This window comes from Lissotriton vulgaris, chromosome 7 (genome assembly GCF_964263255.1).
Source record: "Lissotriton vulgaris chromosome 7, aLisVul1.2, whole genome shotgun sequence".
NCBI lineage: Eukaryota > Metazoa > Chordata > Amphibia > Caudata > Salamandridae > Lissotriton > Lissotriton vulgaris.
This window is the reverse complement of record NC_141695.1, coordinates 1727596608-1727668696: the sequence shown is the minus strand read 5'-3', so window position 1 is coordinate 1727668696 and position 72089 is coordinate 1727596608. Positions and strand designations below refer to the sequence as shown.

General features: G+C 43.1%; 1 protein-coding gene across 1 annotated transcript; it reads left to right on the top strand.

The window, feature by feature from the left end:
* Positions 1-23697: 23697 nt before the first annotated feature.
* LOC147706466 (C3a anaphylatoxin chemotactic receptor-like) lies at positions 23698-65662 on the top strand. Its single transcript, XM_086932977.1, has 2 exons — positions 23698-23834; positions 61967-65662. The coding sequence occupies exon 2, from the start codon at positions 61976-61978 to the stop codon at positions 63254-63256; it is 1281 nt and encodes a 426-aa protein (XP_086789103.1). The 5' UTR covers positions 23698-23834; positions 61967-61975; the 3' UTR covers positions 63257-65662.
* Positions 65663-72089: the final 6427 nt, after the last annotated feature.

The following is a 72089-nucleotide window of genomic DNA, read 5'->3' as shown; positions in this document are numbered from 1 at the left end:
GCACACGCCGAAACGCGTCTGCCGGAGGCTGAACTTTGTGGACTCACGAAGAGTGAATAATGTGTGCAATGGCGGAATAAAGAAACTTGCTGGTATCCAGAGCATGTGTCAGACCTGGTTTGTAGTGAGAAGCAGGTGTGGAGGTGATATATATATATATATATATATATATATATATATATATATATATTACCTACTGGCGGTCGCCAGTAGGTATATATAGTTAGGACCTAGTTTCCATAGGAAATCCGCAACATTCTATTGGGAATAACTTTGGCGCCGGTTGATCAATCAATGTGAATTTCTCAAAGAAGATGGCGCGTTACGCTTCGCTCCTTCTCTGAAAGTTTCGGGGGGATTCGTGAAGCGGGGGCCGAGAAAAAAGGGGGGTCCCAAAACGTGTTTTCCCCATGCAATTTTCCATAGGACCTTTAGACACAGCTACAGCCCGAACGGCTGAACGGAATTACAAGAAATTTGGCAAAATGGTAGAGTCTGATTCGCAGATCACGCTTTTGCTTAAATGGTGTAAATCCCTCCAGTAGTTGCTGAGAAAATTCAAGTTGAAATCAATTATATATCTATAAGCGCGCACAGTGCGAGCACCGTGCGCGCACCGTGCGAGCACCCCGCGATTTTTCAAAAAAAAAAAAAAATTTTAGGGGCCTTGGGGGTCCTTGTGGGACCCCTTGAGCAGGCCTAGAGGGTCAGGGTGCTACTACCCTGCCCCCTTTTTGAGTTCTAAACATTTGTTTTCCTGCTTTCCTGTGCCTTCGTCTACTGAAGCACAAGATGGCTGCCAACTGTTTCTGTTTTGGAGTGTTGATAGACAGTAGCAGCCAATCAGCATGCCTTCCAGAGAAAGTTGCATGCTCATTGGCTGTCAAAACTACAAACCAGGAAGTGTTGGCATCCATCTTGTGCTAGGTAGACCGAGGCACAAAAGAAGCAGAGCTCACAGCCCACACAGCTCTCACAGCCCACACAGCTCTCACAGCCCACACAGCACTCACAGCCAACACAGTTCTCACAGCCCACACAGCCCTCACAGCCCACACAGCCCACACAGCCCTCTCAGCCCTCACAGCCCACACAGCTCTCACAGCCAACACAGCCCATACAGTTCTCACAGCCCACACAGCCCACACAGCTCTCACAGCCCACATGGCTCACACTCTCACAGCCCAAACAGCTCTCACAGCTCTCACAGCCCACAGAGACCTCACAGCCCACACAGTCCTCACAGCCCACACAGCTCTCACATTCCACACAGCTCTCACAGCCCACACAGCTCTCACAGCCCGCCTAGGTAGACCGAGGCACAAAAGAAGCAGAGCTCACAGCCCACACAGCTCTCACAGCCCACACAGCTCTCACAGCCCACACAGCTCTCACAGCCCACACAGCCCTCACAGCCCACACAGTCCACACAGCCCTCACAGCCCTCACAGCACACACAGCTCTCACAGCCAACACAGTTCTCACAGCCCCACAGGTCTCACAGCCCACACAGCTCTCACAGGCCTCACAGCCCACACAGCCCTCACAGCCCACACAGCTCTCACAGCCCACACAGCTCTCACAGCCTTCACAGCCCACACAGCCCACACTCTCACAGCCCAAACAGCTCTCATAGCCCACACAGCTCTCACAGCCCAAACAGCTCTCACAGCCCACCCAGCTTTCACAGCCCACACAGCTCCCACAGCCCACACAGCTCTGGCAAAGATAATACCAGCAGAGAACAAGCACTGGCAAAGACAATAACGGCAGCAAACAAACACTGGCAAAGACAATAACGGCAGAAAAAAAAAGGCAAAGACAATAACGGCAGCAAAAAAAAAACACGGACAAAGGCAATACCAGCAGCGAACCAACACTGGCAAAGATAATACAATCAGGGGGGCAGGGGCACAAAAAACGGCACAATCAGGGGACAGAAGGCCCGACAAACGGCACAATCAGTGGGCAGAAGGCAAGAAAAAACGGCACAATTAGTGAGCAGAAGGCAACAAATACTGCACAATCAGGGAGCAGAAGGCAAAAAACACAGCACAATTAGGGTGCAGAATGCAAGAAATATGGCACAATCAGGGTGCATGAGGCAGGAAATACGGCATAATCAGGGGGGCAGAAGCCAAGAAATTCGGCACAATCAGGGGGGCAGAAGGCAAGAAATACGGCCCAATCAGAGAGCATCTTGCTCCGGTCCAAAAATCGGATCCCTAGGGCTGCTCAGGTGGTCCCACAAGGATATTAACATATTTAAACGTTATCCGCTAATAGAATTTGCATTTTCAAAACCTTGCAAATTCCCTGAAAAAACCATAGGTTTCAGGCCTTATTCAGGTAAGAATTGGCATTTAAAAAACCTTTGAAATTCACTGAAAAAACCATAGGTTTTAGGCCTTATATAGTTAGGAATTAACATATAAAAAACCATTGAAATTCACTGAAAAAACCATAGGTTTTAGGCCTTATATAGTTAGGAATTCGCATTTAAAAAACCTTGAAAATTCACTGAAAAAACCATAGGTTTCAGGCCCTATATAGTTAGGAATTAACATATAAAAAACCACTGAAATTGCTCCTATATAGTTAGTTGAACTAACTATATATTTAGCGCATTCGCAATCCACTGCTGATGATGTCACATATTACATCATTCATGGCATGGTCAGTGACATCACTGATGACATCACTGATGACATCTCAAATGACATCACTGATGACATCACTGATGACATCATCCAGTGTCTGTGTGTTTTTGTAAAGTTTAAATATGTTTTACATATTGAAGAATGAGTGGATGTATAAGAGTATGAATGAAGGATTTGATTGTATAAGTGAGTAAGTATGTGTTAGTATATCTGTGAAAATGTAAGCTGTTCTGTGTTTAACTGTATAGATGAAGAAATCAAAGTGTGATTGATTCTTTACAGGACTGACTAGGTGTGTGAGTAACTCCATGGATGAGTGGCAGTGTGTGAGTGTCTGCATAGGTGTATGAGTGCATATGATAGTGTTGTAATAATGAGTGACTGTATGTACGAGTGATTGTATGGCTGAATGAGTGAATGTGTGTGTAAACGTAGGAATCAGTGAGTGCGTATGTAGTAACTGGTATTCGTGTGTCAATGGTTTCAAAAATGATACTCTGTATTTAACACTAGGTGTAACAGAGGTTATATTAGAGTGTAAGGAGGAGCATTGTATTATCACATGAAGTATATCATCAGTGGTGTGATCATTGATGTCAAATTAGATGTCATCAGTGATGTCATCAGTGATGTCATTTGAGATGTCATCAGTGATGTCATCAGTGATGTCACTGACCATGTCATGAATGATGTAATATGTGACATCATCAGCAGTGGATTGCGAATGCGCGAAATATATAGTTAGTTCAACTAACTATATAGGAGCAATTTCAGTGGTTTTTTATATGTTAATTCCTAACTATAAAGGGCCTGAAACCTATGGTTTTTTCAGTGAATTTTCAAGGTTTTTTAAATGCTAATTCCTAACTATATGAGGCCTAAAACCTATGGTTTTTTCAGTGAATTTCAATGGTTTTTTATATGTTAATTCCTAACTATATAAGGCCTAAAACCTATGGTTTTTTCAGTGAATATATATATATATACATATATACATATATACACACAATTTTATATTTTAAATTTTTATATAAATTTGCAGAAAATAGGCAATAAAATAAAAGGTGTTCAGAGCAGGGGGCCTCAAAATCCATCCGGCCCGAGCACCCAAAAATTCTTGACTTCACTGTGAAGGACACATGTGGGAAGGCATCTGACTCAGATGGTGCTGAGTATAAGTGACAGAGGAGAGAGGGACAGGGAAAGAGACAAAAGTGGTGGAACTCTAAAGAAGAAACGGGAGGGACATATGAGAATACTAGGGATAGCAAGAGAGAAAGGCTGTCTCGGACAAGAGCAAAGGCGACTGTGTAGTGATTATTTTTTTAATTTACAACATTCTTTACTTCGGGACAGGCTGGCACCAGCTCTAATGATGCTTGAAGGGAGCAAGGGCCATCCACCTGCAGTACAGGTGCAGGAGTGAGAGTGAGACTTGTAACTTGTAACAGTGCAGAATGGAGTAAGTATGGACATTCTCCTGAAGGATGCAGGGACAGAATATCGAATCAAAATTATCGAATTGCACAAATATCGAGTCATAAATATTTTGGGTCACAATATCGACAGGTCAAATTCTTGTGGTCAAGAATATTATTTAAGGTAAGTAATAAAAAATATTGAAGTGTTTAATATCATTTCCAAAAATATAGTTGTTAAAAATGTCGAGTTTTTAGTAATGTTATGTATTTTAGTACATATGCTATATGTGTGTGATGTATGTATTTTTTGTATAAGAATTGTTTGTATTTTTATTATATGTGTTAAAATTTTAGTAGTAATTTATTTATTTTTGCTTGAATTTTGCATTTTAAGTTCCATAGCAGGTTGTTGTTTTATGGGGGAATAGGGGTTATAGTACATTTATTGATTATTTTTAGTACTTTTTTTTTGCCTTTTTAGTTCTGTAGCGGGTTGAGTTTATAGAGGAATAGGGTGGGAGGTAATTTAATTATAGTAAAGTTATTGAATACATTTTTATTTATTTATATTTGTTGAATTGAGATGTTATAGTATAAAATGTGTAACCGTTTTTTTTATTAATTATTTAATAATTATTTGTTAATTAATTTTAATTAATTAATTGGCAGTTAATCATGTTAGTTGTGTAAATAATTTTAGGTGTATGTTGTGGTGTTTATAGATGAAAATGGTGGGAAGTAATTTATTTTTAATCGATGAATTGATAATTAGCTGTTATTAATTGTAATTAATTAATTGGCATTTAATTATGCTAATTGTGTAATTAATTTTAGGTGTGTGTTGTGGTGTTTATTAGTGAAAATGGTGGGGAGGGTGGGAATTAATCTATTTTCAATTAAATAATTAATAATTAGTTGTTAATTAATTTTAATAATTAATTAATTAGTAATTAATGATAGTAACTGTGTAAATAATTGTAGGTATGTGTTGTGTTTATAAGTGTAAACACAAACAAAAATGAATTGATGAATCAATATTTGTTAATTAATTGATTAGTGGTTTTAAAATATTGTTTATTTTTTAGATTATTTTAATTTTTAAAACTGTTTAAATGTTATTAGTAATTTTAACCCCTCCGCCATCCAACACTTTCCCTATTGTTGCACTCATTGGAGTGGGAATAGTAATTTTTACCCCTCTGCTATCAAAAACTTTCCCTACTGTTGGACTTACTGGAGTGGGAATAGTAATTTTACCCCTCCGCCATCCAGCACTTTCCCTACTGCAGCACTCACTGGAGTGGGAATAGTAATTTTAACCCCTCCGCTATCCAACACCTTCCCTACTGTTGGACTCACTGGAGTGGGAATAGTAATTTTAACCCCACCGCTATCCAACGCTTTCCCTACAGTTGCACTCACTGGAGTGGGAATAGTAATTTTTACCCCTCCGCTATCCAGCACTTTCCCAATTGTTGCACTCATTGGAGTGGGAATAATAATTTTTAGCCCTCCGCTATCCAGCACTTTCCCAATTGTTGCACTCATTGGAGTGGGAATAATAATTTTTAGCCCTCCGCTATCCAGCACTTTCCCTACTGTTGCACTCACTGGAGTTGGAATAGTGATTTTACCCATCCGCTATCCAGCACCTTCCCTACTGTTGCATCCACTGGAGTGGGAATAGTAATTTTTACCCCTCGGCTATCCAACACTTTTCCTACTGTTGCACTCACTGAGGTGGGAATAGTAATATTTACCCCTAAGCTATCCAGCACTTTCCCTACTGTTGCACTCATTGGAGAGGGAATTGTAATTTCTACCCCTCCGCTAACCAATACTTTCCTTATTGTTGCACTCATTGGAGTGGGAATAGTAATTTTTACCCCTCCGCCATCCAGCACTTTCCCTACTGTTGGACTCACTGGAGTGGGAATAGTAATGTTTACCCCTATGCCATCCAGCACTTTCCCTACTGTTGCACTCATTGTATTGGGAATAGTAAATTTTACCCCTACACTATCCAGCACTTTTCCTACTGTTGCGCTCCCTGGAGTGGGAATAGTCAATTTTACCCCTCCGCTGTCTTATACTTTCCCTACTGTAGCACTCACTGGAGTGGGAATAGTAATTTTACTACTCCGCCATCCAGCCCTTTCCCTACTGTTGCATTCACTGGAGTGCGAATAGTAATTTGTACCCCTATGCTATCCAGCACTTTTCCTACTGTTGCACTAACTGGAGTGGGAATAGTAACTTTAACCCCTCCGCTATCCAATACTTTACCAATTGTTGCACTCATTGGAGTTGGAATAGTGATTTTACCCATCCGCTATCCAGCACCTTCCCTACTGTTGCATCCACTGGAGTGGGAATTGTAATTTTTACGCCTCCGCTATCCAGCACTTTCCCTACTGTTGCACTCATTGGAGAGGGAATTGTAATTTCTACCCCTCCGCTAACCAATACTTTCCCTACTGTTACACTCATTGGAGTGGGAAAAGTAATTTTTACCCCTCTGCTATCAAAAACTTTCCCTACTGTTGCACTAACTACAGTGGGAATAGTAATTTTTACCCCTCCGCCACCCAGCACTTTCCCTACTGTTGCACTCACTGAAGTGTGAATAGTAATTTTAACCCCTCCCCTATCCAACATTTTCCCTACTGTTGGACTGGAGTGGGAATAGTAATATTTACCCCTTTGCCATCCAGCACTTTCCCCACTGATACACTCTTTGGAGTGGGAATATTAATGTTTACCCCTCCGCTGTCCAATACTTTCTCTTCTGTAGCACTCACTGGAGTGGGAATAGTAATTTTGCCCCTCCACTATCCAACTCTTTCCCTACTGTTGCACTCACTGGTGTGGGATTAGTAATTTTTACCCCTACGCTATCCAGCCCTTTCTCTGTTGCACTCACTGGAGTGGGAATAGTAATTTCAACCCATCCGCTATCCAAAACTTTGCCTACTGTTGCACTCACTGGAGTGGCAATAGTAATTTTTACCCCTCTGCCATCCAGCACTTTCCCAACTGTTGCCCTCATTGGAGTGGAAATAGTACATTTTACTCCTCCACTATCTAGCATGTTCCCTACTGTTGCACTCACTGGAGGGGGAATATTAAATTTTAGCCCTCCGCTATCCAATACTTTCCCTACTGTTGCATTCACTGGAGTGGGAATAGTCATTTTTACCCCTCCGCTATCCAGCACTTTCCCTACTGTTGCACTCATTGGAGAGGGAATAGTAATGTGTACTCCTCCGCTATCCAGCACTTTCCCTACTGTAGCACTCATTGGAGTGGGAATGGTTATTTTTTTTCCCTCCGCTATCCAACACTTTCCCTTCTGTAGCACTCACTGGAGTGGGAATAGTAATGTTCACCCCTCCGCTATCCAACATTTTCATTACTGTTGCACTCCTTGGAGTGGGAATAGTAATTTTTACCCCTACGCTATCCAACATTTTCCTTACTGTTGCACTCTTTTGAGTGGGAATAGTAATTTTTACCCCTCCGCTATCTAATACTTTACCTACTGTTGCACTCACGGGAGTGGGAATAGTAATTTTTACTCCTACGCTATCCAAAACTTTCCCTGCTGTTGCATTCACTGGAGTGGGAATAGTAATTTCTACCCCTCCGCTATCCAACTCTTTCTCTACTGTTGCAATCACGAGTTGGAATAGTAAATTTATTTATTACGCTATCCAACATTTTCCCTACTGTTGTGTTTATTGTATTGTGAAATGTACGTTTTAATAATTTTTTTATAGTGTGATGTTTGAATTAATTATAAAATAGTTATTTTTAAAATGTTAAGTCATTTATACATGTATATATTTTATTTTTATATAATTTAAGTTTAAAAATTAAATAAAGATAATAGTTAATACATTATTTTAAAGTAAATATTTGTATATGCATAAAATATGTGTGTGTGTTTATAATTTTTTTTATAAATGTATTTATTGATAATTAGTTAAAATATATATAACATTTTATACATTTTGTTAAAGATAACGTTAATATTATATACATTTTACATATATTTTTTTATCTTATTTATATTTTTAAATCGATAATTTTTACATCTATATGTTAGCTTTGATATTTTTGTACTTACCTGTTAAGGTATCAGAGTCGATATTTTTGTAGTCAATATTTTTATTTCAATATTTTGAACTTCGATAATTCTTACATCGATATTCTGTCAGTGATCCCTCCTGAAGTCATTACCTCCTCGTCCCACATCCTCAGCAGAGTTCCAACATAGGGAAGGCAGGTGGAGTAGCAAAACTTGAGGGGCTCCCCTGCAAGGTACATGGAGGCCTGCCCCGCTCTGGATTCAATCAGGAGCTCTCAGGCCGGAGTACTGTGCTGAGGGGGCCAACTGCAGCGCGGAGGCTGCGGGGGCCTGTGTTATGGCACCGTTGAAGGCTCATCCCACCAGAAGTTTCTTCAATCCTGAAAATGTTCTTACCCACCCCTCTGGCTTCTCTCTGATGCTCCACCCAGCATGCAACAGAAAAGAAACCATTCTCTTTTCACTTCCTGTCTTTCTTTCTACTGAAAGAGTTACACCAGCATTGGAGAAAAGAGTATGTTTATTTTATTTTGGTTTTTTTGTATATGTGATTGTTTAGGATCCGCTCTAGTGGTCCCATTTTACTTAACTTTGACTCATGACATCCTATTAATAAAGGAGGTGGATGTTTTTTCCCAGTACCAGCAAAAGGAACCAGAAAGCTTACCTTTGCACAGAACCATAAGAAAGGTAGTAGCTAATGAGCGAAATGAAGTGGACAAACATGCCTTTCTCCACTTACTTGATAAAAGATACCCATTGCAAGGGAATCATTCTGGCTTGAGCATCCTGGGTGCTCAAGAACAACAAATAACTGTGGGTCTAAAAGTGAGCTCAAAGCATGCTAAGTGTTGCTGGCTATGTGTCTGCTACTATTATGACGATAGAAGACAGACTGGACAGTTAACCACTGTGAAAAATGTCCATCAGTTACGCGATTTTGGGCACCCAGTACATCATTTGGTCTACTCCACAGTAGTTTCACCACCACTCTATCTCCATAGATATATATTGGGGATACGGAGTGATGGGTGGATATCTGGTAGATTAAGTTTATTTGTAACTGTGAGCAGTGCACAAAAAATGAGTGTGATAAAAATTATAAGTGTAAGATTGGATGGTGCATACAATTATTACTTTATTCTGGAGTCATGCACTTCCAAAGTTAAAAACAATAGTGCAAAAAAGTCAGGTGGTTCAAACAAATACCTTCTGACTGGGCTATCTGGTCGACATGTTTCTGCGGTTACTGGTCGGTTGTTATACCATCCGCTTCCTCAGGACCCATAAACTTAATTGCTACTGCTAAACTAGTGATATGTGAAAAACAGGACATTTGTGAACGAAAAAAAGTGTCACCTGTACACTTCCATTTTTCTCCTGTGAGTGTCCGTTTATGACACAGCCAGTGAATCCACATGTAATGAAAACACAAACAATCATAGCACTTATGTTAGTTCAGGCTATACAAACATTATTGTTCAAATTATTATAATACTGCATCTGGGTCAAATGACCCTAGTGTGTATAACATTGTCAGCGTAATCAATGTCTCACCTTAATTTTTAAGGGAAATGGCCTCACCTCACCTGGCAAACAGCTCAGGAAAATGAAGCACCGCTCTATAGTGCAGAGAAATATATACAAAAGTCAGTGTTAAAAGCCAGTGCCTGGCAGGTACAGAGTCACCACCTATAGGATGCCTGACAGCACCCAGTAGGGGTCAGTTGTCTTATCATTATTCACAAATATGGCATATTTTTAATCATTCGGAATAGATCGCCATGAGGTGTCTATCGTTACCACCTATAGGATGCCATGCAGCACCCCCATAGGGGTTAGTTGTCTTATCAGTATTCACGATTATGGCATATTTTAAAACATTCGGCATTCAAGAACTTGTTAGATCGCCATGAGGTGTCCATCGTTAACACAACGTAGTGCTTATGTACCAAAAGGTGATGATATGGCCGTAAGCACCAAGCGCATTCATGCATTAATGGTCTATAATCATTGACGCAGACAGATACAGTCTGTTTACCCCAGTTTAGTCGCGCTGTGTCTTCAAGCGCATTCTAACCATTTACACAAGCAGCGTCTATCACGCCCTACATTTCGAGTAAGGAATTAATGAGTTAAAGAGTTAAGTAAAGCCCCTCCCGCCGCCTCACCTCTCCGTTGGTACTTCAGACAGCCAGCCGGGCTGTTTGGGGAGGTGCCGCGGGGGGAGACGTGCACTTCCTTATTGTTTCTGAGCCAGCGCGATAGGACACACGCGCGGCTCTCAGAACTACAAGTGCTGCTGGGAAATGTGGTCCCGCTCGCGCTAGGCAGGCGTCCTCTGGCGCGTGTCAGTTAAGAACTACATCAGCCTCTGGGAAATGTAGTTTCGCACGCGTCCCATGGTCGCGTTTTGTTTTTACTGCCGCTTATTCATGGAAATGTCAATTTCAGCGCGGTGACTAGTAATGTCAATTGTCGCGCGGTGACTATATATCTTGTCTTAAAGTGTCAAATGTTTAAAACACTGTCATACAGCCATCGGGCTCCTTCTCAAGAGTGCTGGGAACCGGTATGGACTCTGACAGGTAGTGGCTAATGAGTGTGTTGATGGTACAGAAATCACCAGTTTCTGAGCATATTTACAAGGCAGACATCTACCTGGCTGTATAGCCTGAATATCTGTTGTGGAAATGAATTGATATGGTCCATATCTCATTAGATAGGACTAACCTCAGGATAATAGCAGGTGGCCAGTCACATAAGCCTCTCAGTGTACATGCAATCATCGGATAATGCTCCTACAGTGTCATCCATGGGATGTCTTCGTTTAGCCCGCCTTTATCACTGTTGAGCTTGTACACCCATTTTTGCTCGATTTTAAACAGGTACCTAGATATGTCCGTGATATGAGTTGGAATATTTGGTTGTTCTAACACAGTCCACTCAAACTCCGTTGGTCTGTGCCCAACTTGGATAAAGTGATTCGTCAGTCTTGTTGCTTGCTTTTTGCACCTTATTGTGCTCTTGTGTTCTGAGATTCTTGTTCTGATCTTACGGGTAGTCATTCCGACATACCTTAGTGCGCACGGGCAGGTGATGAGATAGATCAGATTACTGCTGTTGCAGTTGGTGAACCTCTTTTGTTCCCATGGACGATTCGTTCCTATATCGACAGAGGTGGTTTTTTTGGTCTGTGGACATGCAGCACAGTTGCCACACGGATGGTGCCCTGTCACAGGTGGCATGTTCCATATCGTCCCCACTTGATGGATTTCCTTAGGAGGAGGTCTGGTGTGTACCAGCTTGTCTCTCAGACTAGTTGCTCTTTTAAAAGCAAATAGTGGTTGTGGTAGGGAGTCTGCACCGGTGTTCAAAATCCTCCAATGTTTTCGGACTATACGCTGAATGGCGTTGGATCTAGTGCTGAACGTGTTCACGAATGTGAGCCTGTCATTCTTGGTCTTAGGAACAGGTGGTTCCAATAAGGCTTCCCTATTACTGTTCGCTGCTCTCTTCATTGAGCGCCTAATCAATTTCTTCGGGTAGCTCCGTTCGGCAAGTTTTGATGCCAAGTCATCAGAGTGCTTGATCGAGTCTTCTTTGATGGTACAGTTCCGCTGCACTCGCAAAAACTGTCCATACGGGAGATTATCGCGTAACGATTTGGGATGACAGCTGGTGTATTGCAGCAAGGATTTGCGAGCCATAGGCTTTCTGTATAGCTCGGATTTCAGACCCTGTTGTGTAGCCGTAATCAACAGGTCTAAGAAAGCCAATGAGTGTTGGCTGTTCTCCAATGTGAACCGTAGATATGTATTCTGCTCATTGAGCCAACTGTGGAAATCGTGGAGAGAGCGTTCATCTCCACGCCAAATCACCAGGATATCATCGATATACCTCTTCCATGAGCATATCGATCCCAGAAAAGGATTCTCATTGGTTAGAACACAGTCCTGTTCAAACTTGTGCATGTACAGATTCGCCAGGGACGGAGCAAAAACGCTGCCCATGCTTGTCCCAGACGTCTGCAGGTAGAACTGGCCCTCGAATTCAAAAAAGTTCTCCTTCATAGCTATCGTTGCCAGATTCATCACTAGTGGAATGGGTGTTATTGACTCCCACGGTAGTTCACCCAGCAGAGATTCAATAGCCTCTAATGTTTCGTTCTGGGGGATGGAGGTATAAAGTGACTCCACGTCAAAGGATACCAGGTGATCTGTCAGGATGTTGAAATCCAGCTCTGGTAGCAATCTAAGTAGGTCCTTAGTGTCCTGCAGGTAGGTTGGCATCAATTTCACCATTGGCCTCAGAAAGACATCCACGAATGTAGACAGGGGTTCTAGTATTGACCCAATACCCGAGATAATAGGTCTGCCCGGTGGTGGTCTCCTGGCCTTATGGATCTTTGGCAGGACATAGAAGTATGGAGTGACCGGATGTTGAGTGGTCAGGTAGGCTGCTTCTTTAGTCGTTATCCAGCCTTCTGCCAGTGCCTCTTCCACAATGTGCCCAATAGTTGTTTTCAGTCTTGGCGTAGGGTCTGTCGTTAGAAGCTGGTAGGAGCGTGTGTCTCCCAACTGGTGTAAACACTCCTCTCTGTAGGTGGATGTATCCAGAAGGACTGTAGCACCCCCCTTGTCAGCTGATTTGATAGTGATGGAGCGATCATTAGCCAGATCTTTGAGGGCTTCTTGTTCCGGTTTTGAAATATTCACAAAAGGATTGTGAGATTGTCTGAACAGTTCTTGTATGTCATGCTGTACGGCTTCTTCGAAGGTAACTACCTTCGCGGGAACCATAGCTGTGAGGGGACTGAAAATAGATGGTTTCTTAAGTCCTGTATTCTCGAGGAGAATATCAGCTGGTTCTGCCTTCGAGAAAAAGAAGTGTAATCTCACTTTACGGAAGAATTTCGACATCTCAATCTGTGTCAAAAAGGGGTCGCCTGTATTAGTGCTCACAAACCCTAGGCCTCGGTTCAGTACCTTCTCTTCCATTGGTGTTAGATTGCGTGAACTGAGATTCACTACGAGGCTGTCCCCGTGCTCGGGCCTGCTTGATCCTGCGGGATCTGTTTGCCGCTCCGGAGTCCCATCGCCTGTGGGGGGACGTTCCATTGTACTTGTCCTTGTCCTTGTGCGGTCCGACGTCGTCCACGCGACCTCCCTCGGCCAAACCCTAAAAAAGGCATGTTAGGACCTGGATAGTATGGTCCGGGTCCGAAAGGTCCCATCTGTTGGGGTATCTGGGGTGGCCCTTGCATCCAGGGATTGGGTGGCCACCAAGGGTTGAATTGGCCCTGATTGTAGTTCTGTCCTCCTCTCTGTTTCCACTGCCCTCTTCCTCTAGGTTTCGTCATTTGATTACCTTGATTAGATGAGTCAGAGTCAGTTGAATTCTCGGATGAGGATGTCCCATATGTCGAGCCACCAGTTCTTCCATTGCGATTGAATTAGCATGCTTTGAGCTCACTTTTAGACCCACAGTTATTTGTTGTTCTTAAATACTTGTGTGGGGGGTATAACTGTGCTCAGGTCTCAAAACACTTCCCTTGAACCCTAGAATAATTGCTTGTTGATTGTACATCCTGGGTGCTCAACAATTTGTGAAGTAATGACTGGAGGCCACAACCCTTTTCTTTGAGAAAAAGACCTTCTTTGGTCTATTGTGAAATGTGCTCCTGAGATCATTGTCTGATCCCAAATCCAAGAAGTCAGTTCCTCTGATGGAGCAAGAAGCAATCAGTTGTTCAGATAAAGTAACACTGGAATTCCCTGCAAATGCAGATGAACCACAACCCATTGTTCTAGTTAAGACCTGTGGGCAGATTTGAGACTTAGAGGGCTTAACTCTGAACCGCAAATGTTGATTTTCTACACAGAAACTTAGGATCTTGTCTGTAGTGGATTCAGCAAATGGGCGGTGTATCATCCATGAGGTTAAATATTATCGAAAAGTGTTACAGAAGAATAAAAAAAAATCCTTTGTCAGGTCTCTGTCTTGAATTCAATGCTTTGTACTAAGATGTTTTGGTCCTTTAGATGGGTTAAAAGACGAGAATCCTCAGATGCATTCTGGACTAGAAATACTATGGAATATACTACTAGACCTCTTCCTTGGACACCCAAACAACTGCTCCTTTCAAAAAAAGCGATACAAAAGGGGATGATGGACGGAGCTTTTGAGCAAATCAAACACTCACCCCTAGTCAACTGATCTGGGTTTAATCCATCACCATTCTTTAGCTCACTCAGCCACCCCAGTTCAGACATGGCCATATGCAAATCAGTCTGATCCTGTGCCTCATGGGAACAGTCCAGCCCGAACTGCCAAGCCATGTCTTCCCTGGACCAGAAACAAGCATCCTGGGACACATGCACTATGGTGCAAGCATGACTACATTAGGGGCAAGATTGTTTTTGTGCAGGAAGGCATACCATGTGTCAAAACATTCCCTGGTGGCTCTTTCCTCTCACTATAAGTGCTGCAGAATCCAGCACACACTGAAAGAGGAAGTAACAACGAGACAGGTAACAAGGAGAGATAAATATATTTCCCCTTGTCACATCTCTCTATGATAAGTAGATCCCAGGCTTACTACCTTAAGTAAACCTGGAATTGCGTCACATTCCTGGAGTGGATGCATGAGCACACCCATGTTCCACCTATGGAATGCCAAACACAAAGAAGCACAGCAAGCCACTGTTTTGTGTTACATTTCACGCAAATCAGCTTTGTAAATCAGTACTATCATTTTGCATCATGACCGCACCAAAAAAGTGGCACAACCACAATGTAAAATTTTAGTAAATATGTGCCTAATGTCTTTTATCAGCTGTGCCCATTCCCTCATCAGTCTATCGAAGGACCTTGTATTCAATGCCTTCTTCCATTAAATCAATATGGTGTTGTTAAGCAATATTTCAAACAGAAGAATCCGCGGGTCCAATTAGACCTGCGGATTTTTTTGTTTGAAATGTAACTGTTCTGGGGATTTAATCCGCGCTGGTCTCTAAACCATTCCCTAAGACCCTATACCCAACATAGTGTATCGATTGTTAAGCAATATCCAGAACCCTCCTGATCACAAGTCATAGTTGTAGTGTTCGGTGACCCACTATGAACCTATCACTGGGTGTGATCTACTCCTGAGCTTACCCTCTTGACGTAGATAGTGCAGAACCAACAAAACCCTCCCTGGACAATCCAACAACAGCATTCCCCACAAATAAGGGTTGAGTCTTAAATGCATCCTGTACATACTTTAATACCAGGAAGGGGTGGACTAATTTGCTTATAGCACCTTTCCCCTCCTCCCCCCACCTGCAACATAGTCCTGCACCATGAAAGCTTCGCGTACACTTGTCGGGTTTGCCTATCCAGGTCTGTTTTGTCCCGGTATTGATCATCTCAACAGTAGCACTGGTCCAATCTTACCACCCACTCTCACGGGGGAGTGGTAGTCATCTCTTCCAAGGTCTGAGTCTAAGTTATCGGTCTTTGATTCTGAATCTGAAGGCCCTGCTGAGAGTCCCAGGTAACTTCTCAATTTTTCCTTAGTTTCCCAGATGGTCTCCTGCACACCTGAAACTTATGCATCTGTTCCATCATCTTGGGAATTGAAACCTGGTACTTTTGAGGTCTCTGGTGTGCCCGTTCCACTGCCCCACCCAGTCATATGCCTCTTGACGTTGTTAAAGAAAGGGTCCTGTCCACCGCTAGATTCTTCAAATTGGCCAGGAATTGTACCATGTAAGGTAGTTGTGTTTCACTGTTAAGAAGGACTTCCGATGAGTTTGAACCACTATTGTGCAGTCTTGAAATAGTGACACCTGGTTGTTTTTGACTCACTGGGAGATGACATGCCTGGTAGCGCTGCATCTCTTCCTCTATAACTTGGCAGAAGCGCCACTACCTCTTCTAGGCACTGTACCTGGTTGAGGGGGTGTTTCAGGTTCTCTGTGACCTTGCTCTACTGATAAGAATTCAGCAAGGCCCTTTGGCGCCACAATCATCTTTCATGGTAAAGCTTTGTTAATGTTAATGTTACTGGGCACTTGTAGAGTGCGCGGCTACTCCCAGGAGTGTCCTGGTGCTAGGAAAACGAGAAACCAGTGACAGCACACATATATCTGCTGTTTATTGTGAAAAGAGCCAGGTTTTTAAGCCACGTCTAAAGCTGAGAAGATCCTGAGCCTAGCATAAGAATGAGGACAGGCTATTCCAGAGTCGAGCGGCTGCCACCTGAAAGGAAGGTCCGCCCAGACGGGACCGGGAAAACATCGGAACAGTTGAGAGCTGCTGTGTGGAAAATCTAGATGGAGCATACTGCTGTATTCGGTGCCTCAAGTATGAGGCCCACGTATCGTGAAAGGCCTTGTGGGCCAATGACAGGGCTTTAAAAGTTGTCCTCTTACACACTGGAAGCCAATGAAGAGACTTCAGGTGCGGAGTCATGTGTGTCCGAAGGCCAACCATCAGTATGGCTCTTGCCGCTGCATTTTGCACCACCTGTCATCGACCCAAAAGATAGTCAGGAAGGCCTATGTACAGGACATTCACATAATCAAGGCAGGAGATAATCAATGCTTGGACCATTGTTTTCCTATGAGAGACTGGGAGAAGTCTAAGAAAAATCCGCAGCATTTTCAGTAGTCCAAAGCAAGTGCTAGCCACTGCTTGAACCTCAAACTTCATGGACCTGTCAAAGTCCAGTTTCACTCCTAGATCTTTGACGGTGGTAGCTAAATTAGCAGGGGGAGACTTTTTCTGTGGCCGCCAATTGCGCTATTCCTCGCCCGGGCTGTGTCCCAAAAAATTATTTCTGACATCAGAATTACACAACAATTTGTTCTGTTTAAACCAAGTAAACACCTTAGACAGGCAGGTATTTATCATGGTCCCATTCAAGGGCATATCCTTTTCGCAGGTAAACAGTAGCTGTGTATCATCGGCGTAAGATATTACTTTAGCGCCGAATTGTTTGGCCAGAAGTGCCAAGGGTGCCATAAACACATTAAACATGGTGGGGCTCAAGATAGAACCCTGTGGGACACCAACATTCAACAGGGGAATAGGGGCAAAAAATGGGGGGGACCCGACAGTGTGCTGGCAGCTTTCCAGATAAGAAGTGAACCACCGAAGAACCGTGCCACCAATGCCACAGCCTTGAAGTCTCTGCAAGAGAAGGGCAGGGCTTTCCGTTCGGCACTTCAGCACTTTCACGAGGCTCCCTGTGCGGTAGCTCTTACTTCTCGCCTGACTCTTTCCAAGACTTTCTTCTCGGCTCTCAGGATATTACTTTCAGTTGCTACAGAGTGGCCTTTGTTTTGTGTTACTTCTTTAGTGTCCTTAACTGCTGCCACGATATCATCAACTTTATCTTGCTCTTAGCTGTGAGTGTCAGCATCAGCTGAGTCAGCAGCCTCAAGCTGAGTGTTATTTTGGGCCGCCTGGCGCATTTCCGGTGCTGATGCTGCCGCTGACTTCCCCATCGCACCCCTCGTGCTGCAATCGTTTGTTTCTGTGAATAGAATGTAGTGGAAACCTTATTCACTACAAGTCGCTGCCTTAGTTGCTTTCTGTCCCTAAAATGTTCCCTCAATATCACCATGAGCAACTCTCTGGTGTAGAGCAGTGCTTTAAATGAGGGGGTCCTTTCAAGTACTCAGTGCCTCATTTATGAAAAGTGTCACATCCCTGCGGTAAAATAGCGAGGCAACACTTTTCAGTGCACCCTCCCTGCGACACCAAGGACGCGCCATATTTACTGTACAGCGCACCATGTTGTAAGGATTGACAGATTTATTAGGGAATCTTGGTGTATCTGTCGGCGCAAAATAGACGGTGGAGTGTGTCTGGAAACAGATGCAACTCCAGCAATGTGTGATAAGGCCTTCGCCACCCCTTACGCCTCCTTCAAGCAGGCACATGGATTTGACGCAGTGAGGCCGTAGAATTATTGCAGTGAAATCTCATAGTTTTTACTGCAACACTTCTACGAGCCTTTTCTGCACCGGAACGCCAACACTGCATACACTATACCTGACGCAGGTGTAATGTACAGCAGGGGCTTACAAGGGGATGCATATGCCTAGAAGCGTCACTTTGTAAATATGGCGCAGTGAGGCGCATTTTTTACCCTGATGCAGCATCACAAAAAGTGACACAACGGTGATGTAAAGGCCTCATAAATACGGCACTCAGGGCCTACACTTCCTGCACAAAAAACAATCCTGCGCATTACGCAGCCACCCTTGCACCATGCTGCTATTCAGAGCGCAGTGCATCAGTGCAAGAAGAGAGCGGACATGCTCTAGATCTTTGCAATTATGGAGCATTTCTGCTTTCGCCCGTGCACGCAGCGCAGAAAGCTCCCTGGCTGGCCCACGTTGCATGAAATAGTATTAGATATGCTCCTCTATGTGCAAAGGTGTCTTCTTTTGCTACTCTGTGATGTGTTATAAGAGTTGTTGCTAGGAGTGCCTAATCTTCTAAGAGCACTCCGGGCAGGGGCGTAGCTTCCATTGGTGCAGTAAGGGCAGTGGCACCAGGGTCCAGAGGCATAAGGGCCCACTGAACCTTGCTTATTGCGGTATTTTATCTTTCAAAGAGTACATAGCTGGTAGTTACTTTGAGAAGGGGAAAGACCACTCTGAACCTCTCCCACAAGCCAGCCACTAGTAGCCCACATACATAGTTGTTGAAAGTAGGGTGGGGTGCTGCAGCAACCCCAAGTTAATCATAATGGGGTAAATGTGAATGAGCAATAAATATGGCTTTAAATTTAGGGGAAGATTTACAAGCCCCTTGCGCCACTTTTGCGTCACCTTTAACATGGGAAAAGTGACGTAAAAGTGGCGCAAGGGACTTGTAAATCTGCCCCTTAGTTTCTATCTTGCCACATTTGATGTGTGTTCAAAAACAAAAGGTCAAATGTCAGCCTATGTGTTCTAATTGTTGCTTTTTCTTTTAAAATGGAATTTTGTGTTAGCTTTTCTTTCTCTGACTTCAAAGTTAGAAAATTTTGGAAAGTGAACTTTTCCACAATCTTGCCTGGTATACGGAATCTGAAAGGAATGCCTGTAGGATGTCAGCGTTTACTAACACACAACAACGTTTAAATACCTGTAAATGAACTGCACAAATATTTCGGAATGAATCCGTAAGTTAAGAAAGCACAAATGTAGCACTTTTTTTTGTAATTCTGAAGTGTGATTGAAACAGATTTCAATATCAAAATAAATCAATAGACGATTGTGCACAATAGAAATAATCAATGGCACCTGTTTTCCACACTATACCGTTTGTGCGCTGCGTAGTTTTATTAGTAAAATGTTATGTTTGAGCAAACACTGGCCATTTCTGTGGAATATGTGCTGTCTGTAAATGGCAGTGGGCAAGCACACTATGCTTTAGAGATATATTTGTGACAGTGTGCTCCAAAATGCACCACTGGATACATACTACACCCTTACCACTCTGCTGAACGCATTTGCTATGCCGGTGCTTTGTGTGACGCTTGCATTTTTCACAATGCCCGTGACTTCATTGATACAACATTGATGGCAGCACCCCCACTCTGCAGTGGCAGCTCCTCCACTTAGGCGGAGGAGCGTCGCCCCACTGCTTTAAGAGCAGTGCAGCAAAAAAATGAAATGATAATAACCTATGCATTATAATTTTATTTTTCACTACGGGCTGGGTTAGGGCAGGGCTGGGGTTACAGTGGAGGAGTGGTTTGCCCATTGCAAGTGCTTCTTGGGCTGACAAAACAGTCATGCGCACTTTGCATCTTCCCCACCAGGCTTACAATACACAGCCTGATGAGGAACATGCAAAGTCTCACAGTCCCTGTCTGTGCGTTGAACCACGGTGCTTAGACCAATCACATTGCAGCGTTGTGATTAACTTAGGGGAGGGAGCCTTTGTGCTTCCAGCTTCCTTCAGCTATGGAAGCCGAGGAGAAGGTGTCTGAAGGGACCAATGGGGAGAGATGTCCGGAAACAAAAGGTAAGTGGATTTGTCTTTACTCCCCCCTCCTTCCCTCCTGTGCCAGCCCTGTCCCCTGCCAGCCGACACTGCTACTCTGACAATTGTTCCACACCACTGCCCCCAGCACGGCAGTAATCCACCACCCCAGTGAAGAAAAAGATGAGCAGGCAGCGAGCGTACTGGGTCAAGCTCACTGCACTTCTGCATCCCCAAGCACCAGTGTTCCACCGGTACCCTAGTTTTATTGCCTTTGCAGTTCACATGATTCTTTCTTCACCCTCTTTGATGTCTGTGCCTGTGGCTCTTCTGTGACAACCCGCAAAGATGGAAGAAACTCCACTCCCTCTGTCCTCAGGTATAATCGCAGAGTTGTAAAGGTGTTGCTTTCTTGATTCTCTGCCAGTGCCTCTGGAGGCCAGCAGGACCATAGAGGTCCTCTTAGAAGCAACCGCTAGTCACTTGCATCCAGCACTCCAGTCTGAGGGGTCAGTTTATCGGCCAATGCTGCATTAGAAAAAAAACAACAGGGCCATATTTACTAAGCCCTTGCTTGCTCTTGCATCGCTCTTGCATCACGCAAGGCTATGCAAGGGCTTAAGTGAGATTTACTACTCCGCGCAAAACCACCTTGAGTGGCCATCCATGGCTTAGTAAATCCAGAGTAATGCAAAGTCGCATTAGGAAAGGCGTTCCAAAGGGAGCACATGGGCATTCCCATTCATCTACCCATGGATTTTGATGCAACTTCAGATTTATTAACGGTAGTAAACCTGGGATTGCATCAAAATGGCACCCCTTCCCAACAGAGGCATAAAAAAGAGAAATATCTTAATTTCTCCTCATTAATTCCTCTGTGTAGATGTGCTGCATTCTGGAGCAAACGGACAAAGAGCAAAATGCCTCTAAGGATAGTTTTTGTGCAGAAAGGTGTCCCTTCTTGTACAAAAACAACACTACTCATAACACAGGCACCATTGCAGCATGGCGCAAGGGTGCCTGCATTGGTGCTAGGCAGCACAAATTAAGCCAGGGCAGTGAGAGCACAGGAATGTGTCATATCTTAGTAGATATGGTGCATCCCTGCTCTCTCCCGTCACACAGCACACAGCAGCATTTGATAAATCTGCCCCCCGTTTGTGAGTGTCCCAGGGAATGTTATCCCTGGAGCTCCAGCAGTCGAAATATCGTTAACTGGAGCATTGGAATGTTGAGAGGTCCTCTGAAGACACTACAGTGACTCGGGACTAATAATGTCTGGTTCAGGCCTTCTGCTCCAACATTACAATGCTTGCCTTTCTGTTTCTCCCTTTTTAATCTGTAACATCCTACCCTCAGTGGGTGATACTTTCTAATAGACTCACACCCCTTGTGCCTCAGGTTATAGAGGACCCTCTCCCCTGTTATGGACCGGGCCTGTGGCTCAGGCCTATACCTCCGTTCAGGACCTTTAGCAACCAGTATAGCCCTCAGCAGGAGGCAATAAGGCTACGTTTGAACATTGGAATGTTGGGAGCTCCATTGAAAACAATGGAGTGCTCTGGGCTTATAATGGCTGGTATAAGCCCGGAGCTCCAACATTCCAATGCTTCTTTGTTCACAGCTTTTGCTGTGAACAAAGGCTTCAGGGAGCCTGAGGGGATTTCAATCCCCTCGCGCTCCCTGAAGGCTTTGTTTTATTTCTTAGAACATTCTGCCCTCTAGTGGCAGAATGTTCTAATAGCCTTATAACCCTTCGTAGCCTGGCTATACCGGCTATTAAAGTCCTGCTGCCTTGTTAAAGGCCCTCGCCTTCGGCTCGGGCCTTTAACCCTGAAGCGGGCCTTTAATAGCCGGTATAGCCCCTATGGCGGGCTATAAGACTATATTATGATTTTTAAAACTCTGGATATATGCAGGGTTCCTGTGAATACAGGGTGGCCAGCGGGAGCTGAGTAGCATACATTCATCTCTTGTTATCTTTATATTTGATGTGATTTTCCTGATGATTTATAATCTCATCCAAATCCACATTGTCTTACAGGAGGCAAGGGAACTATACTCGATTTATAATAAAGAAGAGTTTGAAGATGGTGTCCCAGAAGAGAGGATGGAGAAGGACAGGAAGTGTTTCGATGAAGAACGTGGTTGTTTAGAAAAACAGCAAGAGTGGGAGGGCTTATCAAGTTAAAACAAAATTTGTTTGAGTATAGTAATAGCTATGTTTTTCTCCTCATTCTCACTCTGATCACAAGATGTGTCACCCGAGGTGTGAATTTTGAAAATCCTATTTGCTCAGCCGAAACCATGTAATTGTTATTTACTTATGGAAGACATCTACACGCTCTTTCATTAGCTCCTCAATGCACCTGTTTTTATTTTGGTGATAATCTATTTATGTGATCGGTACTAGAAACTTCTGTGACACTCTATGTATTTGTATCTCACCTTCTATAACAAACTTGTCTTCATTACTGGTTTTAACCAATTTCCTTGTCAGTTTGCTCTGAGACATGGAATGGTTATTTTTGTGCAATAACCTCTTTTGCAGATTCAGTCTAAACATGAAGCCGAGGGCTAGATTTAGAGTCTGGTGGACAGGGTACTCCATCACGAATATTGTAGAGTCCATACACTGTTTACTAAAGCCTATATACACCCATTCTATTCTGAGTCAGAAGGGACCATCGGTTTCTTGACAGTGACAACCACGTTGGCAGACAAAAGTCATCTGGGATTGCTGAAATGCATTTACCACAAATCCAGATGACTTGTATTTGCTCTCAACTAATTCTGCTTTCTACTAATCAAGGGCTAACCCCAGAAACTTTGTCTAGAGCTAACAGCACTATCTGCACCAACTTTGGTGAAAAACTACAGCAACCTTGAAGTAATTGTACCGCATTTACCAGAATGCAATGGGGTGAACTGTGCTGGGATGAGAGGCAGTTGGCTGCCTTCCCCCTCAGGTCCAGGAGGGTGTTTAGCTGTCAGTGTTAGCAGTATCTGGACCATTGGTAGGGCGAGATTCCAATCCCTTGGAGTAGTCCAAATGAGAAAGCACAAGCATGGGGGTTACTTGCAGTTAAAAATGGTTTTTAAAAAAGTGGGAGAAGTCAGAGACCAGCTTATCCTATTTCTTAATTGACTTTTAATGAGAAGGCAATTTCTGCCCACGAGTGTAGGGGTAGCTGGGCATAATGCCAGCTGCTGCAGGTGTGGGCTTCATCTGGGCTGGGCCATCTACAGATGCTTGTGGATTGTGAGCTGACTCCCATCTGGAGTCCATTCAGTGGTCCATCCAGGGGGCCAGTGGGCCATGGTTCGGATCTCTCTAGATCTTACCCCCTAGTCTATCTTTAGTTCTTAAGAGGACTCCACCTCTCTAACAAGTTCCAGGAATTGGAGAATCTTGCAATCTTCAACCCCTCATTTTTTATACCAAATAAGCATTAGAGAGTTCCTGTTCTGTGGTCAGAGCAACATTTTTCTGCTTCCTCTTCATGCGTGCAGGAAGGCGTTTCAGAAATCCCACGAACAGATATTATCGAAGGTCAAATCTGACCTCAGCTCTGATGTTAGTAGGGTTGGGTGGACCGGCTGCTCCTGGGGGTTCAGTGAACTAGCTGCGTCAAGCCTTAGTGCTCACCACGAGACAAGGAACCTGGAGCCCATCGCCGGACTCTGAAGGTGAGTGCAGATCCTGCGCCCATTCAATTCTTGGCCTCTGGAATTGGAGCGGTCCTCTCTAGTGGTCGAGAGATGTGTTTAGTCTCTCTGCCCTTTGATCATTGGACTTGTTATTTTGTTTTGAAGCGCCTGTGTGAGATCATTGAATGCATAGCTGGTGCAAGGTGCTAAAATGTGGGTTCTGGCCAAATGCCTCAGTGACAGCATGAGTTGCCTCACTATCTGTTTGTGTTCCCCAAACCTGTCCCCTAATCCCTTGGATAAGTAGAATTATAATTTCTATGTGTGCATTTTCAGAGGAGAAAAGAGCACTGGGGTCACTGCCTGATCCCGAGCATTCACCGTTTTCCATAGGATCCTCCATAAGGGATCAATCATCCTGGTGACACTGGCCCAAGAGCAATAGGACCTGGTAGTCCAGGGTCCATCCTTTTAATGGCACTTATAAAAATGTTTGCACTGGGAACAGTTTAATTGCATATTAATAAATGTATTTTCTGTAAAAGCATTATGGTTGCATAGCTTAGCAGTGCACAAAACGTTTCTTTTCCCATGAGCACTGCTGATGACACCATTGGCTTACGCCCATTGGTGAATATGGCTCTCCACAATTATTAACCCTGTTTCGCAATACAGCGCTGCAGGTTTCAACCCAGCACTGCACAAAATGTACTAAATTTGGGCCTCATTTTGGTAACTCATTCCCTTGCCATAGGTGATGAGGAACCCAGAACTGCTTCAGACCCAGAGTGGTGGTCCCAGGTGCTCACTATACAACCGCTTGGAGCTGGTAGGAAAGGTGACCTTCAGTCAGCTGGGGATACAGGATGTAATCCTGTTTGGGGATCCTCCAGTTCTGTCTGGTTCTCTCTATTTCTATTGCACAATAGTATTCTATGGCTCACCAATGTGGTTATTTGGAGGCTGTTCTGGGTTAACACCACCTGGATCCCGCAGGATTCTCCCTCCCATATCATCATGCTGCTGCCAGAAATGTTTCTCCATCCTTGGGAGGGAAGATGGTGCTGACTCTGACTCCAACACAGTAGCAAAGCCCCCTTCATCCAGCCCCACTGATTCTGCCTGGTGCCCATAGTATCATTCCCTTCAACATCCTTCTCCCCACCCAGCCCAGCCAACCAGATGCCATAGACTGGCCAAACTCTCTTTCTCAAGGATGAAAGTCCCATCTAGAAGCATGGGCTTCCCATGTCCTTCCCACCTTCCTCCCAACCCTTTCCAAGGCTGGGCAGAGGCTGGGCACATGCCTCCATCTATCTTCTGATTTACTCTCACCTTCAAGGTTCTGCCACACCTTGTTCAGATAGGCCCCCCTGGTACCACCTGACCTCCCGCGCCTCGTCTCCAGGTCGGTCGTTCACCTATGGATGACCAGTCGTGTTTACATGTCTCTTCCACTGAAGGTACCCACAGTGCTCTCCAGACTTCCCTCTTCAGTGCACTCTTCACCGGCTCTCAGTTGCATGTGTAGAGTATAAAAACATAAAATAAAAGAATTAGAAAGAATCAAATAATTCAATAAAATAGTTAAAATAATAAAATAAAAAGTATAAAGATGTTCTGAATGGACTCTATTTCTGTTTTCTCAGTCCCCCATCCCATAAACGTCCATGCTCTGTTGGCCCTTAAGTAGGTAGGCGTGTGGGCACTTTATGATGCGGTATCCGAAGACCCAAGCATTGCTCCTGGTAGCCTTACAAGGAATGAGTGTGACTGAAGGTCTGCTGGAGAGAGCTGTGACCCTCCTCTGCCATATCCCAGCCACAGAGGCACACTATCTGCAAAGCCCTGTCCATTCCTCCCTGCATCATGCCAGCCTGCTCCTTCATTGAAAATGGAAGGGTAGATGGTGAGTAAAGGAGGACGGCAGACTGCTGTAAATAAAGAATAATAGGCAGTAACCTCATATAGCGCCCACTAGGATTTGCCTGGTTTATAGACGCTGCACCATTAGTAAAGATGTGTGAACGACTTGCAGGACACAGGTCTAACGCCTGACACGGCTTGCCCCATTGTCAGAGCACAAGTTATACAAAAGCAACAAGTATTGTTATTTTTAGTTGTAATAATATTTGTTGTTTACACCACTTATGACCTCATTACAAGTTGCCTGCGGTTGTATCCCTCGGTGGGGGAAACCTCTACAGGCAACAAGAGATACAGTGGTTTCCAGATGTTGGTTACAGTAACCAGGCTAGTCCTGCTGTGTCCAGAACTGCAAGGTGGGGTTTCATCAAGTGCGGAGGCCCAAACAGGATAGCTAATGGCAACAGAAAAAGGCACATTATTCGTCCCGGAATGGGGAATGACATGCAGAAAAGGACCTGGTATTCAGGGTCTGCATGTTATTCCCCATTCAAATGGGAATAGCTTGTGACTCCCTGTAACTTGGTGTGGGAACACCAGCATGGGCCATAAATTCCACCTTTCCCACCGTTATCTGCCCACCTCGAAACATGCAACTCGTAATGATGTCCTTAGAACTTTAGAAATGGCAAACGTAGTTTAGAATTAATGTAACCAAAAACCAATATGTTAATATACACAGGAGAATTTACCATTCCATTATTTACTAATCGATGTTATATATTTGTTAGGTCACCTCCAGCACATGATTTTTCCACAGCAGTCGGAGCTCACCTCGTACCACTCATGTCCCTTTGCCTCCGCTAGATGGCGCAACAAAGCCATTTTTTTCCGTACAGCTTCTATTTCCTATCTCCAGGAAGTGGTCACTGTGTCCAGTGGGCAGTGCCCATTCCCGACCCGGTTCAGGGTCATAATGTCCTACCTCATATCCCCCTCAGTTGTTAATCAGTGGCGGCTGGCACGGTTCGGGTGACTCAGTGGTCACAAGTAGCACTTTCCCCTGAGATGGGACTTCATGTTCAGGAGAAGAGGAGCTGAGGGATCATCTTTGGCTGTACCAGTGGATCCAATCTGGATGAAGACAGGTTCATGCCCATGGGTGGAACTGGGAACCAATCACAAGACACTGAAAGTGATCCTGTCCTTGATAGGAGAGCAATGAAGAGGAGTTTGGGAGAACTCTGCCAGTCTGGCTGCTTGATTCTGGATGACTTGGATTTGATAGGAATTTGGAAAGGTCTAAGGAAAGCACACTGCTCTAGTCCAGGTGGGAGCTTAATATAGCGGGCATTTCACCCGCCTGCTGCTGCCACTGAGAAGGGGTATCAGTTTCCGCAGTGATGGAGGCAAAAGTACCAAGCAGTGACCATGAAAGATTGAACAGAGGACTCAGTTAGGGCTCAGTGGGCAGCCTGTCCCCGGCCAGGTCAGAGAAAGCCTGGAATTCTGCTCTTCTTGCATTGGATCATCCAGAAATATCTAGGGATCCCCTCCAGACTGGCACATGGAGTGGAGCAGTCAAGGTCTTCTCCAGGAGATGGGCGGGGTTTAGACACTCAGGTACAACATGCCTCAGAGGGCAACACGCAATAAACTCACTGTCCAGTTAGATCAAATACTAATTAACAAATTAGATATTTGTATGCAGGTATGGAAAACAGAGCAGTAAACTTCATGATAAACACATGCCTAATAGAACATTTCTAGTCCATTTTGTGCAAAGACACAATGCACAAAACTGATTATAGTAGTTACACCTTAGGAGCTAGCACAACAAAGAACATAAGGTGGGATGTACGTTGTTACAACGCATGCTTTTACCATGCATGCTGTAACAACGCAAGTTTTAAAAAGCATACCATTATAACGCATTACACTGGGGGGTGCTGGATAGTGAATATTTTAATTTACTATTCCAACACCAGTCCCCGTGGACACTAGGGATGGTGTTGGATAGTAAATTAAAACTATTCCCTGTCCTAGAGCGCCCCCCAGTGTAATGCGTTGTAATGGTTTGCGTTGTAAAGTCTGCGTTGTAATAGCACTGTGTGCTAAAAATTGCGTTATAAAGGTTGCTCCCCCATAGGGTGTGATGGACAATTTTATCACAAGGACCAGCTATTGAAGCTGCTTGACAAGTCAATGCCATATTTGGTGGTTCGGAGAGTTTTAAAGTTTGACTATGGTTTTCTATTACATATTTCCACCAATCAGAGGTAGACATTCAAGACTGGTATCCAATTGAATGTGATCTATCAGCCCTCTGTGCCACTTTGCTTCTGACCTGGGTGTACAGCTTCATACTCCAGCAGGATTGAACTCATGTTGTAGGCTGGGATATCGCAGAAGGAATGTCGAGTGGCCACAATATGGTTACCAAGGTTTGGAAAACCAAAATATTGAGGAGGTAAGTACACAGAGGGAGGTATAGGTTTACTATTCTTAACTTCAAATCTACATACCCTGCAGAGTGAGTTATAGAAATCTATACATATTCACCTGTCGATGTTTTGGTCCGCGATATTCTGGTCGTGATATTGTGGCACTCGATAGTCGTTCCGTGACATTCGGACTCACATCTTGAAGTGATTTGTTTGAATAAACAAAATAAATGATCCCAAAGTTCAGTAAAGTCCCAAAAGCACAACCAAACCAAAAGATAGTTCCTAGCCAAGTCTTCAGGCCACAATACTTTGGTGTAGTGTCCATTTAAAATGGTCTCCATGGATCCATTAGTCGGTATTAGAGGCTCTCTATCGCACTAGTCACAGCCACAGAGAGGACCAATCAGAGGGTCAGCAGGACACCAGTCAAAAGAGGTGGGACTGGTGCTGCATAGAAAGAGCATGCACAGCAATGTCTCCTGGAGGAACACAAACTAACACTCAGTGATCTGTGGGAACTGGACCTTTTCTGTCAGGATTTTCATTCGACAGGGTACACAGTGGGCATACAGGCTTGACTAGTAAAAGCTGACAACTGTGATTTTGGGGCTGTGGCCAACTTGAGTTTTACTGATGTATTTGGAATGGTTAGGCTAGGGCCAGAAACAGGGCAACCTGTTGCAGCAAACTGAAGATAATCTGAAGTGCTAGGGTGAAGACAAAAAACCTCAGTGACACTCAGGGGATGGGAAATTGGATATACGGGATCTCCTTGAATCAGAGGTGGTACCAGACACAGCATTGTTTTTAGAAGGTAGTTAACTTCACTGACCTGTGCAACATGCACCACTTGCTGAGAAGGTGAAGCTTTGGTTCACATGCCTGGCTTTAATCCTCTCCCCCCCCCCCCCACCACTATCACTCAGCAGGACCCATGCTGGGCAGGGGGAGGATACAGCAGGTCCACCGTACTGCACTCCTTGAATGCAACACTGCAGACCACCGACCTCTGCCCTTGCAGTTGTTTCTAATGAGCATGTTGGCCACTTGGTCTGCAGGATCCTCCTGGCACCTAGCCGGCTCGTGGTGGGCATTGCAGCCTCCTCTTCTGCCAGGGCGAGGACAGTCTCATGACCTCTCCAGAGTCTTGATCTGGAAGGGAAAGGGCCACCAGAAACCACCTGCCCATAGCAAAGCTCTTCTCTGGGTCGGTGCTTCTTGAAGACAAGACGGTTTGCAAGTGATGGACTTATTATTATTATTATTATGTTTCTTATATAGCGTCAGAATCGACCCCCGAAGGGGTATCTCCGCGCTTGCCTTGGGAACCCGTCCTGGCTTTTCCCTGTGAGATAGCCCCTACAGGGCATCCCCAAGGTGAAAGCCAGGCATCCCGCCGCAGGGGGCCGTTGTGGAGATTAAGCAAGCTTAATGCCCAGAGTTGCAGAGTGTGAACCCATGATTAGGTCAGGCACTGAAGCGAGAATTATCGAGTCCATGGACATTTGAGCTCAAGACCCTGCCGCGTCGGGAATTGAACCCTGGTCCCGGGTCTGACCTCTGCTTCAGGGTCTGCCTGCTCTAACCAGTGAGCCACACTTCTCTGAGGAAGCCATTGGGGGGGCATTGGAGGAAAGCCTCCCAGTCAAAGCACCCGCCTCCATTCAAAGTCCAGGGGATCCCTGTGGATTCTCCCCTGTCCTGGAAGGCAGGAGGGCTTGGACATAGCTGGCCATTGTGTGAAAACCTGGATTGGATTCAGGCATCCACAGCCAAGGTACACTGGTTGCTCAGCAGTGCTCAGCACATCCCAGGTAGGGAAAGCAAGCTCAGGGGTATTGGTGACAGAAATTGACTTATCATGAATATTTATAATCCTCTGCCCCCTTATAGCTAGAAATTGCTATATTTTTGAATCAGGGACCAAAGGCAAAATGTAACCACGTTTTAAAGTCCACAGGAGGATAAAGGCACCGGTACACAGCAAAATATTGAGTAGGAAATATCGACCTACCATAATATCGAGTCTGAAATATCGAAGGAGCATAATATCGAAGTCAAGAATATCGTAGGACAGAATATGAACCCAAGGTAAGTAATATCGAAATTCTTAATATCGATGTAAGTAATATCGAAGTTAGTAATATCGATAGCATATATATCGATGTTACTAATTTCGATGACGCTAATATCGATATTTGTATTATTTTACAGTTTTTTATTATGTATGTGTTATATGTTTAATTTAAGTATTTAAAATAATTACTATTATATGTGTATTAATTTTATATAATAATAAATTAATTTATAAGAAAATTGTATGTTTTAGTACCGGAGCGGGTTGTGGGTTTATAGGGGAATAGGGTGGGAAGTAATTTAATTATGGTAAATTGATTATTAATTAGTAAAATTTATTAATAAATTATAATTAATTGGTAATTATTTGAAAATAATAGGAAAATAATTGTAATTAATTTATTAATTGATATATATGTTCTGTAGCGGGTTGCGGGTTTATAGGGGAATAGGGTGGGAAGTAATTTAATTATGGTAAGTTGATTAATAATTAGTAGGATTAATTAATTAATTATAATGAATTGCTAATTATTATTAATTAATTGGAAAAAAAATTAATTGATTAATTGATATATATTTTCTGTAGCGGGATGTGGGTTTATAGGGGAATAGGGTGGGGAGTAATTTAATTATGGTTAATTATTTAATAATTAGTAGGAATTATAAAATAAATTTAATTAATTGGTAATTAATTTTAATTAATATTTAATTAATGTTAATTATTTGCTAATTATTTATCATTAATTCATAAATGCATATATGTGTTATGTTGTGGGTAGTGGTTTTATAGGGAAATATGGTGGGAAGTAAAGTAAATTTAATTAATTATTAATGTATTAAAACTAATTGTATTGCTAATAATATAATTGTTAATTAATTATTAATTGGTAATTAAATATTATTAAATGGTATTATTTTAAATTAATTTTAGGTAAAATATATTGTGTTTTATAATTAAGTATAGGTATTGTATATTGATTATATTTATTTAATAGTTTATTTTTTTATAATTACAAAAATCGTTTATTTATAAGTATGTTATTTTAACCCTTATACTATCCAACACTTTCCCTACTGTTGCACTCTCTGGAGTTGGAATAGTATTTTTTACCCCTACGCTATCCAACGCTTTCCCTACTGTTGCACTCTCTGGAGTGGGAATAGCAATTTTTACCCCTACGCTATCCAACGCTTTCCCTACTGTTGCACTCTCTGGAGTGGGAATAGTAATTTGTACCCCTATGCTTTCCAACGCCTTCCCTACTGTTGCACTCTCTGGAGGGGGAATAGTAATTTTTACCCCTACGCTATCCAACGCTTTCCCTACTGTTGCACTCTCTGGAGTGGGAATAGTAATTTTTACCCCTAGGCTATCCAATGCTTTCCCTGCTGTTGCACTCTCTGGAGTGGGAATAGTAATTTTTACCCCTAGGCTATCCAATGTTTTATCTACTGTTGCATTCTCTGGAGTGGGAATAGTAATTTTTACCCCTACGCTATCCAACGCTTTCCCTACTGTTGCACTCTCTGGAGTGGGAATAGTAATTTTTACCCCTACGCTATCCAATGCTTTCCCTACTGTTGCACTCTCTGGAGTGGGAATAGTAATTTTTACCCCTACGCTATCCAACGCTTTCCCTACTGTTGCACTCTCTGGAGTGGGAATAGTAATTTTTACCACTACGCTATCCAATGCTTTCCCTACTGTTGCACTCTCTGGAGTGGGAATAGTAATTTTTACCCCTACGCTATCCAACGTTTTCCCTACTGTTGCACTCTCTGGAGTGGGAATAGTAATTTTTAACCCTACGCTATCCAACGCTTTCCCTACTGTTGCACTCTGTGGAGTGGGAATAGTAATTTTTACCCCTACGCTATCCAACGCTTTCCCTACTGTTGCACTCTCTGGAGTGGGAATAGTAATTTTTACTCCTACGCTATCCAACGCTTTCCCTACTGTTGCACTCTCTGGAGTGGGAACAGTAATTTTTACCCCTACGCTATCCAACGCTTTCCCTACTGTTGCACTCTTTGGAGTGGGAATAGTAATTTTTACCCCTACGCTATCCAACGCTTTCCCTACTGTTGCACTCTCTGGAGTGGGAATAGTAATTTTTACCCGTACGCTATCCAACGCTTTCCCTACTGTTGCACTCTCTGGAGTGGGAATAGTAATTTGTACCCCTACGCAATCCAACGCTTTCCCTACTGTTGCACTCTCTGGAGTGGGAATAGTAATTTTTACCCCTACGCTATCCAACGCTTTCCCTACTGTTGCACTCTCTGGAGTGGGAATAGTAATTTTTACCCCTACGCTATCCAACGCTTTCCCTACTGTTGCACTCTCTGGAGTGGGAATAGTTATTTTTACCCCTACGCTATCCAACGCTTTCCCTACTGTTGCACTCTCTGGAGTGGGAATAGTAATTTTTACTCGTACGCTATCCAACGCTTTCCCTACTGTTGCACTCTCTGGAGTGGGAATAGTAATTTTACCCCTACGCTATCAAACGCTTTCCCTACTGTTGTACTCTCTGGAGTAGGAATAGTAATTTTTACCCTTACGCTATCCAACGTTTTATATAATTAATTGAAAAAAAATTAAATGTTTATTTTATTTTTTATATTACTTACATTTTATTTATGTTATTGTTTTATGTTTGTAAATGTATAAGTAAATTTGAATATATTTTATAAATTTTTAAATTAGTAAAATAATTAATACTTATTGTTTAGTACATATATATTATATATTTACTGTATATATTTAATTAATGTATTATTAATATATATGTATTATTTATTAATTTTAAACATTATTAGATACTTTTAAATATGTATATTTTATTTATTAGTGTTATATACTTAATTTTACATTTATATATTAAAAGAAAAAAAATCGATATTTTTAACATCGATATTTTTTACATCTATATTATTTTTTCGATATTTTTGTACTTACCATGTTGTAGATAGGATGTCGATATTTTTGCCCTTGATATTGTTGACTCGATATTCTTGTAGGTCGATATTTATGAGGTCGAAATTCTGTCAGTGATCCGATTCAGCTGCCATAAAACATCAGTCTCCCACTAGCCCAGTCTGAGGGGTCAGGATCCACCCTTGGAGATGGGTTAGGAGATGTGGCTCTGTTGTGAAACCTCAGAGCAAACATACCTTCAGTGATCTCACAGATTATCAAGACAACTGAAGGGAAACATAAGAGAGATAAAAAGGGCAACTCTGGTAGGTGGGAAACATCCTTTACTCCGCATGCGTTACAACGCATATCATTGTCCCACATTTTTTACTCTGAAAAAACGTTTACAACGCAGGGCTTTACACATCAAACCATTACAAAGCATTACCCATTACAGCGCCCCAGTGGCGTTAGAATAGTAAATTGCATTGTAATGGACAATGCGTTGTAATCATTTGCATTGTAAACGTTTTTGCGGAGTAAAAAACGTGGAGTAAAGGCACGCGTTGTTAATGGGTGTGGAGTAAAGTGCCCTATTCGTGGTAGGTTTATTCTGCTTTTCCAGGCCATGCAAACTCTTCTGTTCCTACAAACCATGACCTGGCACAGTGCATGGAATTTGGGTATGCCACTTTAATTAGATGGCATCCCTTGTCTCAGTCTATGTTGTTGTTAAGCCTGTCGGTGCTGGTAACATTAGTACTTGCTCAAGTCTTTTTTGGTTGGCTTAGTAGAGATGTCATGCGTGGCATACGTGATGAATGGAAATATGAAAAACCGGAGTTTGCTTAAAAGGATTTTCCTGAAACAGCCTTTCATCTTCCAAATGTTGATAAAAGGAGAGCATTGAGTTGGTTCATAACACCCAGGGGCATATTTACAAGCCCCTATCGCCACAGGAACATTACTTTTTTTAATGTTCCTGTGGCGTTAGGGGCTTTGCCTTATTTACAAGGCATTGTTGAGCCACTTAACGTGGCTTAATGCTGCCATGTAAATAAGGCATCCTTTCGCGCTATACTTAGCATGAAAGGGTGGGCAATGAGTGTTGCGGTGGACGTTCCATTGCAACACCCATTGATTTTGACGCTGCCCCATATTTACTAGGGTGGCGTAAATATAGGGCAGCTAAGCAAAGAGAAAAGCGTTATTTCTTCTCGTGTTTGATATTTCTATGTGTGCTGCACTGTGCCGCACACATAAAAACAGCAAAACGCAATGAATGATTGTTTATGTGCAGGAAGGTATCCCTTCCTGTAAATCAACCATCACTCCCACACCGCAGGCCCCCGGCACTATGGTGAAAGGGTGCCTGTGTTGGCCCTAGGCAGCTGAAATCAGCACCAGCGTAGGGGGAATCGCAGGGCTGCACCATATTATTGTGACTATGGTGCAGCCTACTTTTCAAAAGTGGCGGAGCGCGGCGTTAAGCGAAGCAGGCTAACACTGCGCTCCATCACTTTTCTTGTAAATATGCCCCTCACTGTTTAGAAGTTAAGCACAAAACAGGCTTGATACACATGCAGCATACAGTAAAGAGTTTATATGGAAAAGACCAGGTTGTTTTATTTACTTTTTTGGCAAGGGCTTACGGCCTGATTCATGAAGCTAAATTGCGCTCGCAATAGCTGCGAAAATGCTATTGCGGGCGCAATTCCCATAATCGAAATTCACCATGAAAAATGCGAATTTGCAAACACAGAATTGCGAAATCGCTAAAAGATTCGCAGAATCCCGGCAGTAGACCATTTGCGAATCGGAAATAGCGAGAAATCACGGATTCTGCGAAAATAATAGCGAAATCACAAATTCCTCGCAATCGGGATTCATGACAAATCGCAATTAGCGAAAAAAAACAAAATCGCATTTTGCGAGGCGCAATTTAAGGACAACCCAAAGCAGGTGGTAACCATCAAACCCATAGTAAAAAAAAAATTGAAAAACCGTTGGCCTATCAGCAACTGGTGCTGGCCTGCCCAAACACACTTAAGGAGAAGCAGCATCAGCATAAGGAGCGTCACAATGCCAGGAATGTACATGGTGGTCAGGCGGCGAAGGCTACAGCGAGCAGCACGGAGGAGACGCAGAATCCAGGCCAGGATCTTCCGCCAGCGGGTCACCCTGCTGGGCCAAAACAGAGAGCAAATTTATGCAAAGTACCGCCTGAATGGGGCAATGATCATCAAGCTAATTCAGAACCTTGACCCCCTGATGCAGCACCCAACAAGGCGGACCAATGCCGTGCCAACACATGTCCAGGTATTGTGTAGCCTGCACCTCCTGGCCTCCGGGAGCTTCCAGGGGATAGTTGCGGCTGCTGGGGGGATATCCCAGCCCACCATGTCCCGCTGCCTAGGGAGTTTCCTTGACGCAATGCTGACCCAGCTACACCACCACATCAAATTTCCAACGAGCCAACAGGAATTGGATGAGACCAAGCTTCAATTCTACAATGTTGCGCATTTCCCACACGTGATAGGATGCATTGACTGTACCCACATCCACATCTGCCCACCAGCTGCAACGGAGTACATGTACCGCAATCGCAAGTCCTACCACTCCCTCAACATCCAGATGGTCTGCAATGCAAGGACATACATCACGGACATAGTGCACAGTACCCGGGGAGTACACATGACTCATTCATATTCCGGCACAGCGGCCTCCACACACGACTGTCCAGGGGAGACTTTGGGGAAGGACACCTACTTGGTGAGTACACTTTGCCCACAATGTCACAGTGCGATGAAGTAGCTGCGCTACACAGGCACTCACCCTCTGCTCCTCTCATTCAGGTGACAGTGGCTACGCCCTGCGTGAATACCTCCTCACCCCATACCTCAACCCTGCTACACCACAGCAACGGCGTTACAACGTATCACACATACGCACAAGGAGTTGCATTGAGAGAACTTTTGGGCTACTGAAGAGCAGATTCTGCATACTTCACAAGACAGGTGGGGCCATGTACTACAGTCCTGAAGTGTGCTGCCGCATTGTGGCTGTGTGTGCTATACTACACAACATTGCTACCAAGCGCCGGATGGTACACAGACAAAATATCGATTTTTAAATATCGATATGCAAAAATATCGAAGTTTAAATATCGAAATACAAAAATATCGAAGGTAAGTAATATCGATAGTCTAAATATCGATATTGGTATGATATCAGTAATATCGAAGTTGTAAATATCGATGTTAATAATATCGAAATTAATAACTTTGATGTTACTAATATCAATTTTTAAATAAATATAGTGTATATTATATTGTATTTATTATGTTTTATTATTTATTTTTAATGTTATTTTATTAAATATTGTCTTTTACTACTGTAGCGGGTTGTGGGTTTATAGGGGAATAGGGTGGGAAGTAATTTAATTATGTTAAATTAATTATTAATTAGTAGGAATTATTAATTAATTAATTGAGAATTAATTTTTAATTAATTTATTAATTGATAAATATGTTCTGTAGCGGGTTATGGGTTTATAGGGGAATAGGGTGGGAAGTAATTTAATAATAATTAATTAATTGATATATGTTTGTACATATTTTAATTATTAATTAATTGGTAATTAATTTCTATTAATTAGTTAATTATTTATTATAATTTTTAACATATTAATAATTATTAATTAGTTTGTAATTAATTATTATTAATTATTTAATTACATTAATTATAGTGATTTTTTATATATATAATTTATTGTTATTCTTAATTAATTGTGCAAAATAATATTAATTATTAAATTAAATTAATTACAGCAAATGTGCTAATATATTTACTTTATTGTTATTGTTAATTAATAATTAATTGGTAATTAAATAATATTAATTAATTTTGGGTACAGGGGTATTTTTAAGGTTCAGGGTCAGTTTTCAGTTCATGGGTAAAGGGGTATTTTTAGGGTTCAGGGTCAGTTTTCAGTTTTTGGGTAAAGGGGTATTTTTAGGGTTCAGGGTCAGTTTTCAGTTCATGGGTAAAGGGGTATTTTTAGGGTTCAGGGTCAGTTTTCAGTTCATGGGTACAGGGGTATTTTTAGGGTTCAGGGTCAGTTTTCAGTTCATGGGTAAAGGGGTATTTTTAGGGTTCAGGGTCAGTTTTCAGTTCATGGGTACAGGGGTATTTTTAGGGTTCAGGGTCAGTTTTCAGTTCATGGGTAAAGGGGTATTTTTAGGGTTCAGGGTCAGTTTTCAGTTTTTGGGTAAAGGGGTATTTTTAGGGTTCAGGGTCAGTTTTCAGTTCATGGGTAAAGGGGTATTTTTAGGGTTCAGGGTCAGTTTTCAGTTCATGGGTACAGGGGTATTTTTAGGGTTCAGGGTCAGTTTTCAGTTCATGGGTAAAGGGGTATTTTTAGGGTTCAGGGTCAGTTTTCAGTTCATGGGTAAAGGGGTATTTTTAGGGTTCAGGGTCAGTTTTCAGTTTTTGGGTAAAGGGGTATTTTTAGGGGTCAAGGTCAGTTTTCAGTTTTTGGGTAAAGGGGTATTTTTAGGGTTTAGGGTCAGTTTTGGGTTTTTGGGGTACAGGGATATTTTTTGGGTTCAGGGTCAGTTTTGGGTTTTGGGTAAAGGGGTATTTTTAGGGTTCAGGGTCAGTTTTGTGTTTTTGGGGTACAGTCGTACAGGGTAAAAATAAAATAAATTTAAATTAAATCAATTAAATGAAATAAAAAAATATAAAATTACATTTAATTATTAAGATTTTAATTTATTTTAAATGTATATGTATTAGTTTTAATTTTTTAATTATGTTTTAATATTTTTATTAAATATTTGTAACATTATATGTATTTCATAATTATTTTTACAATATTATTACTACATTTAAAAAAACGATATATTTTTAATTACGATATTTTTGTACTACGATATTATTTTTTCGATATTTTTGTACTTACCTTGTTAGGGATAGGATTCCGATATTTTTGATTTCGATATTTAGTCAGACATTCGCGCCGGATACCTGTCGACATCTCTGGCAGTGAATTGGAAGGGGACGACCGGCCACCTGCACATGCGCGCCATGCACGCGGGGAGAACCCAGCTGAAGGCCACAGACGCCGCAACCACATCACAATGAACAGTTTCTAGTGCACCCTCTCCCCTCACCCAACAAATCACAATTGCATGCAAAATTTATGAATGACACAACGCCAATGTGTGATGCTAAATTAAATATTATTGTTTGAATCACAATAATGGTTCCAGTTGCCATCCTTCCATTGCAAACAGTATTTCAGCATACTGCTGCGTCCAATACACAGGGCAGGCTTATGTTCAGCCTGTGCCTGTACAAGTACAATTCAGTCAGATGCGCCTCCGGCGCGAAGCGCCCGTGCGCCTCTCCGGCTCATCCTCAGCCACCGCACGTGTCCCTGCAGTGGGCCTGGTGTCTCAACGCCCCTACGTGTGAGGCAGAGTGGCTGCTCACACTTGATGTGCCCTCACTGGCATCGTCACCCCCAACAGTGACAGGTAGAGCAGGGTGAAGTGCCATCACGGCAGTGGTGAGGTGCTCAAGTACCCTGGCCACATCCTCGCAGCATTGAATGAGCTGCTGCACCAGGGACCGGCGCGATAGCTGCAAGGTGGCATTGCCAATAACATAGTTTGACCGGGTGTAAGCCGTCAGCCGGGTCAGTAGCTGACGGTGGCGGCGGCGGGCCGTGTTGCGCTGTGAAATCATAGCAGCTGTGTTGGCCTCCATGGCTGCAGTCATGCGGGCCATCCCCTCCCCCACACCTGCCATGGCTGCCGTCATGCGGTCCATCCGGTCCCCCACACCTGCAACATTGCTGCCAATGTTATACAGCTGCAACTGTATGACCCCTTGCCGGCGTGCCTGCAGCTGGTGAATCCGGAGCATTCGACGTTCGACACTCATGCTCAGCAGCCGCTGTCCATTCCCCCTCCTGGTGCTGGGAGCATTGGTCTGCAGGCGAGCCCTGCCATGCCTGCTCTGCTGGCCTGCCACAGTGGGTGGCCGCTGTGTCGCCGCTGTCGCGGGACCTGATGTGGTTGCGCCAGCTGCTGGTGGAGTCAAGCTAGGCATTGCGGATGCGGCAGAGGCTGGAGGAACAGTGGTAGTGGGCCGGGCTGAAGGGGTTGGTGCTGCGGCAGACGCTGGAGGCTGTGTTTGTAACGGCACCTCCTCGTCATCCTGTGCTTCCTCATCTATGTGCAGCCTCTCGCTGTCGCTGCTGTCTGCGCCACCTGTGAGGGGAAGTGGACGTTCATTACTTGCATGTATCTGTCACACGTGCAGTTGCTACATGCATGCTGGGTGACATTCCCTGACTGCCTATGGCATTGCGTACTTTTGAACCTGTCTGGCTGCATTGGGGTACTTGTACATTGTGGCCACACTACATGTCCCACAATGCTTTAGGGCATTACCTGATGTGCACCAATGGCATGACTTTGGAACATTATGGGAGGCTATAGGGTCATGGCCATTCTTAGGGGACAGGGTCGCAGTCGTAGCCACTTACCTAGGCTCTCTTGGGTGGGGCGGGATGAGTCCAATCGGGTGACTCCAATGCACGCCTCAGCCTCCAGGGTGTCTTCAACGCGATCCTCCATGGGGGTGTTTGGAGGGACTGTAGGTCCTCCCCCTCCAGTGGCCAGGGACTCTCCCAGCCTCTCGGCGACCTTCTCCTTGGCACGACCTCGGAGGTCGTACCACCTTTTCTTCAGTTCATCTAGTGACCTGTCGGCCACACCCACAGATGAGTCCAATCGGGTGACTCCAATGCGCGCCTCAGTGTGTCTTCAACGCGATCCTCCATGGAGGTGTTTGGAGGGGCTGTAGGTCCTCCCCCTCCAGTGGCCAGGGACTCTCCCAGCCTCTCGGCGACCTTCTCCTTGGCACGACCTCGGAGGTCGTACCACCTTTTCTTCAGTTCATCTAGTGACCTGTCGGCCACACCCACAGAGTTCACTGCGGCCGCTATCCCGACCCAGATCCTGCGCTTTTCCTGCTCGGGCACCCTCCTCGACTCTCTCCCGAACAGTTTGGAGTGGTTCTCCACCACCCCTTCAATTAGGTGCTCCAACTCCTGCTCTGAGAACTTTAGTTTTCTCTTGCGCCCAGTGGTGTTGCTGGGCCCAGGTACTGCCTCCTCAGCCATTGCTGCAGTGGAGTTGGAAGTGGTAGTCCAAGGTGTCCTTGCAGGAGCTCTCTCTGTTGCAGACTCGAGGTCTGCCTCACTGTGGTGAATGGGGGTGGGAACTGGCTGCTTCCTGGTTGTGATGTCATCACTGTGCTCGAAATGCGACTTCCCGTTTTCCCGATCTCGCGATTTTGCGATCTCGCTTTTTGCGATCTCGCAATTAGCGATATCGCAAATCCGACACGGATGTTGCTGAAAATTGCGATTTTTCTGCGATTTTCGATAATCGCAAACGGTTTTTGCTGCCGCGTGTGATTCACTTTTTTTTCTCGCTAAACATCATGCATACCGTTCTGCGATTTCTCAATTGCGATTCGCAGTTAATCGCTATTTGAGAATCGCAGATTCCGGTTTTCATGAATCAGGTTGTTAGTACTTTAGAGTATTTCCTATGGCTTTCATGATTGTTGAAATTAGCGGGAATCTGCTGGGTCTTTTTATCTTGCACTTCCCCCTTTTGTGCTGTTCTTGGCTCCCTAGATAGTTAGGGGCCCATTAGGATGTAGGGCGTATCGTCACCGCCCACATGGCGGTGGCGATCCGCCCTACATCCTAGGATGACCGCCACCCATTCCCCTCGCCATATTAGTGTGGCAAGGGGGACCGCGGCGGACGGGAAGGCCGTCCGCCGCTTTTCAGCCCGGTCAATGAGTTGACCGGGCGGAAAAGGGTTTCATATGGTGGCGGTGTCTGCTAGACACCGCCATCCATATCAGGATGCAGGCGGGAGAGTGCTTTTCCGTGGCGGCAAAGGCATGCAGTGTTTGTGTTTGGGGTCCCGTTGTGGGCCCCCAGGATGTTGGTGGTTGGGTGGTGGCACGTGGGGGGCACCTATGGTACCCCCCCAGCAGTTCCATGCACAACATGCCTTCCTGGCATTGTGGCAGGCAGTGCTGAGGGCACCGCCCGCCACAATGCCAGGAATGCAGGATGCGCCCGCCACTGTGGCGGGCGCATCATAATTGCCCACATGGGACCCCCGCCCTTATGGCGGGCGGTCCCAATCCCCAAAAGGTTGGCGAGCGGGCGGACAGCCTAATGACCCCCTTAGTGTGCAACCCAAAATGCAATATTCACAACCCACCCAGTGAGCATTCATATACTCTGGATCACCAAAAATCCACTCATTTGTGGTCAAATAATGGAGTGCCAGAAGATGCTTTCAAAGGAAGCCACCTACAGAAGAAAGTCCTGCAAGGATGTCCCCTCAATACAAGTTCGGCCAACAGAAAAGTGTGGCCAATAGTAAAATCTGTGGCCAACATGAGCATTTTTCAAGGCACAAAGATGGGGGAGGGGTCCTTATCTCATGGCCCCAATGAGGCCTGATATTATGGGGATTATTAAAGCAGTAGAATTTTATACCACAACAAAGAGCAGGCACAAAGGTTGGTAAGAGTGGTTTGAGGACTGTGAAGTGATGACAGAATCGTAAAGCAATTCGATGAAATAATGAGAAAGGGAGGGTCCATTCGCTTTGCATGTAGAGCATGACATAGCTGTAAATCCATTAAATTCAACTTTATTCGGTTTTAAGACAAAACAATAAAGACACACAATACATTTTGAGCATGAGTAAATATAAAAACAATACTCAAAGCAGTCTACAAATTTAGAAGAAAAGCGCATACTGCGCCATCCAAATATCCAACAAATGGCCCTTCTTCCCCTTCTGACAAATAAAAATATGATCCTAAATCCACAAAAACATGCATAATCGAAAAAAAGAAATATCCTAAATGAGCCTGCAATAAAGTAATAATTCAATAATAAAACCAATTGAGTATATTAAGTAAAAACTAAACATAACAAATACAAAAGAACAGCTGGAACCATGACGCAACCTGCATCGATTCCCTACAGGTTAGTGCCGCTTTAAGAAAAGAACAAACAGTAAAATAGACATCAGGGCTGGAGATCAAATGTAGCATCTCTGCTCTTTCGAAACTCTAGCTTCTTTGAACTTAGCTTAAGATAAGATAAGAAAAAGGATCTGTAAAATTTACAAAAAAACATAAAGTGCAGCAAAGTTTGAGCAGATAGCCCATCACCAGGGCAGGTTGACTCAGGATCACCCAGATAACTGTGTTCCTCCAAAAAACATAGGCGTGCCATACCGTACCGGCCCTAAAGCGAAGGGCAAGGGATCTCTCCCAGCGTAAGAGCTCAGTAACAACAAATATCTTGCAGCTCTACAGGTTCAATGAACAGGATGTAGGGCCAGATGTATGAAGGTCAAATGGGTTCGCAAACGCCGAAATTCGCAGAAAGTTTGCAAACTCATTTGAGCAAAATGATATGTATGTAGTAAATTGCAGTGCAAAATAAAGAATCGCAAATTTGCGATTCCTTATTTTGCGATTGCATGTAAGGAATCACAAATTTGCGATTCCTTAAATGCAATGTATGATGCAAAAATAAATTGCTAATTGTCCCTAAGGAATCGCAAATTACCACCAACTTCAAGTTGGTGGTAATTTGCTAATTTCTTGAAAAATGCTAATTTTTGCATTTTTCAAAGTGTCATGTGATGCACATACATGCCCTTAGGTTAGGTTAGGTTAGCTTATTTCAGGGGTGCAACAAGGTGTCCTTTGGACATCCTTGCACCCTTGAAATTATTCTCAATTTGCGAATAGCAAATTGCGAATCGCAAATTGAGAATAATTTCACATTCATTCCTATGGGCCTCCTGGCCCATAGGAATGAATGGGAAATTATTCCTTAATTGCGATTAGCAATTTGCTAATCGCAATTAAGGAATTTTAAGAAATCGCTAAAAAATAGCGAATTTTTACATACATACCATTTTACAATTCTCAAATAGCGATTCCTTAAAAATCGCTATTTGAGAATCAGAAAAGTGTATCTTGATACACTTAGCAAAAGTTCTATTAGAGATTACGGGCCGAGTTCAGAATACATTCTTTGAGAATTATGGTATTGTTGGAAATGAGACTTGACAACCAACTTATCGGTCTTACCTAAAGTGACAGGTGCAGAAAACCCATCAGACACACTTTGTTCAATAAAACACTTAAAGAAGTACCCCAACCATGGTAAAGATAGACCTCTGTCTGATTTGAGACAGTCAAGAATAATGTGCCTTGTTACATTGACCTCTGCATTGGCCCAGCCACTAACCCAGAGCAAATAGTGGGGGCAATCTTGCTTTATCAGGGATATATGGCAGGTTTAGCTCTGAGTGAATGATGAAAGGAGAGCTGGCAGAGGGAAGATTGAGGAGGCCCTTGCAAATGTGGTTTTTCTCTATCTGTAAAGACGACATGCTGTCATAGCCTCAAACTCCTGCACCCCACAGTGGTGCAGGGACACATTAAAAGTTATGTATTTTCAGGCAGGTGGAGATAGTCCCCGTGCCTGCAGACTGCACTAATGACCAAATAAGGGCTCAAGTTATCAATAAATAATTAATAATAAAGGTCCATAAAGGCCAGGTACAGTGGACAGTTCCCAGCAAATGGTGTACTTACTGGCTTCGAATTGATCAAAGAATTACATTTAAAACCCTGTGTTACATCTTTAAAATCAAACAAAGGTGTGGCACCACCGTATCTGCAAGAGCTCATCCATCCTTACATCCTTCTCGTCCCCTGCGCTCTACAGCCCACGGAGACTTCGAGATTCCCAGATTTAAACTTGCAAGAATGGGAGGCCGCTCCTTTTCTTGTCTTGGCCCAGAAATCTGGAATTCTCTTCCGGTGTCCTTGAAGAATGACCCGTCCTATCTCAGCTTTCGAAGAAATCTTAAAACTTGGCTCTTTTAGTAGCAAATGGTTCTTGACTGCTCCTTTTCTAGCAATTTGTGTGCTAGGCACTATGGAGCAAGGGTGCCTGGGTTAAAAAATAATTGTTCATGTGCCGGAAGGTGTCCCTTCCTGCACATAAACAATCCCTAATGGTGATTTGTAACTTCTACAAGAAGAAGTTACAAAGGAGAAATGAATCATTTTTCCTTCTTGTACCAGTTTACGACCATGTTTTCGCTGGTCTTATTTTTGGCACCGCGCCATATTTCCCCAGAATAGTAAAAAAGGGGCAGTGCCAAAAAGCATTGGGTGTTGCGGCGGAACGCCCACTGCAACACCCAATGCCGGCCCCTTCATATTAAGTGCTGCGTGAATAGGGGCATTATTTACAAGGCAGCTTTAAGCCACGTTGAGTGGTTTAACTCTGCTTTGTAAATAAGGCGAAGGGTTGATCACCACCAGAACGTCAAAAAAAGTGACGTTCTGCTGGCGATGAACCCATGAAAACACGCCCGTTGGTCTTGGGAGGTCTGCTGAGGTCTTCCTTATGGCAGCTGAGAAGCCAGGGCAGGTGTTTCAAAAAACACCTCTACTTGAAGCAAATAGCACCAAACATATGTGATTTCTGCAAAGTAAATTTGCATAACTACACCTCCTGTTGCTGCCTTGTGTCAGCTGTGAGATCTCAGAATCACAGGGAAAACACAGGTGAACATAATGAAAATGGTAACTGAGTAAACAGAGCACAGAAGAGTACGAAGAGGCAGCCGGGGAGCACAGAGGTAGAAAATGGAAAGTGACAATAAAGATACCTCCAGAAATGTATTTGGTGAAATAAGGTGAATGTGCAGAATTTTTAATGAGATTTTAACTAATTTCTTAGTTGAAAACCCAGAACAGGTGGTATTTACCACTTTCTTTAAATACCTCACCCCAGGATCACGTTGGTAATGGTATTTACGGGGTGTGGTAAATACTCCATCCTTTTCCTCACAATCCGGGCCTATATCTGTCTAGTAGTATAGTAAGCTCACCAAAACATAGCTTAGCACATCTGTTAGAATATGGATGGAATTAAACCTGTTTTCAAGCATAAAATGTACTTCCCTTAACTCCTGCTAGCTACAGTATGGAGGGCCTTTTGTTACTACAAATCCTGTTATGAGTAGCCAAAGCCTACATATCAAAAAAACTGTTTGATTGTGGAGGGATCTCTCCACCTGCAGGGATTTCCCAAACCAAAAGGAAAGATAATGATGTGCTAACTTTCTGGGGCCCGTCTGCTGCTGCCACAAGTGCTACTTTATAAAATAGGGTATTCGATTAAATAAATAATACTAGTAATTATTGTCTGTTAAAGGTTTTATTTAGAAATTACTAGAGAGATGACAAAATTGGTCCACCCAATCCTTGCATCCCTTGTTTTATTTAGAGAGCATCATTTTATCCAATGACAGTTTCCTGTTGGGAAAACTCTGTCATCAGCACCAGCTCTGGTACGGATGCAGTTGTAAGGGTCACACTACTTGATGGTTGTGGCTCCAATGCTAAGTCTGTCCCCATCCGACCTGTCCACTCTGCCATGTGACCCATCGCAGGCCCACATACAAAAAGTCCAGAAATTCACCCCACGAATAGAGTGAAAACTTCCAGCACATGGGGGCATACATTATGGGGCTGATTCTGATGCGGGTTGGAAATGCTTCCCGACTGAATCGGGTTGGAAATGGTTTCCAACCCACTCGGATCGGGACAGTCCGACCGGCGGAGTACAATGCATCCGGATGCTTCCCGATACGATTTGGTTGGACTCCCATTGACTTCAATGGGAGCATATGTTTCTAACCGCATCATAATTGGGCCCTGGGTCGTTCCCGATCCGATTTGGAAGGCGCAAATGCCATTAGGAGGTCTTCCTAATCATCCTAACCGCATCAGAATCAGGCCCAAGGTGGGAATGCTTTCCTAACCGAATCAGAATCAGGCCCTATGTGTTTTTCCAAAGGCAGAGCCCCATTTCATGTCTGTCGCTGCAAAAATAGCACTGACTGCAGATTCGCCATGCTGCTAAAACAGGACAGGCCTGCCAGCTGCTTGTTTTCCCTTGAAGCAGCTCCATGAAGTAGGGAACCAGTTCTAGTAAAAGGGAAACATCCTTAACCACGATGTATAAACAACGACTTACCGGAACAACGAAGAGGGCTGAACCACGAAGGTAACATCCACGAACGACGGAACAACGAAGGATGGAACCACGACTTTTAGAACACCGGAGCATGCTAGGAAAACGTTTAAAAGGGTAGAGGGGGGTGTGGGGGACTCCCCCCACAAATACGATTAGATTAAAAACGAAATAGTTAAAAAAAAACAGCAAAGGTTGTTGAAGAAATTAGTTTACATTAAAATTACCGGTTTATGACAGGTGATGGCAGTGTTTCTTTGATTTAAACAAAATGGCATTAAATCTAATTTTTTCGTGGTTTAGAGAGTAGTGGTTTAAAATGTAGTGGTTAAGTAATGGTCGTGGTTTAGCCTTTGTTGTTCCAGAAGTCGTGGTTCAGGCAGTAGTTGTTAAGTCATACAATCCTAGGAAAGATGTCTGGCCTTCAAGCAGGCAGCTATGGATTCTGAGGGCTGGCAGGGATAGCATAGCGGAAGCCATACAGACTAATCCACCACACTCTTTATGACCCCATAAGTAACAAACCACTGAGGTATGTTTTTCAAAAACCAAAGGTGAACCACAGAAATACTGATGACTTTGGCCAGAAAAAGTAAATGAAAATAATTATATATTTGCTCGTCCAAGGCCAAAGCCTTCCAGTGGCCTGCTCAATAGGTTGGCTGGATGTTTGCAGTTCTTGTTTGTAAAAAAAACGTTCTGTTTGTAAAAAACATGCACAATTATGCATTCGCAAAATTACACACATAAGGCCACATGCATCAATGTAGGCTTTTGTGATTCCTTAATTGCGATTATTAAGGAATTGCAATTAAGGAATCACAAAAGCCTATGCGTGTAGGAATCATTAAAACAATAGCGATTCCTAAACATTCCTTAATTGCGACTCACAAATTGCGAGTCGCATTAAGGAATGGCTTCCCATTAATTGCTGTCGGCCTACAGGCCCATAGGAATGAATGGGAATTGCATGTGCAATTTGCAAGTACCAAATAGGTTATCGCAAATTGCACTTGCAATTTCAAGGGTGCCAAAAGGACACCCTGTTGCACCCCTGAAATTGTACTGTGCACCCATGTTGCGCACACACATGCCCCATGGGCATGTGTGTGTAACATGAAACTTTAAAAAATGCACGTTAGTGAATTTTTCAACGTTTTTGCAAATTACAGACCAGTTTAATTTCTCAGTAATTTGAGGCCCCAAATAGCGAAATCTCTATTTCAAAGTGCTTCTAGCATTGCATTTAAGGAATCGCAAATTGCGATTCCTGAAATGCAATCACAATTTGGGAAATCCCCCAAAATTGTGATTACCGAAATTGCACATCCCAAAAACGTTCATGCACCACAAAAGGCCATTTTGCTATCGCAAACGGCCGATGCATGCGCCCCTTAGGTTCTGTGGGTGAGGGAAGCTTGCAGTGCTATGCCACAGAGTACATCTACATATGAGGCAGCTGCTTTTTAAAAGAATTGACTTTCCTTATAACACATCTTCTCATTGTTCAAAATTCATTGGCTAGCAGTTGTTTTTCATTTGCATTCCTTCACTGGAGGATTTTGATTGGAAGTGGATTAGTAGCTCTAGGGATCATTTTCAGCCTTCAATGCTTGTCTTCAAGAATGGAGCTCTGCGACCCCAGTCTTGGTCATTTGTCTCTCTAGGTATTTTCCTAGATCAGTAACTCAAAGATGGCTCTGATGACAAAGGCTTGTGCCTGCAAGATCTCTGTAACCAAGGGGTAGGTGTGCTGCCTGATGCCTGGGCTTATAGGATCTCTGTAACCTGATGGATAGCTCGTCTGTAAGATGTCTGTGACTATAAGATCCCTGTCACCTGGCAACAGCTTTGCTGTCAGTTGCCAGAACCTGTAAAATATGTGCAATATCAGGGTTAACTTTGCAGTCCCAAACCCTTGTTTTTTACTGTTTACTGTTTTTGTAAAATGATGGTTGTTCTGTCTGTGATACTCTCCTGTGAAGTTTACTACATGAAATACTTGCTGTCCATCAAGATCTGTGTTACCTGGGTAGATTTGCTGCCAGTGGCTGAAGTCTAAAGATTTTGTGTCACCTGAGGGATAAATCTCCCTTCTCAACCTGTAAGAATTTCCTCTACCATAGGGGTAGCTCTGACATCAGATCTGAGTAACCAGATGTACAGAGTGATGCCAGACACTGAGCTTGCAAGGGCTGTGTAACCTTTGGGAGGGATGGATTTGCAGTGATGTGCACCAGAAAGTACTAGGTTGGTACCCACAGGGATAGATAGCTCTGCTGTAAGAGGCCTCAGCATCCAGGATCCTTGTATCTGTGAAAGGATGGGCTGTTTTCCTGTCCAAGGTTGAGTCTCTGTGATCGACGTTTATGGCTAGCTTTTTAGCATGAGACCTAAGGCTATTAACTCCTTGTAACTTGAGGGATAGGTTTGCTCTCCAAAGCTGGAACAATCTGTGAAATATGTTAATTAACTGCAGAGTGTGAATCTGGGCGCATCCAACCTCTGTATCCCAAGGGACCCCTATGAGCCCATAGAATGTACGCAATCTGAAGGATAGCTGCTTGAGCCTGTAGGATACATGTAACCTATAGAGAGTTTTGCAGCTATGAAGTCTGAGCCTGTGAGAGCTGTGGAGTAGATGGATAGCCAGGGGTGGCTCCTCTTCAATGGCGGAGGAGCATCACCCCACTGGTCAGTCAGTCACGGAAAAATAAAATGACATCAAAACAATAATATTTTATTTTTCTGTGACCGGGCTCTGGCTGATGGTGCCTGCATGCGGATGAGGCCGGGCAATGACAGGCAGGAGTGGTGGGCACTTAGAAGTGCACATGTAAGTTTGGCCAGCCGTCTTAGGCCGGCCAAACAGTCATGCGCACTTCTATTTCTCCAACTCAGCTGTGTTCACAGCCAGGTTTGAAAAAATGCTAAGTCTGTTAACTTAGTATGCCTCCCAGGCAGTGTCTGAGTGGCAGAGTCTGCCAGGAGTGAAGCACAGAGGCGGCCGTCAGCATAAGGGCAGCAAGAGGTACGTTTTAAAATTATTATTTTTACCCTCAATTCCCCGTACCTCCAACCCCCACTTTTGTTGTGCTGTAGCCGACCACTGTGGATAGTTCCTCCATTGAAACACTCACTTAATAAATCTATTGCGTGAAGGATAGGTTTTCGGTCCAACACCCGCATGGTTGGCATAACGTCAGATAGCAACATACAGTTCTGAAGCCTGGGTTATAACATTTCCCTAACCTGAAAGACTGTGCTGAACCCAGAAAACTGTGTAGCTTGAGAGACCACTCTGCTGTCTACAGCTAATGGAGTATATTTATCAAGAGGTTGTGTCTTTTTTGTACCACGCAACGGGGTGCAACAGCGACACAACCCCCGTAGATGCAATTTATCAAGTCACGCAAGGCCCCCTTCCGCGACCATGAGTAGCTTGATAAGTTCAGAGTAACGCAACGCAGCATACTTCACTGCCTTGAGTTATGCCCTAGGAGGAGTTCCATTAGTGGAGCGTGTGTGTTCCCACGCAGCATCCATGAATTTTGATTTATTCCCAGATTTACTATTACTGGAAGACCCGGGAATGAGCTAAATTGCTACGCATCCCCAGGGGAGGCATAACGAGGAGAAATATCTGCATTCTGCAGCACACATGGAAAGAGAAAAATGCCTCAGGGGATACATTTTTGTGCAGGAAGGTGTCCCTTCCTGTACAAAAACAATCCTGCTTACAACGCAGACATCCTTGCACTATGGTGCAAAGATGCCTGCATTGGTGCTAGGCAGCACATTGCGCGACAGTGCTGGAAAAGGCAGGAATGTGCCGTATTGTGATAAATACGGCGCAGTCCTGCCCTTTCCCTATCACGCAGTGCAGCAAAGTGACTCTGCATGCCTGCGCTGCATTACAATTTGGTAAATATGGCCCTTTATTTACATAATTGCTAATCTGGGCAATATATGTCAATGGCTTTTGTGTTGACCCCATGTGACTTAAGTACTAGCCCAGCCACCAACTGAACTGTGCAGTGACTAACACAATGGGATTACCACTGTAACTTCTGCTGTTGAGCACCATCATATTCCAGGCCTTCTGGTCAGACTTGCAACCCCTATAGAAAAGGCATTGCACGGTATAATTGTATACACCCTACACATTCTATGTGTAATAACAAACTGCAAGCCAAAATAATGTCACCATGCAAGCCTCAACACTTCTTTGCAACCAAGATCTGTGGGGAGGATTTATAAACAAATAAATAGCCACAACAGCTCTAGCTGACCAAAAGTGTACAGTATTCATGGTTTCGTAGTTAACAGAATATTGTTCTGAATAAGCTAAAATACCTCCAGAACTACCGAAGATATGCAGCAGTGGAAGAGCATGTTATGCGGCTGGTCTAATTGATGAATGTGGCCATGAAGCCAAATTATGCAGCAGAGAATGGAACATTATGCCACATATTTTGCGAATAAAGGAAAACGTGCAGCACATTTTATATCATTACTAAAGGGCTATTCAGGCATTTTAGTGCACAATGATGGCAAAAAAAAAAAAATAGAAAAAAAAGAAAAAGGAAAGCTAAACACATTCAGAATATAAAATTCAAATATCATTCCGTAACAGTTGGTGATTTCTAGGATAGGCAGGGCTTTAAGTGGGGGGGGTCTGAGCACCCCCAGTTTTTTGGGGGGGCCTCGAGAGGGGTCTCTATTTTCGGGCCTCAAAGGTCAAAGGTAGGGTGACCAGACGTCCCGGTTTTTGTTGTTTAGGGTGAGCATGCGCGCGCACTGCTTAAGCAAATATAATAAGATAATGCGCTCCCAGTAACCCTTGCATCCCCACACTAGCTCGATCAGAGGCCGCAACTAGAGTGCCCACGGCTCCTTGGTAGTGCGCTTTCATTGCACCATTGTGTCGATCAATGGTACCTCAAGTGGGTTCATTTGGCAGCTTAAACCACTTCGTGTGAGAAACTGGCTACATATTGATGTCTCTTCTTTACTTCTGATCATGGGAAACTTGCTTGTAAAAGTCCAGTCAAACAAAAATTAGACGTGAAATAATACAAACGTGTTTGCACAGAAGGATATTTTATGTGACCGCATCATAACGAGGATGTGACAGCCTATTTTGCAAGTGTGAGAACAGCAGGCTGATTTTGTGCACAGCGGCGCTGGTCTGCAGCATTGCCCAGTTGTTTGGAACACCACAAGCCTCTCGGCGTCTTTACCACCAGTGTTAAAACCACAGAGGGGCCTATTCAGTGTCCTGGCGACAATCACCCACTGGCAGACCCACGGGGCGACGAAGGGAAGGAGGAAGCATTTGCACTGTTGAACAAAACGCCCGTCGGCACAGTAGTAGGAAGCGTGGAGATGCAGGGGCTCTAGGAAGGGGTGGAAACACCACATAGAATCGTTAACATGCAAATGATCTTTTAAAGACCTGTGAAGTACTCGGGTGCAGCTGTGTGTGCTCCCGGGAAGCTGTCTCAGCCTGAGCTGCCACACAGGGGGGGCGGGGGGGGGGGGGGGCTCTGAGGAGTCCTAGAGCTGACAGCTTGTCAGAGCAGGGGGTACTGCTACACTAGTTATCTTTATTTAGACCACGCCCCTACTTAGATAGACCACACCCCTTCAAGGTTTGCCCCGCCCCTTTTAGAGCACCCCCAGTTTTTTTCCCCACTTAAAGCCCTAATGGACAGGGACAGCCTTTTATAAACGCTGCGCTTTCTACTGCCCAGAATACAATAGTTTAGAAGATAAACCAAACAATATTTCTCTCAGCAGGGCAAAACCCCATATCTAGCACTCTGATTGTAAAAGAAGATTGTTTTTACTCAAAGCTTCCAAAATGGTTTAAGGATTGCCTTCAGGTTTACAGGGTATTCACACTCAAGGCCTCTTAAAGTCCCTCTTTTCTGCAGTAAAAGTCCTACAGGGCAGTATTCTGTTTTACAGATGTACTATATAAGTGCCTTTGTATGAGACACTTTAAGATTTGAGAACACTGTGGTATAGACATGTATTTGTGCGCGGTGAAACTAAACATTTTATTGCAAAGTGTGGCTTGTTAGTTCCACAATTTTGAAAATAAATTTAAATATGTTAATTTCTAGATTCCTGCTGCAGGAGATCAGTCTTTCTCCCAGTTGGGCATATTAACACAATCAGGAGACTTTTGGCCATTTCCATGGTTGAACTCAACAAACAGGTGGAAGGTGGTCACTTTGATGGAGCGGTAATTTCTTCTGGTAATTTCTCAATGCAAAACCCTCATGCTACCTCTAATTTACCGCTCAAAAGGTGTTGGGCCCTTCACACCATGTAATACCTTCAGGAGACTTTAAATAAAGATGAACAGTCAAAAATGCAATTATTATTTTAAGCCAATAAAGAGAGTTGTTGAGTATTTAAAGGGTTTTATTTTCTAGTAAAAAGTTAATTTTCTCTGACCCTTTATTCATTAATAAAATATCAATCAGGTTACAGAATTTGGAAAACAGGAAAAATAGCATTACTACAGAACATTTTACAGTCTGCAAATCAGCATTACATATAGGAATGTGGCGCAAAATGTCATTCAAGATTCTTAAAGAGTTTCTAAGAAAAAATAGTCTTGCAAGGCTAATCAAAAATCAAATAGTTTGCAAAAATCTCCCCTAAAGAGAAATAAATGCATAAGACAAATAAATAATTTCAGACCTAATTAATTAGTAAAGCATAACTGAAAGTTTAGCATCTAATTCTATTTAATCAGCTGTTCTTCTGCATCTGTCTGTGTCTAAAGAGCAAGCAGGGAGTGAGATAGCCCGCCCTTCACAAGACCTCAAAGGAATGTGGCCAAGATATGACGTGGAAGCAAGAAACCTCCCCCTGATTCTCCTCGGACGCAAACCCTCAGCAATCTCCCGGGACGTTTCTCGTACCTAACCCATAGAAGCCTAAGCCAAAATGAGCAAGAAGCCAGCTGAGCTGAGAAAGCCCGCCCCTGTCAGTTTTTATACACAAAATTTTGGCAGACTACACAAAATGTTGCATTTCAGGAAAACCTGTATGTTGATTGGTCAATCATGATGGCATGAGTTCTCATCACCCTGACGCATTCTAAAAACCTGACCATGCCAGTTTTTAACAAATGAAGCATACATAATAAATAAATTTTATAAGTTTGCAACAATTGCTAGGGAAAATTTTCAATAGTCTTCCTTCCTTCCTGCCAAAGCGCAGTCAGATGGACACTTTTAACTAACACTGGTGCATTTGGCAGAATCACAAGGATGTACAGTTCAAGGTGTTCTTGACTTCTTGGCATGAGGAAAGCTGCCACAGTCTGCGCATGCTTCCTTCTCATTCAAAGCAAGCCATAGCTTTTCATGGTTTCACAGGCAGCCATTTAATGGTAGGCCCGAAAATAAAACAAACAAAAAGATAATATTAATGTCATGTGAATCAGCACATTATGTTTCCAAACTCCATTATTTATGTATAACATGTAAAATAAATGTGCAATGTGCAACAAAGTAAAAGAGGTGTTATTAACTGAAAATATTTATCAAAATATGCAACAAGTCAAAGTCTTTTAAGACAGGAATAGTGGATTTAGATTACATGGGATGCGCTGGGAAGAGAGAAACACATTCTATTAATCTTCAAAGCTAAAAGGCCACTTTTCTCTACATTGCAAAAACACATGTTAATTCAGCAGAAGCATTTCAGACTAAATTGGCCTCACTTTCATATTGTGCCATGTTTTTAACTTGCACCAAAATGTGCGTGGCAATTTAAATGCAGTCGGTCTGAAGCACAAAAATAAAACAATGCCTGACTGCAGAGGAAATCTGCTCCATCAATCCACCCTTCTGATAATTCAAATCATAATAAAATGATTTATAATTAATCACACATATTTCATTTTCACAAGTGACATTTTTTAAAATTGCAAAAGCTGAGCATATAACAATTTTAAATCTATTTCTAAGGCAAACACAAGTCTATCTGTAATCAGATCATATATAGCCAAGCTCAAATGTTTTAGTGCAGAGTTCTGTAAGTAGCTTCTTGAAACAGTTAATCTTCTTTAAAATAAGTAACTAAAATAATAAAAAAGGAATTCAACAGGACAGTTTCAGCATTTCTTTTCTCTTTGTCATCAGCTTGCCATCAGAATGGCTCATTGGCATTCTGTACCTTTTTCAATGCAAATTAGACTACTTAGGTGCTGAGAAACTCGGACAGAGCACCATCAATCCTTGGCACTTTTTCAATCAATGCCTTTCACTCTTATCTTCACTTTGATCAGATTCAGATGATTCACCACTTCATCTCTCCGACCAAAGCCGTTGCACCATCCATTATGCAGATCTTGTGTAGCAGCTGCAATCTGGTGAGAAACTGCACACTGTACATCAAACTGACCTACACAGCCATGGCTAGTGTTCTCCTCAGTGTTTTCCACAAGTGCATTTGCATATGCATTTTCAAGCCACTTTGGTGTTGGTGAGACACCGTCTTTGGCAAAAGGTAACTCAGTGCTGCCATTGTGTTGCTTTATTATGCTTGAAACTTTAGGCAGATAGCTGCAATCCATTCCTTGTCCAATCTGTTGTTCTGAACTCATTATCTTTGAGACCACATTATGATCTGATTTCAGAGAAACTGGCAATCTATACCTGGGCATCAGTCTTTGCAATAACACTTTTGCCACTATGCAGTTGTCACTTTTCTCAAAAACAGTTCTGATACAACCCTGTTGTGCTGCTTCAAAAACATTTTCTTGAGCCTCTTTTAATTCACCTGTGAAGATTCCATAGAATGTGCATGCTAACAGAACACAAATGTGTGCAACTGAATAAGCATTTCTCTCTCCCATGACAACAGTGACTCTCATTTGAGCAGATATACTGCATGTTATGGTAAGGGCAATCAATTTCGAATTTTGGGCTGGGGTAATTACTAAAAGCCATGAAGCTTTGACAACATCATGTATAAGGAGCACAGCATGTGCTGCTTTTAATGTGTCACCTTTCAAACACGGGCCATCTACAAAATGGACATTGTTGGGCTGACTCAGACATTCATCATTAAAGTCTGAATTTGGCTTTATGCATATTTTCATGATATTTAGACACTCATATTCAGTTTCATCACAATTCAAATCATTTGCTGACATTTCTGTGAGGTTAGGGTCAAAGGTCATTGGGCAATACATCACAGAGCTTTGAACACAGTCATCTTTTTGAATAGGCAATGAGAGAGTGCAGCCCTCCCTCTCATTGCAAATTGGTATATTTTCTTTTAAATAAACTTTCATTCCTAGTGCTGGGGCGCAACATTCTTTCTCTTTCAACTCTAGGAATGCTTTTGTGCAATTGTTGTCCAATGGAAGCGGATCAGACACATCCTCATGTGTCAGCCTCAGTAAAGGCTTAGCCACTAGGGAAAGGTTTAGTAACCACTCTCTACGGCAGCTAACCATTCCCAAAAATGTCCTGACTTCTTTCTTTATTTGAGGTGGATTCATCTTGGAAATTATTTCCACCCTTTCTGGTGACATCTTTCTACCTCCCTTTCCAATTTTGTGTCCCAGGTATTCATCTTCTTTTTGACAGTACTCCTGACTATTCTCATCCAATGGCACTGTTACATGGCCTTTGCAAAAATCAATAAAAGTAAGCCATTCTTCAGCACATGGAATGTGAAAAAATATATTGGCTGGATTCGGTACCACAGGACAACATGGAAAAAATATGCTTTTAATCTCCTGCACTATTCTGTTCTTTTCATTTATTTTCTGTGAACCTGTGATCAGAAAGTTACACAAACTTCCAATCAATTCCATCAAAAATCCTTTTATTGGTAAAATTCCTGCAACTGATGGTGTTCCTGAATGCATGTCATCTGGTTCTAATTTTAATAAGACATGTTCTGCACATGTTATTAATCTGGCATCCTTCTCTGTGAACTCTCTTATTTCTGTGTTTATTTTTTCCAAAGCAGAAGGTAATTTTTCAACTGTCTTTTCTGAAAATAATGCGACAGCTGTTTCTTGTTGGGCCATTTTAAAATGTACATCCTCATCAGGAATCTGAAAAATAACATTATCTGGTGTACAGTGATTTGTGCTGTTTAATTTGCAAAACAATTGTTTTCCTGCTAGGCCTGAATCACAGACAACAGTTTTGCAATCTTCCTCAAATGGGCCTAATTTTGGTGCACATTTTTCTAAAACTGGGTTTGTAATTTCTTTGTTTAAAACTCCTGCATTTAAATCTGGACTTTCCACTGCCTTCACAAAGCACTTGGTAAATTCTGAATTGTGAGGGTTAAAACTCTCATTTTCAAACACAGCAACCTGTTGGACTGGGTTTTGATTTTTTCTCTGGAAAAAATTCACATTTGCTCTGGACACCTTATTTAAATTAATTTGAGCTTTTTCCATATTTTGTGGGACCATCTTTGCTTGGAAAATTCCTGCCATAGGTACCTGTCTCTGAACTGACATTTGCATTTGCTTAGCTGGTATATTTTGCATCTGCATTTCTCCATGTTTTTGTGCATCATGTTTAAATTTATATTTCTTCTTCCAATGCTCCAATCTGCTATAAAGATGGCAAAAGGACACATTTTCCAGCAGTACAACACCCATACCTGAATTTTCACAAACCAAACCAACTTTACTTCCATCCTGTGTTCTTTTAATCTGTACCCAATCAACATCCTTTGCTAGCACTCCACCCTTCAGGAAAATAATCACTGCTATGTTTTCCTCCATATCAACAGAAAATGATGGTGCATTCATGCAAACCCTTTTCATTGCCTCTTCACTTGGCCTTTGCAAAACTTTAGATTCAAACCACAATTCAGTCTGCATGACAATGTAAAAGAACATTTCCAAAATAATGCACAACTCTTTTAAAATTTCAACAAATCCCTCAACATATGGGTACCACAGCATAATTCTGTCTCTCAATTGTGGGAATGTGTTCAGAAATGCTGCAAGTTCACTTTTATTCTGTGGCATAGGAACATGCACTTCTCCCACCTTTTCTCTCAATGAGTAAGCAAAAGTTTCTCCCTCATTCTGCTTATTATTTTTCTCAACTAAATCTGGTGGCTTCTTTTCCTTATCCAGTTTCAATGCAAGGTCTGGTGGTTTCTTTTTCTTCTCATGTTTTCTTGCCCATTTGTCTCCTAATTTCTCAAACCCATTGCATTTAAAAACATACTTTATTTCTGCAATGTGCAGTTGCATTTCTGAAGAACACATTTTCTCATTTGCTTCATCATCCATATGTACCCTAAAACTTTTCTGAAATGGGACACTTCCTAAAACATCAGTTTCATATTTTTGAGCCAAATCTGCCAGGCCATTATGTGTAGTTAATGCACATGTAACTGTTTCCTTACTCAGGGAAATTAATTCTTTTTCCTGACACTTGTTCACATTTTCATTATTTAAACAGCATGGACTGTTATTTTCTCCATGTTCAAGTGCTGAATTTAAAACACTACGCTGTTTCTCTTTTTCAGGGCCTGTGTTAATATGTTCTCCCATGTTTTCTATCTTTTTAATCACTGCTGCTTCCTCTAAGCAGGTTTGAAAAATAACATTTTCAATTACATTTATTTTATTCTGAGCTGTAGATGTTGTAAAGGCCATTTTTCCCTCACCCTTCAGTGCTTGGGGTAATTTCTGTTCAATAATCTGTGTATTCTGAGTTTCTGAAATAAACTCTGCCATAATCACTCCTTCTGCAGCTCTTTGAACCTTTTCAGTAGGGACCATATTAATTGGGACAGTCATAATTTTTCTATGCATCATCTGTGCATCTGCAGTTAGCAATTCTTGGACTGAATCAGGCACATTTGAAGCAGTAACACCTGGAGGTATCACTGTCAGTGCTGAATCAACAGGTAATGGGTCAATCTGAAATGTTTGCACAGTTTTCTCAATCTGTGTTTTTCTCTGTTCAACAGAAGCAGTAGCCACTGTAGTGCTTACTAGTACACTATTTTCAGTATTTTTAATGGGAACCACATAAAGTGGTGGACACTCAGTTAACCATGCATCCATTATTTTATCCCCTGAATCATTATTTATTTGAAGCTCTTTATCATCATTAATTCTCTTCTCCTGTATTTGGTGCTTTACCTTTTTATCCTCACTTGCTTTCTCTCTTGCTACCTTTTCCCACAAGCTTAAGGCCTCAAATTGTGCAGCTTTAGATGGTGTCTTTATTTCACATAACACTTCCCTTAATTTGTCAATAATTTGCAATTCAAAAGTACCATCTTTTGGAAACCTCAAAACACCCTCTTTTTCAGTAATCTTGCACCATTGGTGAACCCACATACATGTATTTTGTCCCAAATTGGTAGACATAAAATGCACAGGTGTTCCTTCAGGAGCATCATCAATAAAAAACGAATTTTTCACTTTACCTCCTAACAGCTTCTTTAAACCTTCAAACATTTTCATTTTTGCAATAGTTCAATGCAATTTCTCTTTTACAAAGCTGTCAGTCTCAATTTCAGTCAGTTTTACTCCTACTACTGACCCTCCACAAAATCTTACTGCAATATTTCTCTTAATCAATAACTCTGTTAGTAACAACATAAATACATTCGCTACTCTGTCTGTTGTGCTAAATAAAGGATAGATTTATATTCACTGCGAGTAACACATCCCGCTTACCCTTCACAAAGTAAGACTTTCCGTTTACTCTTCAAATACTACAGGTAAATCCCTTCCGCTTACCTGTCACACAAGCTCAGAAGAACCTGCTACTCCTTTGGACTTATCCTTCAGGATATATCTTAGTCCGAAGTTTCACCAGCGAACCCTTTTGCTGTCACTCAAGCTCAGAAGAACCTGCTACTCCTTTAGTGTGACCCTTTCTAGGTGATATCAGACCAAAGTTTCACCAGCGAACTCTTTGCTACAATCACTCACACAGAAAATAGTCCCTAATTTAACACTGCCAGCCCTACCTAGCTTCTCAGTGCTATTCCAACAGACGAGTAACCTCAGTGCAGTGTGGCTTCCATTTACCGCCCGCTATTCCTTCCCGGGATTCCACAGGTGTGCATACCTGCGTGTTCAGACAACATAGAACAAGACACTAACTTAACATAAAGAGTTAAAACATGTAATCAATAACCAAAAATTATGTCCTATGAAATTACCAATATAATCAATAACACCATCAATTCAAAATGAGCAAAATGTCACCAACAGTAAAAATCCTTACTATTTTCAACACTTCAAAAAAACATGCTAGCATATTAACAACATTTCACAACCCTATTCATACTCACACCACTTCTTGCATCACCTTCCAGTACTGCTTTGCCAATCTTCAGGTTCCGAGCATTGGAGTCAGGAATCAGGGCTTGGACATTTATCTAACTTGGGCAATTATTTTATTTCCCTCTTAAGGTCAATGATCCATTAGTTGAGTAGTTGATGGTGAAATCAATAATCATTAATCACCAAACTAATCAATAACGACCATCCTCTGATTACCAAAAACTGATGGAGCGGTAATTTCTTCTGGTAATTTCTCAATGCAAAACCCTCATGCTACCTCTAATTTACCGCTCAAAAGGTGTTGGGCCCTTCACACCATGTAATACCTTCAGGAGACTTTAAATAAAGATGAACAGTCAAAAATGCAATTATTATTTTAAGCCAATAAAGAGAGTTGTTGAGTATTTAAAGGGTTTTATTTTCTAGTAAAAAGTTAATTTTCTCTGACCCTTTATTCATTAATAAAATATCAATCAGGTTACAGAATTTGGAAAACAGGAAAAATAGCATTACTACAGAACATTTTACAGTCTGCAAATCAGCATTACATATAGGAATGTGGCGCAAAATGTCATTCAAGATTCTTAAAGAGTTTCTAAGAAAAAATAGTCTTGCAAGGCTAATCAAAAATCAAATAGTTTGCAAAAATCTCCCCTAAAGAGAAATAAATGCATAAGACAAATAAATCATTTCAGACCTAATTAATTAGTAAAGCATAACTGAAAGTTTAGCATCTAATTCTATTTAATCAGCTGTTCTTCTGCATCTGTCTGTGTCTAAAGAGCAAGCAGGGAGTGAGATAGCCCGCCCTTCACAAGACCTCAAAGGAATGTGGCCAAGATATGACGTGGAAGCAAGAAACCTCCCCCTGATTCTCCTCGGACGCAAACCCTCAGCAATCTCCCGGGACGTTTCTCGTACCTAACCCATAGAAGCCTAAGCCAAAATGAGCAAGAAGCCAGCTGAGCTGAGAAAGCCCGCCCCTGTCAGTTTTTATACACAAAATTTTGGCAGACTACACAAAATGTTGCATTTCAGGAAAACCTGTATGTTGATTGGTCAATCATGATGGCATGAGTTCTCATCACCCTGACGCATTCTAAAAACCTGACCATGCCAGTTTTTAACAAATGAAGCATACATAATAAATAAATTTTATAAGTTTGCAACAATTGCTAGGGAAAATTTTCAATAGTCTTCCTTCCTTCCTGCCAAAGCGCAGTCAGATGGACACTTTTAACTAACACTGGTGCATTTGGCAGAATCACAAGGATGTACAGTTCAAGGTGTTCTTGACTTCTTGGCATGAGGAAAGCTGCCACAGTCTGCGCATGCTCCCTTCTCATTCAAAGCAAGCCATAGCTTTTCATGGTTTCACAGGCAGCCATTTAATGGTAGGCCCGAAAATAAAACAAACAAAAAGATAATATTAATGTCATGTGAATCAGCACATTATGTTTCCAAACTCCATTATTTATGTATAACATGTAAAATAAATGTGCAATGTGCAACAAAGTAAAAGAGGTGTTATTAACTGAAAATATTTATCAAAATATGCAACAAGTCAAAGTCTTTTAAGACAGGAATAGTGGATTTAGATTACATGGGATGCGCTGGGAAGAGAGAAACACATTCTATTAATCTTCAAAGCTAAAAGGCCACTTTTCTCTACATTGCAAAAACACATGTTAATTCAGCAGAAGCATTTCAGACTAAATTGGCCTCACTTTCATATTGTGCCATGTTTTTAACTTGCACCAAAATGTGCGTGGCAATTTAAATGCAGTCGGTCTGAAGCACAAAAATAAAACAATGCCTGACTGCAGAGGAAATCTGCTCCATCAACTTAACTTTTGCAAAGTTTTCAGAGTCACGCTGTGTGGCATGTCCAGTGTTTATAGTAATGTTTGTTATGTTTGAGATAGAGAATTTTTTTTAAGAAATCGTAAATATTATAAGCAGAGCCTGGAGAAAGTGGCTAGTTGTAAATCTAGAAGCGCATAAAAACTCTAAACCTGGCATATGCATTGTGTTTTGATTAAGTCAAAATAAATGAATTACGCTTCCTGCATAGTTCACAGTCTAGTCTTTCTTCCAACATTTCAGTCTGTCTTCTATGTCTGTATACTTTGAAACATTTAGAACAAACGTCCTGAGTAGGGAGCTCTACATTTTTTATGTGCCCAGGGTCACATGTCATCAACGAGTACTGTGGAGTTCTTGGTGTCCCTTGACTTGAGTAAAAAGCCGGAGGGTGAGATTGAGGACACTCTCACTAAAATACAATTTGGTACATAAAGTATTATTCTGCCCTCCACTTTAAATGTTACCTGTGCTCTTTTGTTTCAGCTTAAGAAGATGTCCTTCTCGTTGAATAACCAGAGTGACCACCAAAAGCCTGAAGAAGATGCAACTGGATTCATGCCATCATCCATAATCATTATGGCCGTGCTCACCCTCACACTCGTCTTGGGTCTACCCGGCAATGCCCTGGTGATCTGGGTCGCCGGCCTGAAAATGAAGCGCACAGTGAACACTGTCTGGTTCCTGAACCTGGCCATTGCAGATTTTGTTTGCTGTCTGTCCCTCCCATTCTCCATTGCCTATGAGGCCCTGCACGGGTACTGGCCTTATGGCGACGTCCTCTGCAAGGTCCTCCCCGCCATCATCATCTTGAACATGTTTGCCAGCGTCTTTGTCCTTGTGGCTATCAGCATGGATCGGTGCTTGCTGGTGATCAAGCCGGTGTGGTCTCAGAACCATCGGACAGTGGGCTTGGCATCGTGGCTGTGTCTTTGCATCTGGATCCTCGCTTTTCTTACATGTGTCCCTGTCTTCGTCTATCGCCAAACCTATCATGATGACTCAGGCAAAATTGAATGTACTTACAATTATGGAGAATCTTACTTTGACCATAATGCGTATGGGGATGACTTTGGGGTGTACGATGATGCCGATCGGGTGGAGGATCTCAGTTTTGAGACATCTGGGGAAACGACTGAATCCGATACTTTCAGCATGACCTCGGACCACCTCTCAACAAGAAAGCCTAACCTTTCCATGGAGGATTGGTCTGATCCAAGATGGCCGAGTGGGTTAGATGTGACTGATGTCTTCTCAAGTTCTAGGTTGTCCAATGTTCATCCTATGTATGAGTCAGGGAATCATACATATGCTGTACACGCACCAGTCCCGCTCATCGTCATCACCCTGACTCGACTCATCTTTGGGTTTGTCATACCTCTGGCAGTGATCCTAGCCTGCTACGCATTCATTCTCATCAGAGTGAGGACTGCCCACTTCTCAAAGTCCAGCGGCAAGATGCAGAGAACTGTCCTCAGCATCGTTAGCGCCTTTTTCATCTGCTGGGCGCCTTACCATATCATGGGGGTCGTCTTGCTCTACACCGACTCACCAAGCCTCTTGCAATGGGATCATTTGTTCCAAGGCTTGGCATATGCAAATAGCTGTGTCAACCCTGTGCTGTACGTCTTCACTGGACAAGACTTTAAGGACAAGTTGCGCAAGTCCTTGCACGCTGTTTTCGAGAGCGCATTCATTGAGGATGTCAGCGGCCCCACGGCAACCACCAGGAGCAGGAGTTCCACAGACGGAAAAGTGGACATAACCATTGTGTGAGGGGGCAATCTTCAAATTCACCACACCCCCAAACACATTGATAGAGGGTCAATGGGCTCTATAGCTTGTTCATTGTCATAAGGAAGCTGTGATTAGTGAGGATAGAATGAGGGTGAGTCTCAGAATGAATGAGAGGACATTTACCCCCCACACCCCTTTAGTTCTCTTAGCTATAAATGAGCAGACAGTGCTTAATTTGAGCAGGCGTTTGCCAATGGTCAGTACAGAAACTCATTTTAGAGCACCAGGGCTTCGCTGAAGTGCATGTAATAATTAATTAGACTGATTGTGCAGTGATTTGACAGTTGTAAATGTACATTTTGCATAATAGGATTGCAGCTTCCACAGCCATGTTTATTATAAGAGATATGCACACATTTGTATGGACAAATGGACACCGCTACAACTGGAACGGGGGTAAAAAAACCTCCTACAGTCCACGAACCACCCTGCCCATCCACTATCAAGTAAAGGCACTGACTGGCCTCTGGGGAACCAGCCTTTACAACGCGGTCAGCACCATGCATGTCTTTACCATGCAAGCTTTACAACGCATGCGTCTTTACCATGAATGTCTTTACCATGCCTCATTGGGTGACATGTGCCAGGGTGGGTCAGGCCAGGCCAATCATTGACGGATGCTCCTTCCTGACATTCAACAGAGTGGGGTCAGCTGGTGGGTCTGGCTTGGATGTGGTGGGGTGTCTTTTTTTATCCAGACCCCTAACAAATCAGAAATGAGCTCTAAAGTTGACCTGTGGCAGGCAATTAACTTATTGATTCCTGTTTTTTCTTTGATTTCTGAGACTTATTGTTTGTTGCTGGTCAACAAATTCCAGAATGGAAAGAAAAACACAGCTCTAGACAAGACCAGACATGGAACAGCCCAGGATCAATCTGCCCATTCATGAATGTGGACCAGTGCCCCTGGCAGCAGCAATAAGAAGACATTGGAGGGAGGGGTACACAGAACCACAAACGTCGACAGGGTGCCAATATATAGTTACAGCGGCTGGCACCTTTAAGGTGGTTACTTGCCTTTATAGGCGACTCGCGTCTGAAACAATCTCCCCACTGACTAAAGTGCATCAACAATAGGAAGCTGATTTGGGTGAACTCTTAGCGGATAAGAACTGGGAAGAGTTGGTGGAGAGAGCGTGGAAAAGCACTAGAAATGCTAGATTTCAATTGGTAAACTTTTACGTGCTACACAAGGCCTACCTTACCCCGGGCAAGATTAATACATACTTTAATATGTCCTAACCACGCTGCAATACGATGGCAGCAGACTTTATACCTTTGTATCTTGGGACTGCCCGAGCCTGAGAGACTTCTGGGAGGAGGTGACCACGGTCCTAGCAGATGTAACGGACAAAGAGATTGCAATTACACCTGGGTATCGCCGTTTACATTGGTTCCCCCAAACATCCAAAAATAAAGTAACAAGTAAATTCCAGGATCTTGGCCTAGAACTGGCCAAAAGGGACATTACCAGTCATTGGAAGTCAAGGGATGGTCCTAACATACTCAGGTGGAAAAAAGAATTTATAAAATGGGCAGACTGAGCGGGATATTCGATTGCAAATAGCTAAGAAGACGGGGAACGAAAAGACACTGGAGATAGCTAGGGCTTGGGCAGGATTAGTGGAATTGTTAAAACACCCGGAGAATGAGGGAGATGAGAACCAGGCAGAAGACACTCCTGCAGACGAAGGCTGAGCCCTGATCCCTGAACTTCACTAAATGAAGAGTAAGGCAATTGGTATACAGTCACTGTACGCCCCATCATGGACAGGATTCCAATATTGGCGGGGAACAGTGTTTACAACACAACTTTTACAACGAAGTACCTTTACGACGCAACCATTACAACACAAGTCATTACAACGACTTGCGCTGGGGTGTGCTCTAGGATAGGGAATAGTTTCAATTTACTATACAACACCTTCCCTACTATCCACGGGGACTGGAGTTGGAATAGTAAATTAAACTATTCCACTATCCAACGCCCCCGAACGCAAGTCGTTGTAACGACTTGCGTTGTAAAAGTTGCGTCGTAAAGGCATGCGTTGTAAAAGCATGCATTGTAATGACGTACATCCAATATTGGCATGTAATAATATCGGTTTGGATAAAATATAGGATATCCCTCAGCCAGCTGAGTAGGGGTTTCGATATACGTGACACACATGGGAGGGAGGGAAGAGGGGGGGAATATGTGGGTTTAGTCTATAGGATATAATACAGAGTAGCAAGGAGACGGTTGAAAGAACTGATTCTGTAGCACTGGGCTCAAGTCGCTTGTAGCATCCTCCAAGGGAATAAAGATAGCAGGGGTGCTGGACTATTGCCATGATATGCTAGAATGCTGTTGACAGGTATTCATAGTACACAACAAGTATTAAACTGATGTAAGTAATGTATAGTTATACTGTAAACAGTCAAATATTTGAAATGCCAATTAAAATTTGTTTTAAAAAAAAATGAATGTGGACCAGTGCTTATTTGAAACAAAAGGGAAAATGTGACTGTATTGATGCTTCTACAATGCTGCCTAAACACTAGCAGGGGATCAATGGAGCACTGTCCATAGTAATGAGACAGACGCAGGAACTAACCCACAGAAAGTGACAGAGTGGGAAGGGCGGCTCCACGGTTGTATCAGTGCTGCCACCAGTAAATCACTCTAGTGGTGGTCTCCAAAAAACATCTTGGGTCCCTGGCACTCATAGTTTTAAAGAAATTAGCACTGGTCAAGCCCCAGCCTGGTCCAATACACTCCTGGTTTCAATCCAATTAAATCAAAGCCAGGGATTCATGTCACTGTTAAAGTCAAGGTCCTAGGGGCATATTTATAAGCCCCTTTGCATCACTCTTGCACCACTCAACGGCGTGCAAGAGCAACGCAAATGCAAACGGCACCAGCACAAGGGAAAAGGACAGGAATTTGCATGTATTGGATAAATATGGCGCATTCCGGTCCTTTCTCTGTGACGCAGGGCAGCACAGTAAAGTGACTTGCTGCTCTGCCCTTCTCTATGCCACAAAAGTCATAAATATGCCCCCTAGTCTCCTGAAGGACAAACAAACAACCTTTGTCATTGAAACATGCACATTTTGCTTGATTTATGAAGGAGGTCAGGTTTCATGGTTTAGGGGTGAACGCAAAGGGGCATATTTACAGGTTAAGAGGCGAAGCATTTTGTCAAGCCAAGATGGCTAACAACAAGCTCAGTAACTTCAGAAATGCACGGACGCACCATATTTACAAGAATATGGTGCAGGCCTGTGTTTCCCCCTGCGCTGGCGCTAAATTTAGCCTCCTAGGGCCAACGCAGGCACCCTTGCATCATAGTGCAAGGGTGTCTGCTTTGCAGGAGAAGATTGTTAATGTGCAGGAAGGTGTCCATTCCTGCACATAAACAATCTTTAAATGCCATTTTGTAACTTCTATGTGTGCTGCTCAATGCAACACACATAGAAGTTGCAAAACGCCATTTTTTAAAGGATTATTCATGTGCAGGAGGGACACCTCCCTGCACACAAACAATCCTCGGCATTTTGCTGTTTCCATGCGTGCTGCACAATACAGCACGCATGGAAACAGCAAAAACGAGGAGAATATAAAATTTCTCCTTGTTTCGCTAGGGTAAGACCAGGTTTCCCTGGTCTTAACTTTGGCTCTGCCCCATATTAACGCTGCCCGTGTAAATATAGCACAGCGTCAAAATCAATGGGTGTTGCGGTGGATCGCCCACGGTAACACCAATTGCCCACTCATTTCACGCTATGTATAGCGTGAAAGGGGGCCTAATTTACAAGGTAGCTATAAGCCACGTTTTAACGCTGCGTAGTAAAGAAGGCAAAGCCCCTATCGTCACCACAATATCCTGAAAACTGATGTTGTGGTGGCAATAGGAGCTTGAAAATATGTCCCAAAATCTTGTAAGTGAACCTTTGCTGATTTAGCTCCTCTGTGCACACCGTGCAGGCTAGACACCATACCTCACCCCAAGACTGGAATCTAGGAGGGGCATAAACTCAGTGCAGATCACATCTAGCTCTCAGAACATGCGCACATGCTGAGAATGATGCATACGTGTGTGCTGCTCATGCACCTGTTTTCAGCCACTTCAGTGCAGCCGCTGAGATCTTCAAGGTCCTCTGTGAACTTCACAGGAACATCAATAAAGCAGTAGGTGTTGTTCCATGGGTGTCATGAGAAGCATGTGGAATACCAGAAGACCCACTACCTTCCCTCAGCTGGAGCTTGGTGGTGGATGCTGCAACAGCTTGTCGAGTGCACTACAGTCATTTTCTATCCAGGGCTTGCGAAGGGACCTGCTTTATCTTCTCCCTCCTTGATACGATTCTAGGAGCTCATTTACAAGCCCAATGTGCCAGGATGTCACTTTTTTTGTATTGTATTGAAATTGCATTTTTATAACGCTTACTACCCCTGACGAGGCGTCGAAGCGCTTTGGAGGAGTGGTGAATTAATACAGTGTAATATGAAAGTAATTTGAGTGGTGGATATGTTAGTCAGTTATTTGGATTGAGAAGGATAGTGGAGGGATAGAAGATGGAAAAAGGTTTGCATTTATATAGCGCCTGTTACCCCTGATGGGGTGTTGAAGCGCTTTTTTGGTGAATAGCACGCTACTCCGGAGCCCAATAATGATTAGTGGTGAATTAGTATTGTGACATATGAAAGTAATTTGAGTGGTGGATATGTTAGTCAGTTACTTGGATTGAGAGGGAAGAGTCTAGAAATATATATATATATATATATATTTTTGGGAGTTTATAGCCGGAGGAGGGGGTTTGGGGAGGGTAAAGGGGAGGAGGAGGGAAGTTAGTATAGGGAAATATGACATTAATTTGAGTGGTGGACATCTTATTTTGTGTTTGGATTAAAAAGGAATAGTTGAGGGATAGAGGGGGTAGAAGATGGAATTAGAGATAGAAGAGGGAAGGGTCTGGAGGTTTTTTTTGTTCATAGTAGTAGGAGGGGGTTTGGGAGGAGTAAAGGGGAGGTGGAGGGGAAGAGTCAGAGGGAAGGGTTTAGAAAGGCTTGTTTGGGAGATTTGAATAGTAAAAGAGGTAGGAGATGATGCAAGGAGGGGTAGGTGAGTGAAGAGTCTAGAAAGGGTTATTTTAGGGATCTTAGTAGTGGTATGGGATGAATGAGATAGTGGAGGTATAGGATATATTGATAGCGGTATAGGATGAGAAATAGGATAGTGAATTGGAAATAGTAGTAGAATGAGGTTTGAGATGAGTCAGAGAGTTGAGATAGAGGATATACTGAGATAAGTATAGGGTGAGAAACAGGGTAGTGCATTGGATATGCTGAATTAGAAGAAAAGTAATAAATATATAAATACATAAGTGCATGGAAGGTATATATGCAGAAGAAAGGTAGTATATGTAGATTAAAGATGCATTTAATAAACTCCAGCTTCCATGTGTTTTTCTACTTTAAAAACATTTATTTTTTGTAATTCAATAGTGAAGCGATTTTAGAGAAACAGTTATGATAAAAAGTTTACTTATTTATGCAGTCACTTAGACACATGTTAAAAACTGAAAAATTTAACTATCAGCAATATGTAAATTTGTTTAGCAGAACTAACGAATATTTATATTTTTAAAAACATAATTATTATACACATTTATACAAAGCAATACACATATATAGGTACATATTTACAGTCCAAATAAATCCTTATATACAGAGGGATATGCTGTATATTTCTGTTTGCGTATGGTGGTTGTTTGGGGAAGAGCCAATTCTTGAGTAGTTTTCTGAAGATATGGTGGTTATCCGTGGATCTTTTGTTGGGGGGTAAGGAGTTCCATAGTTTGGCTGCTTGAACAGAGTAGGATATGCCACCCATGGTTTTTTTCTTGTACGTTGGGATTCTCAGGCGAGGTGCCACTTTAGAGCGGAGGTTCCTTTATGAATGTGATTGGTGATTTTATTCCTGATGAAGAGAGGTCCTGTTCCATGTATTGCTTTGTGGGTGATACAAAGCAGCTTGAACATGAATCTTCTGCCAAGCGGTAACCAATGCAGGGCTTTCAAGGAAGGGAAGATGTGGTCATGTATCTTTATACGTAAGAGTAGTCTGGCAGCAGAGTTCTGAATCCATTGTAGTCTTTTCATAGGCGCTAGAGGTGCTCCGTGGTAGAGGCTATTGGTGTAATCGAGTTTGGACAGATCAAGAAGGATGCTTTTAATGACGTTCTGGCAGCACACTGGGCCTGCCCATACCTATGAGGTCACGTAAAGCCACCCTGCGTGGCTTTACAATGCCTCATAGATATGATGTGAGGCAACACAGTGCAAGTTGCTGCGTTGCCTCACACTGCAATGGGGAGGCTTCCATGGGTATTATGGTGGCTGTTCCCACATAACACCCATGGCATTTGACGCATTTCCAGATTTACAACATGCTGTAATTCTGGGAATGCGTCAAAAGTCTACGCCTTTCAAGGGGCGGCGTGGTGGAGGCGCAAAGAGAAGAAATAGCATTGGGCCTCATTTACAACCTTTTGACAAAAGGCAGCACCGCGAGCCTTCCTGCTGTGCTGCCAACAGCAAAAGAAAATTACAGGAATGTGCCATGTCTATCATATATGGTGCATTCCTGTCCTTTCCTACTGCGCTGGCAAACAAACGGCTGCCAAGCGCCAAAGCAGGCACCTTACGCAGAAAGCAGCACACATAGAAAGAGGAAAAACGAGAAGAAATAATGTTATTTCTCCTCGTTGCAACTCCCCTATGCTGCCCCTGGGGAGGCGCAGGCTTTTCACGCATTTCCAGGTTAACAAAATCTCGTAAATATTAGGAATGTGTCAAATGCCAAGGGCGCGATGTGGGAACACCCGGCGTAACACCTATGGCAGCCTCCCTATAGCAGGCTGAGGCAATGCAGCAACTTGCACTGCGTTGCCTCAGTCCATATCTACAAGGTCATGAAAAGCCATGCAGGGTGGCTTTGTAGATATGGTCCTGCAGTATGCATCACCGGACCGTCACTTAAAGTGACATTGCAACGGCGCAGGGGGCTTGTAAATGAGGTCAATTATTTCTCCTCGTTTTTTCCTCTTTCTATGTGTGCTGCCATCAGCAGCACACAAAGAAAGAGGAAATTGCCTCAATTGGTTGATTTTGTGCAGGAAGGTGCCCTTTCCTGCACAAAAACAATCATCCCTCCAATGCGGACACCCTTGCACCATGGTGCAGACAGACCTGCATTGACGCAAGGCAGCCCTTTGAGTGCCAGCGCAGTAAACGAGGGTAGGACAGTGCCATATTTAATAGATACGGCGCATTCCTGCCCTTTTCTTTTGATGCAGGGCAGGGGAGCAAGAAGGCTTGCCGCACTACCTAATGCCAACATACTGTAAATGAGGGTCCTAGTGTGTACCCAGGAGTGCCTCAGGCCTCCAAGGATTCATTGCTTCTAATCACAACAGTCCACACCCATGTCTGTCCCAAGCACTCCCAGAACTCCAAGGTTCTTTCCCTTCCAAAGGTCTGAAGCTGACTCACTATGGGGACCAGGGAACCCTACTTTGCTACTGTGGCTTCTGCACCACCGCAGTGAGGAACATGTCCTGGTCTCTGAAAGTACTGTGAGCTCAGGTCCCTCACAGACGTGGCGCAGCTGAGGCAGCAGACTCCTTTCTACCGAGGATATGCCTTAGTTTCACCCTTTTCCAGAAAGCACAGGAACCGCCCAAGCAAGTCATGTGTTCAGTGACTTAAAAAGAACACACTTGTTTCAAAACCCATAAGGACAGTCTAATCCAGCCCCCTGCCCCTACAACTCTTGTTGCTACATTCCTACCAACTTCTCCTCCAAAATCTCCACAATGTGCTCCTCATCGACCCTACTGCTCAGCTCTACTCCTCACCTCCTACACAACCACTGCACTTATTTCACTCCATCTAGCTCTTAGCTCTCCCCCCTACAGCCCCACTAAACTTCACCCCATACTTGAGAAATGACAGCCTCTCATGGGCAAATTCTGAGCCACTCAGACCTCAAAACAGCAAACTTCTGGCAGAGTTATTTCCTTTCTCACCTCTTTGTCTGATCACCACCCCTCTTTGCGTAGACCCTCTGCTTCCAGACCTATGTCATCCGACCACTACTGAAGAACCTACAATGAAACCCTTTTACCCCACTGTGTCCCCAGGGTTCTACGACAGAACTACAGTATATCCCAGGGATGCATGGGGTTCAATCGGAAGCAAAATGGCAGCTCGCTGCACGCTAACGCGAGGACTCCGATGGCAGCCAAGGTTGACGAATGGGTGACGCTCTAGTGAAATGTAATCAAACATGGCAACGAGAGCAGGAACATAGTACATTTGACCGCACCCTGGAGACGTCACACCTGACTCTTGCACTTCAGTGGAGTCTCACCCATGAAAACAGCATCAGCCTTGTGTACTTCACTGGAATTTCACCCACTCCCGCAGCATCCGCCTCACACCCTTCAACCGAGTATATCACCATCTCTCACCACATCAGCCTTGTAACTTCAATGGAATGTCACGGATGTATGTCATTACAACGCACGCCATTACGACGCAACTTTTACAACGCAAGTCGTTACAACGACTTGCGTTGGGGGGCGCTGGATAGTGAATAGTTTAATTTACTATTACAACTCCAGTCCCTGTGGATAGTAGGGAAGGTGTTGGATAGTAATTAAACTATTCCCTATCCTAGAGCGCCCTCGAGCGCAATTCGTTGTAATGACTTGCGTTGTAAAAGTTGCGTCGTAATGGTAGTGCGTTGTAAAAGTTGCGTTG

Excerpts from the sequence above, each read along its gene's own strand:
- LOC147706466 (XM_086932977.1), top strand. The coding sequence starts at position 61,976 with ATGTCCTTCTCGTTGAATAACCAGAGTGACCACCAAAAGCCTGAAGAA.